General features: G+C 38.7%; 1 protein-coding gene across 1 annotated transcript; it reads left to right on the top strand.

The window, feature by feature from the left end:
• The first annotated feature begins 18002 nt into the window (after window positions 1-18002).
• On the top strand, window positions 18003-59634 carry ptgir (prostaglandin I2 receptor). Its single transcript, XM_079824632.1, has 3 exons — window positions 18003-18387; window positions 19380-20306; window positions 56792-59634. The coding sequence occupies exons 2-3, from the start codon at window positions 19482-19484 to the stop codon at window positions 57068-57070; spliced, it is 1104 nt and encodes a 367-aa protein (XP_079680758.1). The 5' UTR covers window positions 18003-18387; window positions 19380-19481; the 3' UTR covers window positions 57071-59634.
• The last annotated feature ends 206 nt before the right edge of the window (window positions 59635-59840 follow it).

Genomic DNA, 59840 nt, shown 5'->3' with positions numbered 1-59840 from the left:
AGGAAATATTAAAATAAAGTAATCTGTGTCAATGCATATTGAAACAATCGAATAAAGTTTTTTGCGATTATTGCCTTTCTGTGTGGCCACTAGCCTGACAAGCCAGACCCACATCAAGATGTTGGGTCTGGGAACACACCATTGGCAGGGCTCAATCCAAGGGGCGGGATAAACAGTTGTCTTCAAATTCCCTCTGCACGCAATAGGATAGCGCTACAACAATCAGAGTAACGAAGAAGGTGAAGCGGAGCTAGTTGATAGATTAAACTTTTGCTGTATTCGGTCGGCAAAACACTGAACACATCTTCCTTTTTTAAGAATGGCTTCAGTGCCGTTCTTTGTTCTTTTCTCAAAGAAAAGCTTAACAACAAGTCTTCCAGAGTTGCGGCCAAAGCCGATTCGAAAGACCGCTGTTCGCCAGCTACTTTGTTTTCAAGGAGCACGCGGAACCGTAGCAACTCTGCCGTCATTATGTTAAGCCCACCCACCGACTCTATACACAATGTGATTGGCCTGACTATAGTTTGTTTTTTCCAGCTCGCAAGCCAACGAAGAGTTGCTAGATACCCTGGCTGCAAATTATATTTGACTAGATTTCTAGGCTATGTGGCCACAGTTTCATTTGCGGATCTTTTATACTGGATACGATAATGTGACCAATATTGAGTACATCTTGGATAAGATTCCTGGAAGTTTTGCACATACAGCACACATTGCAGACACACATAAACGTGGATATGATACAAGTCTAAAATAGCCTATATAGAAAGTCTTATAAACTTATAATTCACTTAACAATTTAAAATATAATCTGCATGCACAATAAACTACAGAAAAATATATTTACATCTCTCGACAGAAAGGTTTTTGCAGGTTTTAATAAAATGTTATTTAATAGCAGCCTAGTCATAATAAGCATATTTCCAGTAGGCCTACATGCCTCAGGCTTGCATCGCCAACTCACTCAGAATCCTTGGTAATCCTCTACAAACTTCGACAGTTGGTTGAACCGGCTCATTCTGTTCTTTTTTGATTTGGACGTGCTGTGCTACTTCGGCTCTTGTGTCTTGTGTCATCAATCCAGAACTAACCTTCGATTCAGTTCAATTAGTGAACTGGCTTGACCGGTTACTTGCTGAGAACCGGCTCAAAAGAACGGATTGTTCAAGAACCGAACATCACTATATTACGATATTAATAAAACTTAACAAAGGGTGAAATAGCCATAAACCACTTCAATATATTTTGTGTGAAAATGTTTATATCAACTGTCCCTTGATTGTGGCATCATTTTTGACACAACCAATATAACAAGAATTGAAAAGTTAATGCCTTTCTTTCCCAGCATAAAAAATGAGATGTCAGCGAAGAGCTTGAGTTGAAATACGACATGATGTAGGCCTACACGTTCAAAAGTTTAGGGTCTGGAAGATTTTTAAGTGTTTTTAAAAGAAGTCTCTTAGGCTCAACAAGGCTGCATTTATTGGATCAAAAATACAGTAAAAACAGCAATGTTGTGAAAAATGATTGCAATTTATAATAACTGTTTTCTATTGTAATATATTTTAAAATGTAATTTATTCCTGTGATGCAAAGCTTAATTTTCAGCATCATTACTCCAGTCTTCAGTGTCACATGATCCCTCAGAAATTATTCTGATGCTGCTCAAGAAACATTACTTTTTCTGGAAACCATAATGACATTTTTAAGATTTTTTGATGAACAGAAAGTTTAAAAGAACAGTATTTATTTGAAATTGTATAAGTCACTTTCGATCAATTTAATGTGTTGTTGCCGAATAAAAGTAATAATTTCTTAAAACAAAAATCTTATTGACCACAAACGTGTAAGAAAACAAACCACAAGGTAAAATATCCTTCTATAATTCTAATACTTCTATATTTTAATCTGTAGTGTACCCTCACTTTTTCTTGTGTATCGGCACTTCTCACATTGCCGGTACTCTAACCGTTCCGGAACACGATTTCAGTGAGAAACAAGAAACAGTTTATTTGTAGGAGAGCAATCACAGGTTTATTTTCTAAAGTCAAAATAAAACTCTGGCCCCTGGTTCTCCGTTGCTGTTATGGTTTGACATCAACATCTTTTAATATGAACAGGCCCGTCCCTAGACACTTTGTAACTCTAGACATGTTTTCATGGCCTTAGACATTATTTATGTGCAAACAGCCAACAAGCTATGTCCATTTTACGGTAATATATTGGTAATATAAGATCACAATTGGTTGCATAACAAAAAATAAATAAAGTTGTTGTCTTGCATATTTCTTGGCATCTGAAAGTGCACTGCAATGCACGTCTAACTGTGAATTATCTAACTATCATGGTGGTTAATTGTTTATTGGAAAAGACATACAATTCACTCAAATTCACTGGGACATTTTTAAGGATGTGCTATAGAGGACCGTAGTGGGACCACTCAATCCCAGGTGTACCCCTTGACGACAAATACACAGACTCAAAAGAAGAGAGCAAAGTCATTGGTTCAATAACCTTTCAGGGATCAAACAGTCTACAGATTGTATGCCGTAATGCAGATGAGAATGATCTGAGCTTTCAGAACGGAACAGAACAATCTGCTTTCATTTAAAAGCTTTTTAAATTTCAAATAAAGCCAGGACATAGGGCAGGGCTTTTACTTGGGATTTCTCAATAACTGTATATGCTTGACAGGTTGTTCATACTCGGAAATAAATCATATCAAATGTTCATAAATTAAATGTTGTGGCGGGAAGCACTTCCTCTGTGAAACAATGTCATCTGCAGATGATCACGGACAGATTTCAATCTGCCAGGGACATTCAGCTGATTGTCATGCAAAATAAACTCTTTAGGGTCATGTAAGACCACACTGTGAAATCATTGCCTTTTAATGTGGCATCTTACCAAATAGGGATGGGGCTTGAAACAAATTCTCTACTAAAGGGGGACTGGCAGGAAAAGTTTGGGCACCCACAATGTGAATGTAGTTGCTCAGCTTTACAAACAGTCACTGCAGACACAAGTTCTGACACGTCTAGAACATGTTGTCCATTAAGTGCTCAGTGAGATCCGTTTGCAATTTCTCGTGCATTCTGCCGTTCCAGACCAAACATCAATCCAGATTTACCCCATAAATCAATACGGTTTCCACAAACATGCATGACAGAGAGACTAGAGACTCAGTCCATCATTCACAGATTCTCTGATTTTACTGCATGACCCCATCCTTAAACCAACTCACATCCTTATTTTTCCTAATGGCAGTTTGGCCTGTTAGTGTTATCCTCCTGTGACCCAGATGATCATTTTTGTCCTCTGAATTTCTCTTCAAAGGTACATGCAAGTTTGAGTGATTATTAAAGACATCATGTTTTAAGAGATGCCAATGTAACGGATTTCCACTGGAGGCAAGTTGAAGTGAACCCAAGTGCAGTTCATTAACAAAACAAAGACTATACCAAACAAACAATGACCTTGACTTGACTAGAACCATGAACAGAAAGACTTGGAAGAGACTTGACTTGGAAGAAAGAACTCTCCAACAGTGGTGGTTACAGGAAACAATACTCAACAAGGACACATGGAAAACATGAGGGTTTAAATACACAACGACTAATGACTAAACAAGACACACCTGAGAACAATCAGAACAATGAACCAATGACTGAAGTGAACTGAGAACACATGACTAAAACAACCAATGAGAACATAACACATGAGGACAAGGGAATCACATGACAATGGAACACATGGCAGGATCACATGACAAAACCAGGAACAGGACAAGGAGCATAGTTACAAAGACATGAACACAAACAAAACCCAAAACCATTACATACCCCCCCCCCCCCCCCCTCTATGGGCGGCTCCCAACGTCCAACAAAACCCAAACTATCCACAATAAAAGTTTAGGAGGGAGGTCTTGGGGGAGAGATGGCGGGCCAGGCCTGTGCAGGGCGACAGGACATGGACCCTGGCATGGCATTGACGGGCATGGGAGCATGGATGGACCTGGGCCGTGGAGCGTGGGCGGACCTGGGCTGTGAACCGTAGACAGACCTGGGCCGCGGAACATTTCAGGGAGCCATGGCGGATTAGGCAGTTCAGGGAGCCATGCCGGATTAGGCAGTTCAGGGAGCCTTGGCGGCTTAGGCAATTCAGGGAGCCTTGGCGGCTTAGGCAATTCAGGGAGCCATTGCGGCTTAGGCAGTTCAGGGAGCCATGGCGGCTTAGGCAATTCAGGGAGCCATTGCGGCTTAGGCAGTTCAGGGAGCCATGGCGGCTTAGGCAATTCAGGGAGCCATTGCGGCTTAGGCAGTTCAGGGAGCCATGGCGGCTTAGGCAGTTCAGGGAGCCATGGTGGTGCAGGAAGTTCAAGGGGCCATGGCAGTATAGGCAGTTCAGGGGGCCATGGCGGTATAGGCAGTTCAGGGGGCCATGGCGGTATAGGCAGTTCAGGGGGCCATGGCGGTATAAGCAGTACAGGGGGCCATGGCGGTATAGGCAGTTCAGGGGGCCATGGCGGTACTGGTGGTTCAAGGGGCCATGGCGGTACTGGTGGTTCAAGGGGCCATGGCGGTACTGGTGGTTCAAGGGGCCATGGCGGTAAAGGCAGTTCAGGTGGCCACAGTGGGATGGCCTTCATGGCCTTATCAAGGTACCCACTTGGAACAGACTTGACTTGGGAACAGACTTGACTTGGAACAAAGAACTAACCAACAGTGGTTTACAGGAAACAACACTCGACAATGAAACATGGAAAACATGAGGGTTTAAATACACAAAGACCAGAACAATGAACCAATGACAGAACTGAACTGAGAAAACATGACTAAAACAACTAATGAGCACATAACACATGAGGACAAGGGAATCACATGACAATGGAACTCATGGCAGGATCACATGACAAACAGGAACACACGACAAAACCAGGAACAGGACAAGGAGCATGATTACAAAGACATGAACACAAAAAAAACACAAAACCATTACAGCCAAATGCTTGGAAGAATATTATATTCTTATAAAATATTAGATATTAAACTTCAAGTCAATCCTCTCATTATTGCAATATATTTTGCATTATGATTGGCCCATTAGATAGCGTATTTAACATGTTTGCACTATATTTATAAAAATCAGAAATCTTTTTAAAATGTTAAAGAACATGTTATTCAAAAGTGTTCTTTAGTGTGTAACTTTGAGCATGAAAAAGGTCTGCAAAGTTCCAAAGCACAAAGTCACTCTAAGGGGACTTATTCTCTGTATCAGTATGCATTGTTTCTGAACTCCCTGAAAAGGCTCAATTGTAGTTTTGAGTTTTCTTCTGGGAACAAACACGGCACAATATTCATTCAAATAATTCCCGCCCTGGGAGTTGTGTCAGTAATGTGTTGAAACTCATGGTTATGTAAAGGGGAGTGGTATTTCCGAAACAGGCTGGAAGCGTTTGACCAATCACAACACACTGGTCCAGCCGACCAATCAGAGCACATTGCGCTTTTCGAAAGAAGGGGCTTCATAGAGACAGGAACTAAATCATAGTTCAAACAAATATTCGCAAACGGCTTCACAAACTGTGGTGTTGCAACAATGTAAAAAGAATGTTATTTGAACATTCAAGGATAGAAACGTATTCTAGTAGACCCCCTAAACAAAAGGAAAAAGGACATAATAGATCCACTTTAAACAGCAATAACTACCCAGTTTTCTAACACCATTTTTTTTTAGCTATGGACATTTTGAAAATAAAAGTTAAAAATTTTCATCTAAACATTTTTTTTTTTTTAATCTGAACACATTCAGCTTTCGAGATGGAGCCAAACAGCTTGACAAGCTATTGGGAGGGAAGAGTAATGACTTACACTTTCATGCCTGTTTTATTCTTTCCGTTAAAGTTGGACACATATAACAGAATGAGAAAATGAGCAATCTGGATTGTTGTGTCATTTGACAGTGATGATTTTTGTTGGCACTCTACATGTTTTCAAACAATGAGACTGATCTATGATTCACATACTAAATCTGTTTTCAATTACTGATTTGAAGAAAGTTAATGGCTTTGTGAATGAGATAATGCACATTTTCAAGAAAGCTCATTTCAACCGAAACAGAGCAATAAATCATTGTTCACTGAGGAATTTTAATTACAGTAACATTTTTCATTTTTTTATTCAGATGACAAGATATTCTAAGTCACTTTTTTAGAAAAAGCCTTGGAAAATGTAATAGTACCAAAAAGAAGATCATATATATTGCAGGTAAATATTTGCATGCTGAAGAAATATTCCATTAATCTGCACCTCAAGACCTAAACGAAGCACAGAAGCAGGCCTGTCTGAACAAAGCCAAGAGTTTGTATGACAGTGGGTGATTTTTGCCTTCAGTGTGTTACTAATACACTGTCATACATTTTCCCCACTGAGATAGACTTTCTCATTCATATCCGCTTTGCCAAATCAATTTTGAGCTTACTATTCTGCCCACAGAAAGGCATTTCCATAAAGGCTTTAAGGTGAAGCCAAGAAGAGACTGACACTCTAATCCCAGATTTTTAGGAGTGCTCAGATAAAAGTCCTAAGATCAAGCCATATGTTTGTGCATTACAGTTAATTGCGAGGTTCCAGATATTCTGTTCATAGATGTATTGTGCTGGTATGGTTACCAAGCAAACTAATCTGGTTTGTCGGTCCTTAAGCAGAAGGTCGGCTCAAGGATGAGGAGCCATTGAGGGAAACAAGGTTTTAAAAAGGTTAAACATTCCTCAAAAAAAAGACAAAAAAAAATCAAAAGAAAGAGACAATGGAATTTTGTATGCACAATTTACTCCAAACATTCCAATACTGTTTAAAGAGATTAAACTTCAGATACTTAGAAAGAGATTGTTTTGGATTATTGTGAACTGAGGTATAGAGTCAAGGAAATGTCATCTCAAAATATTTACTTTATTTGCAGTGACGTGCAGTCAGAATCTTATTTCATCCCTTGAGAGATTGTCATTGTGACGGCAAATACATACACCTACCAGGCATAACATCATGACCACCTTCCTACTATTGGATTGGTCCCCCTTTTGCTGACAAAACAGCCCTGACCCGTCGAGGCATGGACTCCACTAGACCCCTGAAGGTGCTGTATCTGGAACCTGGATGTTAGCAGCAGATCCTTTAAGTCCTGTAAATTGCGAAGTGGGTCCTCCATGGATCGGACTTGTTTGTTCAGCACATTCCACAGATGCTTGATTGGATTGAGAATTTGGAGGCCAAGTCAACACCTCAAACTCGCTGTTGTGCTCCTCAAACCATTCCTGAACCATTTTTGCTTTATGGCAGGGCTCATTATCTTGCTGAAAGAGGTCACAGCCACTGGGGACTATCGTTTCCGTGAAAGGGTGTACATGGTAACAATGCTTAGGTAGGTGGTACGTGTCAAAGTAACATCCACATGGATGGCAGGACCCAAGGTTTCCCAGCAGAACATTGCTCAGAGCATCACTGCCTCCGCCGGATTGCCTTCTTCCCATTGTGCATCCTGGTGCCATGTGTTCCCCAGGTAAGCGACACACACGCACCCGGCCATCCACATGATGTAAAAGAAAATGTGATTCATCAGACCAGGCCACCTTCTTCCATTGCTCCCTGGTCCAGTTCTGCAGGGGTCAGCATTGGCACTCTGACTGGTCTGCTGCTATGCAGCCCCATACGCAACAAACTGCGATTTAATAAAAAAATTAAATATGACCTCAAATGGTATTGCTGTCTAATGGAAAGTTTAATGCTGCCTACACACAAAGTTATCTGATTGCTGTTCTTTCCACACTACACAACTATCATTTTCAGTCAACTGTCACTCAGGCAAACTAGCACTGATTTGCCTCTGATTTCTGGCTTAGGTCAACAATCTACAATCTGACGTGAGACTGAGTCAGAGCTAAAATTGTGTATTACGTTTCCAAGCAAGACAGAGTAGTGGTGTTTTGTTTATGAAAGAATCTAAACACTTCGGTTGAATAAATGATTCAGTGACTCATAGCACCATTGTATTTATATATTCAACTTCTGACTTTTTCCTTGGCATCACTGTGTATTCTGACACCTTTCTATCAAAACCACCATTACCTTCTTGAGCAATTTGAGCTACAGTAGCTTGTCTGTTTGATCGGACCTTCGCTTCCCACGTGCATCAATGAGCCTTGGCTGCCTTTGACCAGTCGCCGGTTCACCACTGTTCCTTCCTTGGACCACTTTTGATAGATACTGACCACTGCAGACCAGGAACACCACACAAGAGCTGCAGTTTTGGATATGCTCTATCCCAGTCGTCTAGCCATCACAATTTGGCCCTTGTCAAATTCGCTCACATCCTTATGCTTGCCCATTTTTACTGCTTCTAACACATCAACTTTGAGGACAAAATGTCCACTTGCTGCCTAATATATCCCACCGACTAACAGGTGCCGTGATGAAGAGATAATCAGTGTTATTCACTTCACCTGTCATAATGTTATGCCTGATCAGTAACATACACATTTAATAAATAAATAAAATATGACTGGCTACCTCAAATGTTTTTACTGTCTAATGGAAAGTTTAATGCTGCCTACACACAAAGTCATCTGATTGCTGTTCTTTTCCACACTACACAATACACAACTATCATTTTCAGTCAACTGTCACTCAGGCAAACTGGCACTGATTTGCCTCTGATTTCTGGCTTTGGTCAAAAATCTACATTAACTGACGGTGAGACTGAGTCACAGCTAAAATAGTGTATTACGTTTCCAAGCAAGACAGAGCAGTGGTGTTTTGTTTTTGATCTAAACACTTAAACATTTCAGTTGAATCAATGATTCAGTGACTCATAACACCATTGTATTTATGTATTCAACTTCTGACTTTTTCTTTGGCATTTCCTTAAAGTTGAAGTATGTAAGCTATTTTATGTTAAATACATTCTCTTAACCCAGTTTATTGTTCATTGACTACTATTAGTATACCATGGGTTTATCTCCCCCAAAAGTGTAAACATTGAGTCTCTCAAGCACCATCAAAACATTGAGAGCGGACAGATCCATCAGTCTCTTTCCTGCTCAACCTATGCATCTTAGTTTTAATGCAAGAGCAGGTGCAGCTATTGCAATTTGAATGTGTCTGGCTTGTGGTGACGGTTCCAATTATTTTATACAAGACCAGTTATATTGCAAACTTTTAATTATGATATTTTAATTTCATTATCATAACATCATAAACAAACTGGTTTGTAGTGCATATAGTTTTGCTGTTTAGCACATTGTTATTCCTCTAGTTATTTATATAGTCAAAGCGAACAGGGCATTGCGATGCTACTGTCACGGTTCATTGGTTCACTGACTCGCCCTCGTGTGTTTATTGTGAGGCATGGTTGGATTGAGCACTGATCATTATCAGCATCTGCTGTTCCTCGTAAGCGCTCTATTTAACGTGTGTGTTTGCGTGTCCTGTTTGTCAGTTCGTTACAGACGCTGTCTGGGTTTGGTCTCTGTCCTCTGTTCTCCGTTTTCCAGGAGTTCTGAGTTTCCCGTGGATGTTCCCGTTTCTGCCTGACCTTCTCTGCCCATTGCAGTCCCTGCTTCACTGAGTCTGCCCGCGGTTACCACTACTTCAGCCTGTGCACAAACTGTGTTACTGAGTATCTGTTAATAAACATTCTTTTGCACTCGCTACTGGATCTTCTGTTTTTCCTGCAGTATATCGTGACAGAACGAACTGACCATCATGGATCCAGCGAGAGCAACAGATCTGCAGGATTATCTTACAAGGAGCGCTCTCAGGATGGACCAGCAGGACGAGCAAGCACTCGCCACAGCTCGGGCAGTACAGGCTTTGGTGAAGCAGGTGTCCGAGCTCACTACCCAGGTACAACATCTATCGGCACCCACTGCACCACCCACACCGCCTGTCCCTCCCCAACTTCCCCCCGCGAGTGGTCAACACGAGCCACGGATACCGACACCTGCGAGATATTCTGGTGAGCCTAATCTCTGATGCGAGCAGCGAGTGGTAGCCAGTGCAGAGAGATGAAGAGTGGTGTGACGTGGGTCCTTTTGGGCTTGTTGAAGACAAGATGTGCCGCTGCATTCTGGATCATTCGAAGTGTTTTGGATCGCACAAGAGGGGAGTCCAGCCAGAAGCGCATTTCAGTAGTCAAGTCTGGAAATAACCAGGGCCTGGACAAGAAGCTGTGTTGTGTGCTCTGTTAGGAACGGTCTGATCTTCCTGATGTTGTAGAGCGCAAACCTGCACGAGCGAGCTGTCTTAGCAATGTGTTCTCTGAAGAACAACTGGTCATCAAATGTAACTCCAAGATTTCTGACTGACTTTGAAGGGGAAATCAGGGATGTACCTAACTGGATGGTGAAGTCATGTTGCATAGTGGGACTGGCAGGGAAGATGAGGAACTCAGTCTTTGCCAGGTTGAGCTGTAGGTGATTTTTACTCATCCATGCAGAGATGTCAGAGATGTCTGGTTCGAATGAAAGGTAGAGCTGAGTGTCATCAGCATAGCAGTGACATGAGAAGCCATGTGCCTGTATTATGGGACCCAATGAAGTAGTGTAAATGGAGAAAAGGAGAGGTCCAAGCACTGATCCCTGAGGAACCCCCGTGTTCAGTTGATGTGCTTCGGATTCCTCTCCTCTCCAGGCAACCTTGAAAGACCTACCTGCGAGATAAGACTCAAACCAATGGAATCTCCGCCTAAAGGCAGGTTATACTAACTTTCTAACCCGGAGAGGGAGGTCATGGAGAAATTTATTTCTGATTCTTTGGCAGCTGGGCTTATTCGTTCTTCCTCGTCTCCTGCCGGCGCCAGATTTTTTTCCGTGGGTAAGAAGGATGGCTCCCTGCGACCACGTATTGATTACCGAGGGCTGAACAACATCTCGGTAAAGAATACTTATCCTTTGCCGCTGATGTCTTCAGCCTTTGAGCAGTTGCAGGGAGCGTCTCTGTTCACAAAATTAGATCTGCGCAACACTTATCATTTGGTTCGCATAAGGGAGGGGGGTGAGTGGAAAACGGCATTTAACACCCCCAGGGGGCACTTTGAATACTTGGTCATGCCTTTCGGCCTGTCCAACTCCCCTGCCGTTTTCCGGGCACTCTTTAATGATGTGTTGAGAGACATGGTCGATCAGTTCATATATGTCTACCTGGACGACATATTGATATTTTCCTCTTCTCTCCAGGAACATGTTCAGCACGTCAGACGAGTGCTCTAAAGGCTGCTTCAGAATGGGCTTTTTGTCAAGGCGGAGAAGTGCACGTTTCATGCACAGTCAGTTCCGTTCCTGGGGTACATCATGTCGTCTGAGGGGGTGCGCATGGATCCTGACAAGGTTAAGGCTGTGGTTGATTGGCCAATCCCAGATTCCCGTAAGGCCCTGCAGAGGTTTTTTGGATTCGCAAATTTTTATCTGCGTTTTATACGCAATTTCAGCCAACTAGCCGCTCCTCTGACCGCCTTAACCTCCACCAGAACGACGTTCAGGTGGTCTAATGCAGCTGAAACTGCATTTTCTAACTTCAAGAGCTGCTTTGTTTCAGCTCCCATCCTTGTAGCCCCTGATCCTTCACGTCAGTTTGTGGTGGAGGTTGATGCGTCAGAGGTGGGGGTAGGTGCCGTGCTCTCCCAGCGCACTGCCGCGTACAATAAGATGCACCCGTGCGCGTTCTTTTCTCATCGCCTATCGACTGCCGAACGTAACTATGATATTGGTAACAGAGAGTTGTTGGAGGAATGGCGCCATTGGTTAGAAGGGTCGGGGGTGCCTTTTATTGTCTGGACTGATTATAAGAATCTGGAATACATCAGATCTGCCAAACGTTTGAACTCCAGACAGGCTCGATGGGCTCTTTTTTTCGGTCGTTTCGATTTTTCTCTTTCTTATCATCCGGGTTCTAAGAACATCAAACCCGATGCGTTATCTCGTATTTTTTATCTTTCCGAGCGCCTGTCCACTCCCGAGTGTATTTTACCTGAGAGACTGGTTATCTCTTCACTCACATGGGAGATCGAGTCGAGGGTCCGCATGGCCTTAGATGGGGTAATGCCTCCGCCCGGAGGTTCACCGAGTCGATTATTTGTGCCCGAGGGATTACGGTCAGATGTTATTCGGTAGGGTCATGTTTCCAATGTAGCTTGTCATCCAGGAGTTTCTCTTACAAGGTTTTTGGTCAAGCAACGATTCTGGTGGCCCCGTATGGCTCGTGACGTCCGAGATTTTGTTTTGGCTTACTCGGTCTGCGCTAGTGGTAAGACTTCCAGTCGTTCCCCTGATGGTCTTCTTCAACCGCTGCCAGTCCCTTTGAGACCCTGGTCCCACATCTTGCTAGATTTCGTTACTGGTCTCCCTCCATTACAGGGCAATACGGTGATTTTAAACGTAGTGGACCGATTCTCAAAGGCGGCACATTTTATTCCCTTGACCAAATTACCGTCAGCCAAGGAGACAGCGGTTGCTGTCGTTAATCACGTCTTTCGTATTCATGGCCTCCCGACTAATGTGGCTTCTGACAGGGGATCTCAGTTTACTTCTAAATTTTGGAAGGAGTTTTGTAGATTATTGGGAGCGACTGTAAGTCTATCATCTGGGTTTCATCCCCAGAGTAACGTTCAGAGCGAGAGAGTCAACCAGGATTTAGAGAGAATGTTACGATGTAGAGTGGCTCAGAATCCTTCCTCCTGGAGCCAACAACTTTCATGGGTAGAGTTTGCACATAACTCGTTACCAGTATCATCCACGGGTCTTTCGCCTTTTGAGTGTAGTATAGGTTACCAACCACCTATATTTTCCAGTCTGGAATCTGAAGTCGCGGTCCCCTCTGCTCACGCCTTCGTCCAGAGGTGTCGTCACACATGGGGAAGAGCCTGTGAGACTCTTCTTCATGTTGGAGCACGCACCAAGGCTCAGGCTGACCGCCACCGGCTGAAGCCTCCCGTATATGTCGTTGGTCAAAAAGTGTGGCTTTCCTCTAAGAACATTCCGCTCCGATCCTTTTGTAATAAACTAGCACTTAAATTCATTGGCCCGTTTCCTGTCACTAAGATCATTAGACTGGTGGCAGTTCGCCTCAAATTCCCTCCTGCATACAGGAGAATTCATCCCATCTTCCATGTGTCCAAAATCAAACCCGTTATTCATTCTCATATTAATCCACCATTTCCTGTTCCTCCCCCGATGCCAGGCGGAGGGGACGAGGATTCCAGTACTTGGTGGATTGGGAGGGTTACGGTCTGGAGTTGAGTTCCTGCCAGGGACATTCTGGATCACTCCCTGATAGATGATTACAATCTACAGGTAGGTTCTCCTGGGAACGCCAGGAGGCGTTCTTAGGAGAGGGGGTACTGTCACGGTTCATAGGTTCACTGACTCGCCCTCGCTACGCGCTAAAATGGATGATTTAATACAACATCATTATGCACCCGTTCAGAAAAACATATGTACCTGTTTAAAATGTTTACTTTGCTGTGTCAAACAGTCTCAAACAGCTGTGGCGTGTCAGGTCAAAAAAATGTGCACGAGACGCTCGCATCTGCTCTAGACAGTGTTAGCATAATTGCTTACTCCTAATGTTACACACGGTTAGAAGATCCAAACATACGTAATCCACATATGGCAAATTGTTAAAACATGGGGCAAAAAGGGAAATCCAGGAAACCAGGCAGAAGATCAGAGTGAACACAAAGGGCACATATAGGCAAACCTGGTGGCGGCAAATCCAGCTGGTGGATGTAACCTAACACATTGGAGCTTTTATTGAGAAACATGAAACATTTGGCTAAACCAGTGGTCTCAAACTCAGCTCTTGGAGGGCAACTGCCCTGCAGAGTTTAGCTCCATGCCTAATTAAACACACTTGATCCGGCGAATTCAGGATTACTAGAAACTTCCAGACAGGTGAGCTGGAGCTGGTTGGAGTTCAACTCTGTAAAACAGTGGCCCTCCGGGAGCTGAGTTTGAGACCACTGGCTTAAACAAATACCCTGAAGAGATTAATAGCAATATAGCGTGAGATTGCGCAACAGTTTTGGCTACACTTAAGAATAAATGGGTTATTTACTGTAACATTTAATGTTTCCCAGGATCCTATCAGAGCTTCTAGAGTCATGAGAAACAAAGTGCTGACTGCTGCTCTTCTGTTTATTTAAAATGCCCACAGTGTTTTACTTTGTGAAGCATTCTCTGGTAAAGTGAGCTAAGTGGATTCTGAATGCAACTTAAAAAAAAAAAAAAGAAGACCATGATGCACACTGTCTGAATTAATCATCATTCTTTTTTCCACCTGAAAACTTTTAATGCTTTCCCAATAAAATGTGTTTGATTAATATACTGTCACTGCAAATTCCTCAGAGATCAATCATAACCATTCAAAATGTGCGTGTGCTTTGCTAAGATGAGTCTGGCAACAATAGTCATCTGAACTGCAGTGTTTTGAGTGTGACTAGGAGAAATTCCAGCCACATGGCTGTCGGGTTTAAATGGAAAAAAAAGAGATACATGCAGCAAAAGGCAATGTGAAATCAGCACCTGAAAGTGACTCAGACTAATAGATACATATACTTGATCTTAACAGATGTGCTTGAACAGATGTTGTAAACTGTGGAAAAGGTTTCATTATTTTCAAAAACATTTGAAATATAGGCTATTCTTGATAGACAACAAAAACAGATTTATTAAACTTTATATTAAGTATGTTTACTATGTACTAACATTTAAATTAATAATTTGATACAATGCACTTATTATGTATATACATGGTTTTACATTGTACTAATATTTAAGAAATACCAGCGTTATCACAGCTGTAATTGAGTTTTAACTAACATCTACAATTGCACTATTGACCCTTCCCTTACACCTTAACCCATCCTTGAACCTACCCATACAACCAAACCTGTCCCTAACCTTACCCACATCCCACCTCAATAGCAGAATTTTTTTCTTAATTAAATTAAATATAACATCAACACAAGTACACTGTACCTTTATTTACATTGTACCTTTATTTATTTTATTTTATTTCCCTGAGTACATAGTAGTCAGAAACACCTAATATAAGGCGGGACATTGACACAAAGTCATATAGGAGTCCTCTCTATGATGTAATTTCTCAGGGGTTTTTTCTGCATGTGTGGTTTGCACCACATTAATTCAGAAACTGCTCGCCAGGAAGTCATTGTATTCTTTGCATAATGTATTTCCGTTTACATTAATAATAATTTTAAAAAGAGTATTTATTTATTACAGAAATAATACACTTTAAAAGAATTTACTTAAAGTGCAAACTGAATGTAATGTTTTCACTTAATTGCATGTTATTTACAATTAAATGAAAATGTATTATAGTTTAAATTTATATTAGAACTTAAGTTCCCTTTCGAAGTGGAACTTCCATCTCAGCAGCACCTTCTGATCCGGCAGAGAGCATGTTGCTGGCGGCGTGTAACTCTGAGGAGCTTGACATGCTAGTAGGGGGCGATGAGAGCAAGACTTTTGAGCCCTCTCCTTCCGTCAGCCCCACATACAGGTAGTTATTAGAGGTGATGGACTGCACCACTGCCAGGTTGAATTTGACATGGTCATGTGAGAAACAGGCAGTCGCTTGTAGCAGACTGGACGAGCGATTCCTGGTGGGTCATGTACGTCCCTCCTCATGAGCCTTCCCTTTCTTCCGGAACTTCACACTGAGGTTGTGAAGTCCTGGAAAAATCTATATTCTGCTTGTATATTTCCCTTTCAGCATTCAAATTACATGTATGAGCAGGGATATGTGATGATGCCCCCTGGGACGCTAGCTAGCTAGCTCTCCCAGAGTTAAGTATCTTCATTGAAGGCTCCGGTGTTGCCATGCCAGACCACCTCCCGGTTTGTGGTGGCAGGTCAGGCTGGTGGTGCCTTGTATGATGGCGGTTTCGCAGGCATACTAGCCTGCTCAGGGACTTGGATCAGGAGCAAGTATTGTCTCCGTAGGGAGTCGCTGAACTGCGCCACACCACAGACTTAGATCTCCATGCAACCAAACAGACAGATGCACTTAACGGTGACAATGGTGGTCACAGAGAGGCATCTGTGGCTAAATCTGTCAGACAGGGAGAAAACTTTCCTCCTTCATGCTTCGGTCTCACCTTCTGGGCTTTTTGGTACCTCTGTTGAGACGGTGGTGGGAAGATTCAGAGAGGCAAGGGAGCAGACGATGGCCTTCAGGAAATACATCCCACATCTAAACCTTATGACCCATTGACAGAAAACTCCTGGAGACAATACTATAGGGAGTATTACCTGAAAGTACAGATACAAAAAAATACTTTACTATAGATTTGAAGCACCCTTTAATTCATTAATTAAATATTTAAGTTTAAATATTTAAGTTTTATGTCTTTTTCACATGGGATGTTGAACCTCGTATTTATTTTTCTGACACTACAGGAATACACTTTAGCACAGAAAGATTTTTTTTTTCAGATTTGTGTCTGAGATCAAATTTCTTTGCATTTGAATATGACATCAACATGGTCAGTCTTGAGGACAAGAGAATATGATACCAATATTCTCAGGAAAACTGTAAACAGAGACACATGTAAGTGTTTGGGATGGACTGATAACACAGGCCATTAACTTGAAAGGGAAAGAATTATATTTGATTCCTGCAGAAAAAGTGCTGTGTGGTTATTTCTCATGGCTTCAGGTTACTTTTGAAATATTCATAATGCCTGCTGATGGACAGCAGCAACAATCAACACCCCAGTCAAATTAAATACAGTAGGCAACACACACACACACACACACACACACACACACACACACACACACACACACACACACACACACACACACACACACACACACACACACACACACACACACACACACACACACACACACACACACACACACACACACACACACACACACACACACACACACACACACACACACACACACACACACAGACAAGCCACAACAGACGCACCAAAATATTATCTAACTTCAGACTTGGGCGTGATTTTCATTTGTATTAGTGGATGATAATACATTCTGCATGCTGCATATAAAACATGCAGGCAAATTATGTAAAGCGCATGCGAGTTTGATGTGGTTCATTTTATTTCAGACCACAATCAGACCACAGTTATTACGGAGGATCTCCTTTTGCACAACATAGCTATAGGTCCACTGAAGCAGATTAGAAGTACATCTTGGTAACGTTGAGGAAAACACTATGATTCTTCCCCATATACTATCTTAAAAATAACATTTCCATTCAGAACCATAAGGGTTTCACAGCCTGATATCACAGGCAAAAAAAATTACCACAAAGAGCTTTTTATTCTCTGTCTCTTTATAAAACCATCTATGATAGATAGACAGACAGACAGACAGACAGACAGACAGACAGACAGACAGACAGACAGACAGACAGACAGACAGACAGATAGATAGATAGATAGATAGATAGATAGATAGATAGATAGATAGATAGATAGATAGATAGATAGATAGATAGATAGATAGATAGATAGATAGATAGATAGATAGATAGATAGATTGCACTTAATAATAATACATTAATTGTTTTACATTAGCATTCAATTTAATTTGTTTAATTATTATTTAAAAATTATTTTGAAGGTATATTATAAAATTTGCTGTTTTATTTAATCTGCATATTTAGGCCTAACTATAATTAATTATAATATATTTCTGAAAAAAAAATTTAATAACTAAATTGTCAAATGTTTCAATTTATTTTTCAAAACCATATATTCGATGACGCGTCATCCATGTACTTTAAACTCAAACTATTTTTGTAGTAAACTTAAATATTGTAAACTTTTTGTAGTAATTGTTTACATTATTACAATCTATGTGTGTTGTCTGTAATTCAGTCAACAACGTATCACGCAGATCACTGAATAATGAGAAGCAGTGAAAGCTGTCAGATGCCCCTCCTTTCTTTTCTCACGCTGCTATTTTAACCGGAGGAGGGAAGTCATACAAGTAGTCTTACTCTTGTCTACCTTTACAACGAGCGTGAGGAATGAATAGGGTCAATGCTTTTCTGACAGTTTTGTTTGGTTTCAGGCGTAATGAACTCTAGTCTGAAATTATTTTGCGCGTTAAATTCGGTGGTTGGCCAGAACTGGCTAGACTAACTAAACTAACAACCGTTTGAATGAAAAGAAACTACTGAAGAAACGGAAGCTCGAAGACATAGCATAATATCGACGTCGCTTTGAAATATTATGTTTGGAGTGACTGAAATACTACTTATATGTTGGTTAGTGAGTGATGTGGTTGAGAAGAGTGACCGCGCGCAGCAGTGATGGACAGTCCGCGGACAGGTGCGTACTGACTGCTGATTTAAAATGATGCTTTATTGCCACGACTACTTGTTGTTGTGAAATTATTGGAGTGTGATGAAGTTTTCCTGCGAAGGAACATCTGTTATAAACTGTGATACATGATGATACATAACATGACACACGCTTAAATGCACTCATTTGATCAAGTTTGTATGTGAAAGTCACATGTGAAAAAGCATAGCAGGTTAGGAGTGAAGAGTTGCATTGAAAAATTGACATGATTTCAGAATTTGTTAGTATTTTGGTTTGTCCCTCTTTCTTTAACTTCTCATATTTGCATAAAACCTGATGATCATGTTCTCCAGCTTGATTTGAGAATGACCCAAACAGCATCTTATGCTTCAGTTGTAACCAAAACACCTGGTCGTCTTTACAAAGGAGTTTAATATCACAGATATACCTATTTTTATTAATAACATAGTGCAAAATTCAACCTCCAGGTTAAAAAAATAAAATAAAATCCCCTTTTTCTGCAGACATTTGCACCTCACTGTACTTTGCATACAACAAAAAACATAATGTAGATAATCACTGCATACAATAAGCATTCTAAAATTGTGCAGTTGTTACCATAAAGATCTAGTTCTACCTGAGGTGATTGTTCAAATAACTTATTTTTGTATCAGAAGGTTTATTCAGTCATATGAAAATATATTTGAATATGCAAATGTTTGTATAATAACACACTCTCTAAAATGTGAAAACCACTCTGTGTTAAACCACCTGCCACTAACAATCAATAGCGAACAGATAACTATGATTCATGGCTGTGATGTTAACTAATGGCTATTTAAAATAACAAACCATTAGATCCTGCCACAATGTCCTGTTTCAACAGGAAGTACTGTACATCAACACGGGAATAGAAAATAGCGGCCATCAGCCTATTTTTAATGGGGTTGTTAAGCAACTATGGGTGGGATCTAGGATGAGACGTATTGATTCTGAAGAAATACTTTCTATTTTTACAGACCCTCCAAGACAAAGAACTGCAAGTCTTTCACGATAGACAAAGTTGCCATTGCCCCATCCCTGTGTCTGGGCTCAGGGTTTAAGGGCAGGTCCGTCTGAACATGCTTTCAAACCAGTCATGCGAGAATATCTCCAGAATCGATGTGAATGGGAATCCGGTGATGAGCGCTGTGATGTTCATCGCCGGGGTGGTTGGCAACCTCATGGCTTTGGCCATCCTTGGTGTCCACCAGAAAGAGCGTCGAACCAAGTCCTCGGTCTTCTGCATTCTCGTGACTGGCCTGGCTCTGACAGATCTGCTGGGAACGTGTTTACTCAGTCCACCGGTTTTCATTTGCTATGCCCAGAGCACATCTCTGGTGGGTCTGACGAAAGATCAGCGGCTGTGCGGACTCTTCGCCTTCGCCATGACGTTCTTCGGCCTGGCGTCTATGTTCATACTCTGTGCCATGGCAGTGGAGCGGTGCCTTGCCATCAGTCACCCGTATTTCTACTCCAAACATGTACGGCGCAGCTTTGCTAAAATCGTCCTTTTCCTCATCTATCTCTTTACCTTCGGATTCTGCTTGCTGCCTTTCTTTGGATACGGGAGGCACAAGCAATACTGCCCAGGCACGTGGTGTTTTATCAAGATGGAGGCAGAAGGAGAGAGTGAGGATGAGGATAGGAGAACACTGACTTTCTCGCTGTCCTACGCCGTGCTCATGGCACTGCTTATCACTGTAGTGTTCTTGTGCAACGGTTCGGTCATCATCAGCCTCTGCCGCATGCACCGGAGCCAGCTGACACGTCGGGGTTCAGTGGTGTCGGCTGGACGCAAGAGGAGGCTGAGCACCTGGTTTGGACAGGGAGAGGAGGAGATGGACCATTTACTGCTGCTGGCCTGCATGACCTTCATCTTCGTCATTTGCTCCTTGCCACTCACTGTGAGTACTAGACATTTTCTATTGTTTTATGTCACTGAATTGTTCTAGCGTTTTCCAGTCTGTTTACTCAGAATCGATGTTGATGAGATTTTACAACAGTTAGTTCTCTTCCTGTAATTGATTGGTCAAGTGCTTTTCAAGATCTTTAGTAACTGTCCAGACAATCGTATGTGAGTAGTCAGCATTTTAGGAAACCCCTCTGTCCTGTGAGGCTTTACCGCTCTCATATAGCCATGCCAGGCCAGTAGTAAGGCACGTTTATGCCAAAAACTACTGAAGAACATTTTGGGCTTGCTTATAGAAGTTCCTTGTCAAACAACAATAGAATGGTGAACAAAACAGTAGTGATGGGAGGAAACAGAGCTTTTCAAAACTCTGAATCAGGGATATCAGCTTCGCTCCTGGAGGCGCACTGGAGGCTCCGTCCCTAATCAAACACACCTGAAATTTCCAACCAAAGTATTCAGGATTGATTAAAAATTACAGGCAGGTGCGTTTTATTAGGGGTGGAACTAAATTCTCCAGGACGGTGGCCCTCCAGGAAATCATGTGACTTGGCGATTTTGAAACAAACTCCAAACCACTGATTAAAAACAAAGTTTTGTAGATGTCTCAAGGCTTCGTGAAGCATTATGAGCACCCTTCAATACAAAACAGAGGTGTGTACTCATTTATGTTGACAGATTGCACTGCCATATTTCAGCCAAGTCCAACGCATACCAATATCTATAAACAACCGTAACCATGCACAAACTGAGTTCATGATGTAACCGTATCCTAATATGTATCACGGAAAATGTGATGCATTTTCTTTTGTTAACAGTTTTTTGTTAGCTTTTATTTTCAAAAAACATTTTCAGTGAGTCACTTTGCTGTTGGTGTTGCTATCCTGCCATTTAACCTGTATTTAACTTGAACAGATGGGGGATCTCATTGGTAGTCAGTGTATAAGATTGCTGTGCATTTGCATAAAATTTTACATAAATCTGAGCTTTGCTCAACTTTGTTGCAGCACCCACAGTCTATGTCATGTGTGGCACTAAAAACCAGCAACTCATTAAAAAGGATGTCTGGTGTCTTTGTTTCCCCTGATGAAAAATCCAGCATTTCTGGCCATCAGAAAAAGGGATTTGCACGCTGGTACCAGCTAAACCTCGTAAAACCAGCCTGGACCAACATGAAATTCCTGCTGGTTTATGCTGTATTTTTCTTTCCCAACCCATGTCATCCTTTTAAACAGATGTGATAGACTGAACTGCAATTGCTTTTTTGATTCTGCTTTAAAAGGTCATGGAGATTGTCTTTGCAATTTAGTGGCAAATTATTCACAGTTGTTTAGTCTAAGATCAGTTCACTACAAAATCTTTTGCCTTTAAATTGCATCCTGCTAACATATACTTACGAGTTTATTTACGTGATTGACTAAACAAGAAGTCTGCATTTTACAAATCAGCCTTGGTGGAAAAACAGCACATATTTACCTTCTTCAACCCATTCAACCCCATGAGCTGTAGGTGAGGTTTCGCTGTAGTCTTTGAGTCGCTTGTTGCAGTCACTGGGCGTGTATTTGCTGCGGGGGAGCTTGTACATGTATTACATAACAAAGGCTATTATTTTTGCATTGTAATCCCAAATGCCAGTTGATGTGTTTTGTTTTTGTTTTTTTACCACGTTGTCAGTGCTAGCTCTTAATTTAGACGCACGTTACAAACTTGACAACCCTGGAAGACTGGATTCGATTAGCCCTGTTTTTCCTCTACCAGTTTAAAAATAGATTGTTTTCTGAGTAGATCAGGTTTTTTGAAGTGTAAAAGTTGTGGAAATACAGTTATTTTGTACTGTGAGACTAAGCCTAGTTACTACTTTGAACAAATTACTATTGCTCAAACTTTTAGACATTTGACAAAAAGTTTTGTTAATAACAGTAATGAAAGTTATAACTAAGGCTATCAATCAATGTTAGATTTTGGGTTAGGGTATATGATTAAATCTGTTTTGTTTTAATAATTACACTAATGCATCAAGCTCGCTCTACATTTCCCTTTTGTCTCACTCTTGTACACTGCAGCATGCAGTATATGCAATATATTGAAAGACGACACTAATAGTATTCCCTTTGTCTCATGAGATGCTCTGCTTGTCGCCTGGAAATAAACACTAGATATTTTATCCAAAGCAAATAGTTTACATAACCAAACCATTGTGATTATTCTTTCCATACACACAGACTCAGAATCATGTGCATTTGCACCCACCCGAATGTCATATTTCCTTTGTAACATTGAACGATAAGGCACGTCTCCATTCAGAACGCGCACAGGGTACAGCTGGACCTTTTAGAGAGGCTCTATGCAGAAGGAGGTAAAGGAGGAAGGAACTATGTCTCAATATTGAAAAATACCCAGTTCAGTTCCAGTTTTTCTTAGAAGAAGACATGGGCCAATTTGTACATGATCATATTTCTAGGATTATTATATATCAGAGTGTGTAAAACTGCATATGTAGGTGTTTTTCAGCTGCAGATAGACACTTATATTTCAGGGGTTGATTTGTATTTAAACTAAAATATTACAACTTTTTTCACACCTGTATTGTCTTTTATGTGCAGATTTGATAGTTATTCTTTATCTAGAAATGCGATGTTTCAAATATAAATTATTGCAAATTTATAAAAGTATGGTCATCTTTATTTCAGCATTTACTAAGTGAAGAAAGTGTTTTCCATAAATTATGACTGCCCCTCAATTGTGGCATTATTTTTTTTAAATGTTTTTTTTTTTTTTTACTAGTTTGTAGTTAACAGGAAACAATAGTTTCAATGAAGAGCTTGACAAAGTATGAGACAAAAAGTCTAGCTGTGAAATTAGCCTTAGCAAATAGAACCGTTTTACACACACACACACACACACACACACACACACACACACACACACACACACACACACACACACACACACACACACACACACACACACACACACACACACACACACACACACACACACAAAGTTAGTTATAAAAATTATTTTTAATGTTTATACTTTCCACCACACCCATTTGTAATATAAGAGCTTTAACAATAAAGTCATGGCACTGGGAATTTGCCAAAGCCGATATCTACCTCACCACACGGAGCAGGAAATGACATGCTGCCTTTGATCACTCTGTCATCTGAATTTAATTTATTGTACGAATGCTGTCAGACATCAAGTGTTTGCTCAATAAAGATACAGTAGACGTTAACCTTGAATTGCATTTGCTGGCCATATTTCAGCACTGTTAATTCAGTGTAACTGTAATCTGCCACCTGTTTATAAGGTTTAGGGTGTTTTTCCCCCCAACTTTTATCTTTTACATCTATTGCAGTCATCAGTCTTATTGCGTTACTGTTTGTCTCATTAGTCTTATTGTGTGCAGAAATGTCACAAAGTTAAACAGACGGACTGTGTTTGTTTGAGTTCCCTGTTTGACCTTCATACAATACGTTTTTAACTTCGATTCTGGCTGAAATAAGTGTACAATGTATTATATAGAGTTATTTTAATTTCCCTTCCTTTTATGAGAAAAGAATCTATTTAGATTTGATTAAATATTGGGCCATGTGCTTAATCTGTCTTTCTTAAACTATTTAAAGAATACAGATCAGGAATGTGTGTCTGTTTTTGGGTATGACACAAGTTGGCTTGTCAATAAACTTACATGTTTGATATCTTAAAAGCAATGCCAGAAAAAAAGTAAGGCAATTCAGGGTATCGTTTTTTTTTCTCTGAAATACCATGAACCAAAAATAAGAGTAGAAACAAATATTAAAGGGATAGTTCACCCAAAAATTTAAATTGTCATAATTTACTCAACCAAGTTGTTCCAAACCTGTATGAATATCTTTCTTCTGCTGAACAGGGTGAGTAAATAATGTCAGAATTTTAATTTTTGTGTAAACTGTCCCTTTAAGAAAGTAAATAGACTCAATTTTGATGTCATGTTGACCTTAAAGGAACATTCCTGGTTCAATGCCAGTTAAGCTCAATCGACAGCACTTGAGGCACATTGCTAATGATCACCGCAAAAATAATTTTCCACTGAATCCCTCTTTTGGGTTACAGTGACGCACTTATAATGACCATATTCCCTTCCATTGTAAGTGCCTCACTTATGCCATGTTTCCATCCAAAGTTGCAAATTTAACTTATGCAGAAAATGAAATACAAAAAACACAAACATTTGCGAATAAAGCACAGTCACTGTCCCATGTCCTTAAGAGAACAAAATTGTCACTTTCTGGAAAACTGGCACAAAGTTTCAATAATAAAAACGAAGTGTCCATTTACACCAAGTGCAAATAGCGTGCCTTGTTGGCAAGTGCTATTCGCACTAGCTCTGCCTAACAATGCCTGTTTGGTAAAAACAAGATAAAAAAAATAACGGGCATATTTCAACGTTTTCAGTGGTGTAGTCAGTAAAGCATAAGGCTAAAAGATCTAGGTTCGAATACGCCTTTTGCAGAGCTCGCTCTTCTCTCTTTTCCCTCTTTTCCTATCACATATCACATCGGAAAGGCATTTACTTTCAATAAAAAATAAGAACATGTTCTAAAAATAGAAATAAAGGGCCTAACGAAATGTTTAATAATAATAAAAGCATTTATTGGGTAGGGTTAGGGATAGGTGTAGGGAGGGCATTTATTGTCCCATTAAGGCGGCATCCATTTAATAATTTTAATAAATATAATCATCTACACACTCTTATTACATCCTGTTAATGTACAACAATACTGAGGTGCAAATAGTATGTATCTGTCAAAATAAAGTATAAATAGCATCTTATTACTATTTACACATATTGCAAAGAACTAGCCTACTTTTACATGGTGTAAATAGAATATATCACGATTTTCACTTAGTATGCTATTTCACTTAGTAAATAGCATCGACAATATATAGTGTAAATATCTTCTATCGCTAAGAAAGTGTATATATAGAGTTGCTATTTACACTTATTATACAGAGTTATTTTAAATTCCCTTCCTTTTATGAGAAAAGAATCTACTTAGATTTGATTAAATATCAGGAATGTGTGTCTGCAAGCATATTTTTATGACTGTTTTTTATGACTAATAAAAATGGAATTTGCTGCAACCAAGGAAGCCACTGTGGCTCTTTTTTCCCTACATAATAAATTACCTGCATTTCAAACTGCGCAGATGAAATGCGTTGTCATGTTATCTTGCGTTCGGATGCCTTGTGTTTGGGAACGCAAATATGTTAGACACTTCTGGGAGGTCATTCTACCAAATCATTTTTAATGACCGACTTTGACTCTGGCATTTCAGAAAGACTATATTTGAGATGCTGTGCAATGAGCATAAAATGCAGCTACTGTAACCCTGTTTTAAAGAAAATAGGGGCAAGTGGGAATTATTTTGTCGTTAATCAACGTTATGCCTCAAGTGCTGTCGATTGAGCTTAACTTGTATTGAACCAGGAATGTTCCTTTAAGGTCAACATGACATCAAAAAATCATGTTGACCTTAACAAAGTACCCCTTGTGTACCAAGTGGTCCCAATACTTTTAATTGGTTTAGGTGTTGAGTTGTGCCTAAAACCCTATGGTGAGTGTAAAAATGATGAGAACATATACGGGTCAATGACATGACGTGCATATTTATGTTGTGTCCAAGTTTAGATCAAATTATTTTAAAATAATTTGATGAATTCATAACATATCATTTTATTCTATAAAGTCTATTTAGTTTGAATTTGTTTTTAGTATGTTTAAATAATACATATTATTCTATGTTTTGTTATCTTAAACCCCAAAAGTGCAACTGTCTGAACAAATGAACAACGTAAGAACTATTTAAAATGGTGTCTTAATAACAAAAATCATAATATTGAAACCTTTCATATAATAACATTTTATAAATATAATTTTAAAGCTGTTGAGATCATTGGAAAAACTCTTTGAAGCGTTTGTTTTTTGAAGCAACCTTTAATGTAAGTGCTTTTATATTTAGTAAAATTATACGCTTCACATTTCTGCTTCTACATCCTCCAAAAATTGGCCCCATTCATTTCCATTGTAACCACTGTAACCTAGAATTTGAACCTAGAAAAAAACGACGGATGAGCCAAATTTGTAATTTTAGTAATCAACATTATACCATACTTGTTATTAACAAGTTATAGTAATATTAACTCCGAAATATTCCTTTTTAATATGATTTTGCTGTTTTGCATTCCTGTGCTGTTTATTGTTGTTGAAGTATTTAAAATGATGGAATTGATCACTGGAACTCCCACTTTTGCTAATTACTGATCTTACCATCTTTGAAGTCTCTTTGTCTCTTGATTATCTGAGCTGAAGAAAGTAATGCCCAACATGAAAGCACTGATCAATACTGAGATCAATACTGAGATCAATAATGAGGTAAGCTTGTACATTACAGAGTCTCCAGAGATGCAGGCCTGGAGTCAGTGAAGAACACAATGATACCTGAGACTCGTTAGTCGTTATAGTGACCTTTCCAATCAAATGAGAAATAGAAATCAAATAACGTCAGCATGCTAAAACACACCAAATAGGGTCATATGAAACCCACATTATCATAGATATTCAGCCAGGCCTGAGATGGAACCATTGAACGCAGGCCAAACCATATTGATCGAAACATTTGTGGGAAAGGTGACCCAAAGAAAATGCTCACGTCTCCTTTGGGAAAAGGTCTAAATTTAATATAGCCAACTTTTGGATTACTTTGTATGCAGCCCCCTCCAACATGTTATTTTCGGAGTGCCCACTTTCCACAGGAAGCTTTTGATTGCAGTTTTGGTTATGTAAGTAACTGATGGAGAGTTTGATGAACAGCCGTCCTGCTCAGGCCAATGATGCTGTCACCACAGATTCATGCATCGCTGGTTTTCAATGCACCACAAGCCATAATACGCAGATAGCTATTGAGAAATGAATAATGCTGCGTGACTGAATTAGACTGGGCTTTCCTGTTTGTCTCTTCAGGCCTTCAAACCTTAAAATTTTCTTAATAATCAATAATTAAAGTGCCACAGGTATTAGTTACCATGAGCTCATCTGGCTCCTTTTGGTCTTGTTCACTAGCGATAAACTATAATTACAGTCTTCTATAATTAAGAAAGAAAAAACAAGATGATATTCAGATCATAAAATGTAAAAAAGGGAGGTGAACGTATAACTTTTTTTGTTGTTGAATTAATATAATTATTAATTTAATGATTTAAAATGTGCCATGCAAATTCTATGAAAGTTGTCCTTTACATTTATGCTACTGGTATTAGGAACTATCCCATGTTTCCTGTAAAAAATATACTGTACTTGAGTGGAAACTGTCAAATATCCCAACACTGCAACCATAATTATTCATGCCATGTTGCATGATGGGAAGAAGGGAAGTGGGACTGAAAGGCATAAAACCATTTTCAATGTAGGCTTGTTTGAGCTCAAACAAAAGCAGCTCACCTGCTGGGTTCCTGAACTCTGTGAGTTGTGGAACTGCCTAACAGTAAGTAAATAAAACAAAAATGAATTCAATCTTTATTTTTTCTGCATTTATTTGATGTCTCTTTACAGTACGACAGATGTCAGTTCTATGAAGAAAAAAAAAAAAACTCATGCCGAACGGTTTAACTGTGATTAATGGTCACATTTATCAAAATATGTTTCCTGTCTGAAAGAATCACAAAGTGAACATTATTGTATTGTATTCTGGTTAAATGGGTTTTTCAAATAGTGTCTTATGGTTTTGTGGCTCTTGTTAATGACCGAATGGTCAGAATCGAAGGATTAATTTTTTTTACTTATCCCTTATTTTTCCAAAAAGGTCCCATTGAGATTGAAAGAAATCTCTTCTTCCAGGGAGTCCTGGCCAAGATGGTCGTAATAAAATTTCACATAAACATATAACACGCATGATAAATTCTAAACAGTCAAAGCTATAATTAAAACAGCAACATGATTAATTCATTTTACACTGCAATACATTTTTGAACATATTCAAAGGAGGAATTGTAACTTAGTAACTTGAAATTCATTCCACAGACATGGAGCATAATAAGAGAATGATGATTTTCCATGCTCTGAGTGTACCCTATGTACTACTAATTTAATCCCATTTGATGATCTGGTGCTATAGTTCTGTCGACATAAGCATATGTAATTTGGAGGCATAAAACAATGTCTTTACAGTACTAACATATGTGATTTCCTCCTTTTGATATAAAGAGGACCAACCTACATAGTTGTACAGCAAACAGTGATGAGTATGTGAACAAGCATTTGTTATAAAACGCAGTGCAGCATTATAAACACCATCAAGCCTTTTCAATAAATATGTAGAAGCATGCATATAAATAACACCACCATAGTCTAAAATGGGTAAAAAAGTACTCTGTATAATTCTCTTTCTAGCTCCAAAGGGAAATATATATATATATATTTTTTTTTTTTGCTGAAAAATAAATGCTTTTCCTTTGGAGCTAGATTTTAACAAAATTATTGCCAAACCCAAAGACCACCAAACAAATGGCCAACTCCTTGGACCTCATGTACTAAGACTTGCATTGAATTCATACTAAAACATTGCGTACGGGCAAAGCTGTAAATGTGCATATATGCACAAAAAAAATCTGATTTATGAATCTCTGCATATGCAGGATCCCACGCATATTCTCTTTGTACATCCCAATTAACGTGAAATTGAGTGCACAAGCACAGCACCCCACTTAGTCTCCTTGCTTAATTAAATACATTTTAATATGGTAATGAGTCCACTTTGGCAAGCAGCAAGAAACAAAACCTTACAGAAAGTGAATTAGAGTTGCTACTATCGGAGGTAGAAACGAGAACAAATATTTTATTTGGAACGTTGTCCTCCGGAATTAATAACAAAAGAAAAAAGAAATGAGTGGGAGAGTTTGGCTGATGCCAGATGGGATCTGAAAATCGCACTGTAAATGACCTTAAAAAGAAACGGTCTGATATAAAGGTGGAAGTTAAGCAGAGAACTTCTGTGCACCGGCAAAGTGTGAACAGAACAGGCAGTGGTACAGGGATCGGTGAACTTACACCCCTTGAGCAGAGAGTTGCCTCTATTATGGGTCTTATTATGGTCTATTATGGTATTTACTCTCTGGAATGGTATCGGTTGCTGTGGGAGACTTGGATTTACTACAGGACTTCCATGAAGGTGACTACTTTCTCATTTGTTTGCTTAACTTTGGTACACATAGTTTACCAGCCTGCATTTATTTTTTAAATGCATGCAATGTAGCTGACCAAAAGTACACCAGAGATTTTACATATCCATTGTATTTATGGCAAATGTGTGTACCCATAAATAAATAACCGACTCAAATCACAGTAACAGGTACCTGTGTTTATTTAGACTTATATGGTGCAACAGTAGGAACGTCCACTCGGAGCCCATTGTGTCCGGCGTCTCTAGTGTCTCCGGCGTTTCCAGTGTTCCCCCCAGTGCTGAGGCCCGTCCGTCTGTCTTGACGCATTCTGTTCTGAGTCACAACAGCAAATCTTTATGGCCATCGAAGAAATTAAGTCATCTGAAAAATATCACTGACGCACTCACCGACATAAGCCACTCATTAAAGGAACTGGTAAAAAAATGTACTTTGTCTTTGTCGAAATCACATGTTGACGGGCCTGAATGGCTTGTTGGCTGGGCTGCACATACATTGGTCCTGGGTCGGGGTCATCTGGTGGTGCCGCCACCTCACCAAGTGGTATGCCGTGCCTGTGCACAACATTGTGCAGCACACCACAGGCCTATCTTGTCAGGGCGGTATAACAGCAGTATAACAATATAACGGTATAACAGCTTAACCCCCCCAGTCCTGTCAAGGCAGCGCCACCAACATTCAGCGTCCCAATAGCCTGCTCTATAACTGACAGAGTGCGAGAATGGGCATCATTGTATCTGTGCTCTCGGTCAGTTTGTGGGTTGGTGAGGGGAGTTAACAGCCACGTCTTTAGTGGATAACCACGGTCTCCTGATGGACAGTTGAATAATTAAAGGCAAAAAAATGTGACCGAACCATAACTTTAAATGCATCACTCACCAAGAAGCCACCCATCGCGCACCCTGCAGCTTGGAGCCTCATCCCATGCTGTTTGTAAGGATGTATAAGTCATGGGTTGACCCAGGCCACCTTGCCACAATATTTGTTAGGCGTATTTGTTCATCACATATGAAAACTTCCGATGCAAAAGCCTCTAAGCCCGTCTGATGTTTTTCTTTAAAATAAGCATTTTTGTCAGGCTTCTATGTATAGGTTTCTACCGAAGAACCGGTACTTCGGAATGCCTGAGGCTGGGATTTAGTGGGTTTGAAGTGAAAGTATTTTATGAACGTATACTATATGCGGAGAACATTCACTTTGTATCGTTATCTCATTTTTGACTGAAGTGGCTTTTAGAGGCTTTTGCTTCTGAACTCTTCCTATTATCTGCACATTTACTGAAAGGAAATGTTTCCGATTCACATATGCAAATTCTTCTTCAGATGGTGCCTTTTTATAGCAATGTGTGTGCAGTCCAATGCTCCGATTACATTAGGAAAACCCGCTATCGCTGCACTTTTAATGTTTGACTGGTCATCGTTTGGGAACCTTTATATACCTGGTAGTCATGCGGAGGATCCCGTCCAGTACAGCTGGCATTGCGTGGCTCAAAGACGACTGGCTTATTCCTGAGTGGTCTGCTAGTTCCCTTTGGAAAGAACCAGTTGCCAGGAAACCAAGTGTTGTCAGCACCTGTAAGGGAATGGGTATTGAGTGGCTCCTTGCTGTCTCTCTCAGACCCAACTCAGCACAGAGCTCCAAGAGTGTATGTATGTCCGAATTCACAGTACTCATAAAAGAGTAGGCAAAAAGTCCTCGGATTACTTAATTCTTGCTACGAATTTCTGAAGTGTGCATACGATGGACACTTTACTATCCCATGAGGCCACAGTAGAGGATTTGTGAATGGCAGTAAAGCGATGTAACTGACGCTGGTAGGTCACATGATAATGACAACATGGTGAATGTAGTATGTCCAGATTACATTCATACTACACACACTCATACTAGATAGAACATGCTTTTTTTTTGTGGTCGTGAAGTAATATTGTAACGAAGTTAAAGGATCAGGGAAGAAGGAGGCGGGAACCAAGCGGCAAAACTTTATGCTTCAAAACTGCTTTTCAGAATCCTATGGGTGATGTCACGAACACTACGTCCATATTTTTTTTACTGTAAAGCTGCTTTGAAACAATCTATATTGTGAAATGGCTATATCAGTGAATGGTGACTTGACTTGACTATGTGTGTGCCATATGCATCAGATGTGAAGTCTGAGGCTGAGACCATATTAACTTTAACAGTCTACTAATACTCTAGTTAGTTGATGTAGTTGCAAAGTTAATTATAGTTAGTAGAATGTCTAAATTGGACTGTCAAAAATAAAGTGTTACCAAAAATAAGTACTTTGATTAAAGCATAACTTTCTTTTTTCTATTCTCTTTCGCCATACTCATTTTCTTGGATCATGAACTAATTGCAGTGGTTGAATTATTTAAGAACTTGCATAATTATGTTCAAATAAACTGCAACAATGAGGAAAGATTCATTCAAAATATTACTTGTGTTTGGAAACCTTAAGGGTGTCCAAAGCTCATTTCTGTGCAGTACACAGGAAAAAGCAGGTCTGTAGGCCTTATCTTGGACCGAGATCGTGAGCTGACTCTCATTGTAATTCAAATGATTTACCAAATTAAAAAACAGAGTCTATAGCCAGCAGCCTTGTCTACTAATACACAGACTTTTTTAAAAAATGTGTGGTTTTTTTGTTGAACTGCGCCAGCTGTTGTTATAAACCACAACAACAACAACAACAAAAACGAGTAATGTGTGCTTCCTGTCTTACATGTTGTTAATGAATTTTGAGTGATCTCGCATGTTTGATATTTGTCTTGGATTCATTCTTTTAAAAAATAAATGAATGAATCCAAGCATGTTTGTTTAGTACTCTTTATGCTTAACCTTATGACATGCCCTGTAAGATCATACAATAGATCAAGAAAATGAATGTTTATGCAGTTCACAAATAGGGAGTTTCAAACATTTATTTTGCTTTTCCTGTTTTCTTGAATGATATTTTATGATTTAAAACCTAAACAATGGTGACCTTCATTTTAATGTTACATTTTAGCCCCACATTGATCTCTGACTGAAATATTACCCAAAGCTCAAAATACTCAATACTCCCTGATCTTTATCAGGATGCTCTTTTTCTTTTTTATTTTCTCAGAATGACAGACTCAGATCTTTGAAGAAACGAAAATAGCCACCAGAAATAATACTGAAAGAGGCTGTGAACTTTTCATGTAGGTGAATAACATTTGGGGAATTCCCTTTGGTAATGAGAATTTTACTATTTTATACCAATACTTTTATCAGTCCTACAAGATGGTATAGATTCCTTTAAATTATTATATGTGCACATTTGTGTGCAAATGTTCTTATTGTTAAACTTTAAAATTTAAGTAAATTGTTCTTGTTAAACTTTTAATCTTTCAACTCCCTCACACATGGTTTCACTTTGCATTGCAGCATGTCTTTTCCAAAAACAGTTGGCAGAGCTTCCATCTGTTTTGACCATTATTATAACAATGATCTTAGACATTTAACATAAATAAAAAATGCCAATGTCCACTATAACACCCTGCGGCAACACTGAGAATGCAAAGAATTCTTGCATTGCATTATAAACGCATTTCAGAACACGAGAATGCTTGGAATTGAGAGCTGTATCAGGTCAACAGCACACACACACAAACCCATAAATCATGTAACTGTGGCTGCGTACTTGCTTTGATCTGTTGTTTTTTGTGTGTGTGTGTTTTTTTTTTTGCTGTCCTAAACCATCTTCAGTGTTCACTATTTAAGACATTCATACTCCAGGAGCAATGATAACAAAATAAATAAAAAGGAAACTTCATCTAAACAAACTTTGAATGTTGGCTTGCCGGAATGTTTACAAAAGCATTTAAGGTTTGTGCACTCCAAAAATTCAAATTCCAAATTATTTGCCTCTTGCAACTTAATTTGTGTTCAATTTACATAATATTTTTAAAACTGATGTTTAATTCATTAATTTGTGTTAAAGCTACATTAATCATTTTTGCTGACCATAACTGGGCAGTGGATAGTGCCCAGCATGCTTTGCAAGAGACTGCATTGGGAGAGTAAATTTAGGGATTAAAGTGTTATTTTGTTTTTCAGTAAAGGGAAAGATGTTGTTAGTTAATGTTAGTGTTTAATGTTCAGTTATGTTGGACATTTAGAGGATGTTCTGTAATGTTTGTGAATTTTGTGGTTACCATTATGCAGAAGAGTGGTGTCTGTGGACACATCAGTCTTTTCTTATTTGTTCATTATATACATTGTTTAAAATGATGAATGAAACTGCATATAATTGATTTCTCAATTAAATCTTTTAACTTAAGTTTGACAAGCATAAAAAGTAATTTTATAAATGTATCAATTTCATTTGAGCTGTATCTGATCAAATTGAGTTGGACCTTTTAATTGCATTAATTTTTTATGAGTTGGGGCTACACATATTTATAGGATGAAATCTGGCCCTCACTTAAATTGAGTTTGTCCAATGAGTAATTTTTGTGTGTGTGTGATGCTGATAAATGGATGGATAGACGAATGTGGCTAGTATATCTTCGATTATTTGGTCTTAGAAGCACATGTTTAATGAGAAATGTTTATATTGAATTTTGGGTTATCACATTAAAAAAAGCTGAACGGAAACACTAAGATGCACATTTATTCTGAAAATGTACATAAAAAAACATATGCACTCAATTGAGGTAAATAAATGGATATGTGCAATGATGGAAACACATTTACTGAATAAATCTCTTCATACGCAACAAAACTCACGTGACTTTGCCTCACCAGAGGATGTGATTGGATAATTAGACTAACCAGCGAACCAATTGCATTGCAAAACATCTTGAATGCTGCTTTGTTCATTTTGGAATTCCTGAGCCAATGTCTGTCATCAAACTGGTTAGGTACGATTCCCTCTCAGAACTCTCTTGCACGATTGCGTTCGCATACATCAGGCATTCGAAAGCAAGATAATATGACAGCGTTTATTGTTTTCAAATGCACACTCTGAGACGCACGTCATTTAGGATGTACGAAAAAAGAGCAGCAACTTCCAGTTTTATTAGATATTGCATAAATAGTTGAGAGATGTTTGTTCTTTTACTTTCTTATGGGAACCTTTTCTTTTTTGAGATGTTGAGGGTACATAAATCAAAAAACATTATTTTCATATTATTTTATTTTGACATGTGGTCAATATATAAAACGACTTGACTGATAAAAAAAAAAAAATTCAGTTGAATTGCTTCAAACGTATAAAGAGCACAGTGTGCCTCATTGCATCCCTAGACATTTGGGGCCTGTGGTATTCTTTCTGTGGAAGTTTGAAAATCTTGAATTTACTGTACATCTGAGAGGACAAGTTCATCCTCAAAGCATAATACGAGATAATACTGCCTTTGTTTTCTTGGAAGCGACAAAAGATTCTTCGGAACTTTTCCAAAGTACTCTATTTCACCTATAACCTTTGGGATTTTTTTTCAGTTGTAGGGGGTTTCAAATATCTTTTTGAAGAGACAACAGAATACCATGTGAAGTGCTCCAGAAAGGTCAGTCGGCTGCTTGCATATTCCCATGTTTTCAGAGTTTGTAGGGACTTCAACTTCATTGATGTACTGATTTTTTTTGCAGACTGAAAGCATGCATATTTGGATATTGTGAACATGTTTTGTTTTCTGAATCATGTCAGGTGTATAACAGATAGAAAACGAGATAATAAATCAATGGGTTTTACAAGCACTGGTCTTATTCAGTGAATTTTTGAATTTCCCATTCATTTCCTATGGTCGGTCATTTTTGACCGAAGAGCACAAGTGGGTAGTTGTTTTTTTTACGACCACTTAGCATGCTCGAATCATTCTTAATGCCATAAAAGTCACCAAGTTTCATATCATTCCGATGAAACTGTGCAGTCGTTTTCAGTTGCCTCAAAATAGCAACGCGCCAACTATGCGACTGAACACACTTCATTTTCAGACAGACCAGCACTCCCATGGACGAACAGATGGGCGCGAGTGCTTTTGCTAATTAAACAACATGGCGCCGGACGTGAAAATGATAACTACGTCGGGCTGAAACTAGCAAAAAACACTTGCTTCATACCTGCCATTGCATTGCGCCGGGTGTATGATAGGGCCCTTAGAGTTCTCAGTCATGTCTCATTTAAGCAACTTTGTTTAAAGGTGCAGTATGTAATGTGTCCTGCAGTCAAAATTCTAAATATTGGAGAGAGTTGATTCCCAGCCCCTTCCTCCTCATGTGGGTTGCCAGATTGAGGACATACAACAGGAACGAGCACAACTGACAATGGAAAGTGACAAGCCTTGATCAGTTGATATATCTTCTGGTCACAGTGATTTTTTGATTAATGCTGAGGTTTTTTAGGTTGAGTTTGCTGGCTTCCATGGCAGCAATACGCTTTGTTTCCCACGCTTTGTTTCAACTGGCAACCCGGGGTGTTGAAATACTATTAGCAGTGGCGGGATCACACAGACCTTGACAACAACAGACATTCCGACACGGAACGTACATTTCAAAGTAGAATATCTGGCCGTGGCAGTGTTTATTAGAGAAACAAGTATTTGATCTTAGCATGTTTCCTAAATATCTGCAAGCATATTATGGTATTTTAATGCTTTAGTAAAGTCAAAAAGATGACATTTAACACTTTTCTTCTAAATAAGAAATGTTTGAGTACATATTGAGATTTTGACACTTTTGGATTCCAGACTTCTTGGCATATGTGAGCACAGTCTGAGACATTGAGATCTCTTCTGAAAGTCTAGAAGAGACACATGCGCATCAAGTCAGTTCAGTGTTGATTTCAGTTTATTAAATTGAAATACCTGAGGCCCTTTTTTTTCTTTTCTTTCCTCGGTCCTTCGAAAACTTTTTCTTGACTTGTAGATGTTCCTGTTGAAGCTTCTATTTAGAACATGTTCGGCACAATGATTGTGTTGTTTTTCTCATGTTTGTTACTTTTGCATTTGGCGAATCATCCCGTCTTGATATGTTCATATATTTTGATGGTATCACAAAGGGTCAGGTTTCTCCTGCAGATGCTTGAGCCTGTGCGGTTAGAAATGCTGACTTCTCTCATGTGAGTGTTGGCTGAGATGGTTTATCTGCTGCACTGCGGCTGGAATCTCAATAGAATTCAGGTCACATTGAACCTCAGCGCTCGCCTTCTTTCCTTTACTGAAATGGCTTGTGGGTAAAACTGCTTTGGTAATTTCCTGCCTGAACTTTTCTAGCCTGTCACAGAATCAACTTCTCTTGGCCACATTTGTCAGATATTCCAGTGATAATGGCAGTCATATAGCATACTGTACATTGTTTTGGATCAAGAGAAGAAGCTGTAATATTTCTACGTCACTTGTCAGAAAGTCACAAACTACGGAAGCCAGTTTCCACTTCAGAGGGGAAAAAAGGTAATTTCGACTTTAAATCACACAATTACATCTTAATTTGTAACTTTCATATCTTATAATGTGACTTTATATCTCACAATGTGATTTTTATTTCTCGCAGTGTGAATTTATATAAAGCAATATGACTTTATTTCTTGTCATTTGTGATTTTATTTCTCATAATCACGACCAGTGGTGGGTGTTAAAATAGAGGATGCACACAAAATTTTGCGGTCCGGTCCCCTCCCAAGGATTTTTAAACTGCTTTAAATAGGCTTTTTTGGTCACTTTTAGAAAGAAAATTTACAGAAAACAAAGAAAATTAAGTCTTCCTTTAATATTTAATTTGTAGCTGTTGTTTGAATGGTAGTTTGATTAAATTTGTTTGCGATCAACTATTCAATATCTCTACTCTCCATATGTAGTTAGTAGTTTGAACTGCTACCGCTGATGTACTATCACGTAATTTATGTCTCTTCGATGACTGGTTGATATACCAGTGGAGGCTAGCCTCCTCTGCCATGTTACTTTTCTCAACACTCCTAATTGCTGAAAGTGTAATACTCAATGGTGATTGGCTTTCTTTTTTTTTTTTCAACATAGGCACAAGTATCCGGCTATGGATTTGCCTCCCCCTCCCCTTCTCTATCCCCTCAGATTCGCGTTTCGCAGATTCGGCACATTTGGGGAAGAGCATGGTGGTAATTACAAACAATAAATGAAGAGTTCAGATGCAAAAGTCTCTAAAAGCCACTTCAGTCAAAAATGAGATAACGATACTGAGTGAATGCTCTCCGCATATAGTATATGTTCATAAAATACTTTCAGTTCAAACCCACTAAATCCCAGCCTCAGGCATTCAGAAGTACCGGTTCTTCGGTAGAAACCTATACATAGAAGCCTGACAAAAATGCTTATTTTAAAGAAAAACGTCAGACGGACTTGGAGGCTTTTGCGTCTGAAGTCTTCAAATACACATTCTGAAACATGAAAAGAATAACTGGGAATTTTTTAACATTAAATAATCCTCCCATTTTAACCTCAAAAATGTGGGTAGGCTGTGCCTCCCTTGCCTCCACTGATCACAACTTTATTTATCACAAAATTACTTTTATCTTAAAATCTTACTTAGTGACTTTCATATCTTACAATTACGCCCGGCAAGTGATTAAAATTTGTAATCTAATAAAATGGTTAATTCACCCAAAAATGACAGACAAGGCTTAAGCCTAGTCCCAGACTAAAATGCATGTTTGAGCTGTTTTAATTGAAAGCAACTTGCACCAACATATCTTAAAATATGTCAAATCCATTTTTTTGTCTCAAGAGGCACACCAGTAATGTTTTTTTTTTACTTATTAAGAAGAAGAATTTAGAAGAAGATATTTAGAAGAATGTTTGTAACCAAGCAGATAGAGCAACCATTGACTACCATTGTAGGGAAAAAAAACTATGGTAGTCAATGATTGCTCTCTCTGCTTTGTTGCAAACATTCTTCAAAATATCATCTTTTCAGCAGAACAAAGAAACTCATACAGGTTTGGAACAACTTGAGGGTGAGTATATGAAGACAGAATTTACATTTTTGGGTGAACTATCCCTTTAAAGGTGCTGTATGTAAGAATGACAGTTAGTGTATGAAATGGGTACTACAGTCCAAATTCTTAATATTGTTTGCCCCGCCCCCTCCTCCTCAGACTCGACGCTCACGAGGGTTTCCAGTTTGAGGGCACACAACAGGAATGAGCACTTTTGACAATTGAAGGCGAGGAGACTTACACACTCTTAAGTTGATGAGCTGATTTATCCGCATTTTTAAAAAAGATGCCAAGGCTTTTTAGGTCGGCTAGAGTCTCCGATCTCTGACACCAGTTTGTTTACTGGCTTCCACGGCAGCAATACTGGGTTTTTCCTCCAACTGCCAACCTGTGGTGTTGAAATACTATTGGGTAAACTGGAAACGTGCGTTATCATAAAGACCAAAACAAAAACAGACATTCTGACACGGAACGCAAATTTCAAAGTAAAATAACTGGCTGTAGCTTTGTTTTTTCTTCTTATCTTTGCACTAACGTTTTTTTTTTTTAAGAGGTGTGAACTGTTGCAGCAGTCTACTCAGTTACATTGCAAGCATTTAAAGTCCTCTCAAGACTCAATAACAAAGACACCACATGGAAATTTGTGTTCAGGTACATGCTAATGAGTAATGGCATTCCAAAACCACCTTCATGATTGCGGTTTGTTTATTGCCTCCAGGTAATGTCAGTTACAAAACATGGGCTGCGTCCCAATTCGCCTACTTATACTACGTCCTAAAAGTATGTACTCTTTTTGTCAAGAAAAAGTACATACTTTTGAGTGTGTAGCAGAAGAGTATGCAAGCTTTGGGACATACTACTTCGTCATCTTTAACGGACTCTGTTACGCGGGTCCCGTCACCGTTTAAACTGCCCTGTCAATCATCGTCACAGTTCAAATCCCCCACTTTCAATTTAATTTCCTACCGTATCGGAGAGAAATGTAGTCGCTCGTTGATCTGCCTTTCGTGGGTCTTTAATGCAGAGACTCCTCTCATGTGTTTGCAAAGTTAATGGCCAAACGTATCATTACAAAAGTTCTCAATGCTGCTGAAGGAGAAATATAATGTGGATAATATTGAATAAATATCTTTTCGTCAGGTTAAATACTGATAATTGCTCACTCAAACCACTTTATCTAATCCTCTCCACGTAACCGTCAGACTCGCGTAACCGTCATGTTTGTAGTTTTTTAACACTTTTTATCCGCGTTTGTAGTTCTAATCGAATCCTCGTCCATCTCGCAATGGGTTGTGGGCAATATCAGCCGTTAGAGTGCGCATCGATCTGCACTTCGGATTCTGACCGGAAATAGTAAACCATCCGGGAATCTTTGGAATACTTTTTTCAACATACTAAGATTTGGGACATACTAATTCTTTTTTCGAATACTATTTAGTACGGATAGTATGCGAATTGGGACGCAGCCATGGTGTTTTCTGAGATCATCCATTGTGAGGTTTTCTGGTGACAGATGCATGTTTTAAAATTTCACATAGTTCACATGAAGACTTATGAAGATGAAAACCTTAACAAATGAGCAGCACCTAGTTTGATCTGCTTATAGCAGTAATTCAGAAGTGCTGGTTTATTGAACACTGCCATCCTTTGTTTTTTGAGAATATTTGTTGAGTGTCAATTGTCACTTTGTCTACTTGTGTAAAGGTTCAGAGCTGACCTTTGAATTCAATCTTCAAATGGGTTATGTTGCAGTTTCAGTTACACTCCAGGGAAGCATAAAAGGTTCCCAGAGGAGTGTTTTTGTTTTCTCTAAGAAGTTTGAAGTAAAATTAGTAAAAAGAAAAAAACAGTTCATCAGTCATCGCTTACAGTTTGAAAAGTATGACTGTTTTCTTTCAAAGTCACCTCAAGATCACCTCTTTTTCTTTGTATTTTTTTCACGTCTTGCCAAACCCAATGACCTCACTCAGAAAAGATAAATATTGCTATGACACATTGAAAGTACCAGCTACAATACAATAATCCTGTTTAGCTGTTGAGAGCTTTTTGTGACTTGTGAAAGTTTAGCATGTCAATCTTAATGTAGGTTACACAATTTAAAGGGGTGGTAAAACACATTCTTTTGAAGGCTTGATTGTGTTTGTGGGGTGCACTGTAACATGTGTTCATGCTTCGTTTTTAAAAAAATTGCCTTATTTTTCATATATTTGACCTTTATTCTACACTGCTCTGTCCCTCCTTGTAAAACGGTCTGATGCTTTCCGGGTTGTAAGAAGCCAGTCCCTCAAAAATACGCAGTGGGCTCAGATTGGTTAGCTGGCCCAGTGTGTTGTGATTCGCTAACCGCAGTGCACGTTTATCGGAAACGTCACGCCCCTTACCTGGAGGCTGTGCTTTGGTCAGTATTAGAAACAATGGCGTCAATAAAAACATACCAATCTGAGCCCGAATCAGACCCAGAACATTTGAGTGAAGATGATCGAGCAGAACCTGTTCAGTCCTCAAGAGTAAAGCCTGTGGATCTATAGCAGGGCTCCAGAGTGCGACTAAATGGTCGCATTTTGCGACTAAAATTTGAGAGTGTGCGACTGAATTTTACATCCAGTCGCACATGTGCGACCAGTAAATTTGCCTGCTGTCGGTTCTGGAGAAATTAAGAAAATACACTTACTATTTATAATTGATAGACGTTATGTCTGGCAAATTCTATCTTTGCCAGCCGTTTCTATATGAGATAATATTAAACCATTTATCCATGATGCATTTTTGCCATTCGCAATCCAGAAGAGAAAGCGAGCGCTCTCTCACGTGGAGCTACAGCGAACACAACACCACAGTCAGCTTAATGAGTGACGATGGCCAAGAGAACTACACAAAAGTTTAGTCTGCTTAAACTTTAGGTATGTGCTGTGATAATAAAATACATTTATTTTCGATTTCGGCTTCCAAGAATTATAAAAAGATGATATGAGGTAAAACTATTCCTATAGCCGTGTTCGTCGAGCTCATCCTTCCCTTCGCAGCCTTGCTCTGTCATTTCTCCTTAAACCTAAACTAAACATATGTCAGATTCAGTGATTGTTGTAAACGGCAGTCTCTACTGTTGCTAAACTGCGGGATGTGTTTGATAATAAAGAGCTATTAAATGCACAATAATCCGCGCAAGAGACGCTGTTTCCAACTTCAAGGCGGCTTATGTGTGTGTGCTGTGAAATGGACCGATTTGCACATTATATTTTAGGCTTCGTGTGCGCGTCTAAACCATCAAATAAACAACAAATAGCCGGTGTCAAAATGACCAGATTGGAGAGTAGTTATTTTAACAGTTTATATCTTAAATGGGCGTAAATAGTTTGGAGAAATAGGAGAATATGATATTATTAGTTCTACATTCGATCGGTCTTAAAGAGGCAGCGTCTAATAAACCTGCTGACGATTGAGCCATTAATTCGAATCGAACAAAAGGCAAATAGAAAATATTCACATCTCTTGAATTAATAACTTTAGCTTTTATAAGCATTAATCTATCAATTTATACAGTGAAAACTATGCAGTTATTTTACATTTCATTACTTTATTAGATTTCTTTGTAGGTTTGTTCTTTACTGTAATATTAATGTTAGCAGACCTTCCGAATGCCTGCACACTGGTCCATTTACAAATAGATGTTTTATATTTTTGTTCAAACATTGCTGTTTCTTTTGCTATAGATATTTTACTTTTCAGATTATAAAGCCATGTCAATTATGTTCTTAATTATGTTTTTTTTTTTTTTATAAAAAAAAATATATAAAGTATAATAAAAAGAACCGGTAAGAATACTGTTAAAGTACCGGATCGATAAGCATCGGTAAGAGTAGTAATACCATTAAAACCTTAACGATACCGATCCCTATTTGTAATACAGTGGAAATTAGTAGATTTGGTTAGCATGTTGATTTACGGTGTGCGCCCCTAAAATTTCTGGTTGTGCCCCTAAAATTTTCAGTTGAGGGCCACTGTACTCCTAGTGAAAAAAGTTAGTCTGGAGCCCTGTATAGTGATCGCTACTGAATGGCACTGTTACTTTTGTATTTTTAGAACGATTATAGCCAAATATCTGTCGCAAGAACTATTAACCCAAAACACTAAACACTGGCTTTACTATAGTAGCCAAATCACACACAGAACCATGTTTAGCATGCCTGTAGATAAATAATACATAAAAGCTCTAATCAAAGAATCATTTACACTAATGCCAAGTTCGCTGTTGAGATTTTAACGTTAGTGTTTGTAACGTTAGGTGTTCGTCGGATAACATTAAGTATGAATGAACATTTAACAGACTGGTTTGCAGAACAGCGTTGTCATCTGTGCACTTCCTTGCTACAACCTATTACAGGAAAACACATCGATGAAAAATAAATCAGACTTACAGGTTGTGGCCCGTAAACAGCTTCTGTTTGTAAATCCAGCTTTCAGGACAAGCCGTTGTGCATATCCTGCATTGAACTCGCGAACATTGTGGAAGTTTTCCTCCGTGAAATGTGCTGCGGGAGGGAGCCCCGTGCGCGTCGTGCATTCACACACTGGCAGTGTTTGTCTCACGCAGCTGACGTTATGCAAATCCGGCATTGAACTCGCGAAGATTGTGGAAGTTTTCCTCCGTGAGATGTGCTGCGGGAGCCCCGCACGCGCCTGTTCCCTTCTGTCTCATACACACGTGCATATAACATGGTGTATGTTAGGGCTGGGAAAAAAATCGATTTGATTTAAAAAGAACGATTTTGATTTTTAGATTTTTTTTCTCCCCCTCTGCAGTGTAGCACAATACATACATTTTGCATTCGCCAAATCTTCCTTCAGGGTTTCCGTAGCCCACTCAACGGGCGGCGCAGCCCTCTGCCCCTCCCCTCTCCCGAGGGCAGCGCATGCATACACAAACAATATGGCAGAAACAGCCGGCGAAAGAGAGCAGCTCCTTCCAAAAAAATGTTCTTCGACTTTAGTCGTGTGGAATTGGTTTGGATTTACGGCATCTGATGAGGAACAGACAACACCTCGATGCAAACTATGTCTTAAGGCTGTTGTTGTTGCTGGCAGCAGTACGACAAATCTGTTTCAGCATTTAAAGCGAAGACATGCGCCTTTGTGGGAGAAGTGTTGCCTTCTTCGAAAAGAAAACCACTCTAGTGGCGTTAGCGCTAGCACCCCGTTTGCAAAGCAAACAACTCTTCAACAACCGAGATTGCCTCAAGCCTGCTGTTGTTGATAGGCTAATTTTCCTTGCAAAGAATGTTTAAAATGCAATTACATTTTTTATGGCGAATGGTGTTACTGTTTATATGTTCAATTAACTAAGAGTTACCTCAGGATTTTTTGTTGTTTATTAGCTCAACCCAAATACAGTATAAATAATTTGGATGTTTAACAATCTTTGTTGCACACTGCACACTGACTTTTCAGTAAGATAAAGGGTTTGCCGTTGCAATTTTATATTGATGCACTTTAATTAAATATAATAAATAAAATATATGTACAGTTTGCAATTATTTTGTTTTAAAAGGGGGGCGGGGGGACAAAAATCGAATCGAATCGTAAATCGAGTTTTTTATAAAAAAATCGCAGATTTTTTTAGGGGGAAAAATCGCCCAGCCCTAGTGTATGTTAAACGCTCTTCAACGCACCCCCGTCCCACAAGGAAGGCTGAACAATGCAAGTACACCAGACCTGCAATCCGGATGAAAATAACAGCGTTTCCTCTGCATCGCGGCAACAACACTCCAGCCTAACTATACCACAACAGCGCCGCGATACAAAATGGCCTCACCCCCCCTTATTTAATATTCTCGGAGGAGGGGTTTATGTAAATATTGAGCCTGGTGATGTCACCAACCCTGGAGGAATGTCTGTAGTCGCCTACTGGCCGTTTGCTGTAGTTCTTAGAAATTGATTTCTTTAAAAGCAAATATCTCCCTTTGCTTTAAACTTTGAACGTTGCAACTTTGCAGATGTTGTTTATACTCAAGCAGCAACATTACACGCTAGCTAAAGTTAGAATAGTGAAATCGTGGTTTACCACCCCTTTAAAAAAACATTTAGATTATTTACATTTTCTGAATATGAATTTGCCTTGGTTTATAGCACCTTGCTATGTGGTTGATAGAATGTTCTGGGTGTTTGCCGGGGTGTTGCTAGATCAGCATGGCTTGTGCTAACTCTTCATGGCTGTCATGGGTCCCTTATTCAATACAACATTTTTATTGGGTTACAGGTTTGCTGTGAGTATGAACACCTCAAATTGCTTGCAGTTAAACACTCACCCTGACAGAAATATATTTCACTTTTGTAATGGTGTTGGTATAGAAAAAAGAGAAGGAACAAGAGAGAATGCAAAATTGCGCAAGGAATCACAGCCAGGGAGGGTTGTTAAAATGAATGGTCGTCTCTTTCTTCTATTTTTTTTTTTTTTTTTTTTTCGTTTTAAGTGGTCGAACAGGCCTGGGAGGATACGAGTTTCCTGTTTTGCCGACGGCAGTTGTTGAGTCTGGTTTGAACGTGACCATTCATCCACCTTCATTTGTGGCAGTATTTACCTCAACTCTGCAGTAAATGTCTTTTTGACTCATTTAATTCCTTTTTATAGTGAAACACAATCTAATTATCAATGACAGAAAAGCCTAATGTGTTACTGACCTGCTGCTATTTAGGGAACTGTGAGATGCACACGGTGGGTTAGACGTTATCTTATAGTATATTGAACCTGAGAAAAGTTTATAAGAAGTGGTGAGTGTAATTGGTGCAGCGTGGTGCACTTCCAGGCAGTGTGGAACGTTAACACTTAGACAGAAACTTGTGGTTTAAGTGATATTGACTTTTACCAGACATTGCTGCATGCTGTTTCAGTATGCCGGAGGCTTTCCCAGAATAGAATAGTTATACTGAAACAAAACATGTGCAGTCACTGGATTTTCAAGGGAGGCTGTAATGGATCACCTATACAGGCCCGGTTCCAGAATCAAATCACTGAGGGTGCATCTGAAATTACTGAGGGTGCTCTAGTAAAGTGCAAATGTAGGCTGAGCAACGGCTCCACCATAGCAGTGTACAGTGAGACATTTAAGATTATTTACAAGTAATCCTTTTTACCAATTATTGGAATAGAATTTCAAAAAATATTTTGCTACGGATATTTTTCTATTAGTCTGCCTTTACATTGCTTTAATGAGTTACTATTATAACGTGTCATATTTCTAGCATTTATATGCAGATGTCACTTCCGAAACTTTGCAACATACAATTGACCCGCCCCCTTTAGTTACTGTTGCTATGTCCGACAAGCCTTGGCGTTCTCACACTACACACGTTCTCACATAGAGAAAATACATTGCGGAGCAAAGAGGATACAGACAACACGCCGACAGACAGGAGAGAGCAAGTTACTTTTGAAATGAAACAAAGTCTCAACTTTAAAATGTTGTCTTTTTTTAAGAAATGTAAACCACAAATAGCGCTTTGTGGCTCTTTAATGTGTCGTGATTGCTGTAGCGCCTCAGTTAAAGCTGCTCGTGAACCGATCATCTCTTCCTTCTAGTTCATTGATAAGCATCAAATTAACATGAATGAACACTAAAAGAAATGTTGTTTCAACCGCAGAAAGACGTCAGCACACACCATTTTTCAATCTACTTACTCTCCTGACTGCTTTGTCTGACAAACCGGCAGATTCAGCGATGTGATTGGTCAGATCGCCTGTCAATCAAACTCATGGCAAAGGGTGAATTGGCCATCGGTCCTCTTAGCAGCGTGAAAAACAATAGTTTTGTTAAATGGATTATATAGGCTGTAGTCTTGAAAGCGAGCCATTCCCTTTACAATCACTAAAACGTTGTCGCTTTGTCAGTTCATAACGATCTTACAAAGTTCCGTTATAATCAATAAAGCTGCCAACAATGCACAATAAATCTCTTACTTGCATCATGTCTACTTAGTTTGTTAATGAGAGGTTTCGCGAGCCTGCTTAACTCAGCACTGAATAAAAACTGGGGTTTTGAGCAGTGAGTGGATTAAAAAAAGTGAACTAAAACAGCTCTGATTGGCCATTGCATCCAAGAGATCAACTATTGTATGAGTCAAAATTATCGTTTTTTTCTTTTATGTCAAAAATCATTAGGATCATGTTCCATGAAGATATTTTGTAAATTTCATACCGTAATTATATAAACTTTATTATTAGTAGTAATATGCGTTGCTAAGGACTTCACTTTTAAAGGTTATTTTCTCAATATTTAGATTTTTTTGCACCCTCAGATTCCAGATTTCAATCGTTGTTTCTCAGCCAAATATTGTCCTATCCTAACAAACCATACATCAATGGAAATTCAGATGTATTCATCTTTCTGATGATGTATATATCTCAATAAAAAAAAATGTACCCTTATGATTGGTTTTGTGGTCCAGGGTCACATTTGACATTCTCCAGAGCGCAAACACAAATATGCACTGGAGCGTTTGCCAAATCTGTTTTGCCAATATATTATTAAAGTATCAACTGAGGGTGCTCTTGTTTTGCTTGCGTTTGAGGGTGCTTAGCACAAATGTTCCCTCTAATTTCTTTTCTCGCTGAGCAAAACTTTTCTCTTTTGGGCGGACATTTTGGTCACCTGAGCAAAAACATTCTTTACCTGTACAGCGTATGAAAACGCACACAAAAAAAGTTGTTTCATCATCCAGTTATAACTTTTAACTTTAATGTGCCATTTCTATTTTATTTATCCCTTGATGTAAATTAGTGATATATTAAATAAAACAATAAAAACAAAACGGTTAATTCAGTTAATAAGTCACTAAATTAAGCACATTTTATAGTGCTGTTAACTTCTTCTTTACCAAGAAAATACTATTAAAATCTCCCCCAGGACAGTTCAATTCTTTATAATAATATAATATAATATAATATTTAAAAAAATTGAGCAGTTACACTGAGATGGTTCTTAATGTGTTTTTGTACAGTCATTTATTGGCGACAGGCAGCATTAAACCATCAAAATTAAACATTTGTTTATTGCTTATGAATTTCCAAGATTTTCTATATCAGGGGTTTTCAAACGTTTTAATGGCAATGATCCCTAAACAATCCCCTTGTGAGATCAATTCTTTATTAGTATTACAATATAATATAATTATAATAGCCTATAATATAATATTATATAATATAAAAACTAATGGAAGTATTTAAACTGATATATTATATCAGTTTAAATGCTTCAATTTGTAAAAAAAAAAAAAAACATACTGAAGTAATTAAATAGATCTCTAATAGCTAAATATGTTCAAGGGAACATGTGAACTCTTTTATAGTCATCTAAACATCCCTGAAACCCAAACCAGGCACAAATCTATTTAAACTGACGTGTGTTACTGAGGTATTTCGAGTTTGCACGCTACACTTGTGGTGGGTGTAACTGTAAATGTCTGTTTTGTTACCGTGCTGTGTCCATTATCTGTTATTTCCTGCACTTAATCAAGCCACTCTTCTTTAAAACATGATGAGGTTTTATTTCACATGTCTTTGCGTTTCACGTTGCCTCTCATATTGTGCTATTTGGACCGCAAACACGACTCACTGCTGCTCACACGTGACATCATTGTCTTTCAATGAAGCCTGTAAACCGCATTCACCGGTTCTAACCAAACGGCAACCTCCCGCAGTTTCTCTTGAAGCCAATACGGAAGTGACTTAAACTGCAATTCATCGACTGGCTCCAGAAGGAAGCAGAATCTCATTGAGCTCCATGTTAAAATGCCCAACTTTACAGCAGAAACAAACATGTTTACAGCCTGGTACAAATTGTGGTTTTGGTCTATACGGCTAATTTTGCCCTTCGTGACAACTGTGAGGCGGGTGAATTTTTTTTTTTATAACTCATTAGTTTACATTATATAAAGCTTTAAAGTCCTGCATAATTAAGGGCGTGGCCACTTTGAGTGACAGGTGGATAGCCATTTATCTGCTGTCTGTTAGTCATCGCGTCACCTCAGCTCCACCCACATCCCGCCTCTTTGCCCATGTTCTATTATCCGGGAGTGACCCGCTGACAATATGGCAATGGCCAGCTCGTCCCTACTTTGCGCTTCAAAACGTCTCTTCAGAATCCTATGGGTGATGTCATGGACACTACGTCCATATTTTTTTACAGTCTATGGTTCTAGCACGATAGCGATATTAACTCTATAGTGGTTGAACAAAGCACTGCAATTATTTCTCATTTAAACTACAATCAAATGGATTTCTCCCCACATTTCGGGTCTGTGTCTGCCATCTGCGTGGCATTTTATTCTTTCTGCGCGGCCGCTCACACGCACAGCTTAGAAGGAACATTGCTTAGCACCCTCCAACACTCCTGTAGATCCGAGCCGTCACATATATTGTTGGTTTTAACAATAATAATACAATTAACAAATTAAAACTAGATTTTAAATGCCCAGCACCCCAAAATGTGATAATCCCCTTGCCGTAAAGGGTTAATTCACCCAAAAATGAAAATTAGCCCATGATTTACTCACCCTGAAGTCATCCTAGGTGTGTATGACATTCTTCCTTAAGACAAATAAGATCAGAGTTATATTAAAAATGTCCTGGCTCTTCAAAGCTTTATAATGGCAGTGAATTGTCATTTTTGAAGTCCATAAAAGTGCGTCCATCCATCATATGACTGCTCCACACGGCTCCAGGGGTTTAATAAAGGGCTTCTGAAGCGAAGTGGCGCGTTTGTGTAAGAAAAATATCCATATTTAAAACTTTATAGACTAAAATAACTAGCTTCCGGCGGTCAGCGGTACGCAAGTCGACTTGCGCTAAAAGAGTAACCTCCCGACGCGCCACTTCGCCGGAGCCGAGTTATATGATGGATAGATGCACTTTTATGGACTTCAAAAACGACACAACCATTCACTGCCATTATAAAGATTTGAAGAGCCAGGACATTTTTAATATAACTTTTACAAATTTTATTCGTCTGAAAGAAGAATGTCATATACACCTAGGATGACTTGAGGGTGAGTAAATTATGGGCTAATTTTCATTTTTGGGTGAACTAATCCTTTAACAAGCACTACTGTAAGTGCCTCACAGAATTACACCATGTCCTTCACACTATATTTTTCATTGTGTGGTAAGGTCAGTTACTGGCACATTTGTAAGTCTAAGAGTACAAGGGAAAGTACACCGATGCCAGCAGGCAGTTGCAGAAGAGCATGAAGGAAAAGGATATCTGATGTGAGTGATGGAAAAACAGATGTGGGTGTGTTCATGGAGGACTGTGGAAGTGTTTATTGGAGAGTGTTTTGTTGATATGTGCAGAGGAATTCATGAATTGTGAGGTTATCTCCAATAAGCATGCTAATATAGTCAAAAATGAGTCAAATTCATACTGCTGAAACCTCAAAAGGAGAGGTAATAGGTGAAATACAAACCATTTAGATGTTTAAAGTAGGTCATAATCCCTTGTGGGAGTTTTTCTTAGGTTGTTTCAGTGAAACAAGATGATTAATTTCTGCCTTGAGAACAGTTTAGACGAGGTCAGTCCTGTGTTAAATTAAACGTGGTACTCACAAAAACAGTTTTACTAGTTCCAATTATTTTCAAAACACCGATTCTCTTAACAGTCTGTGCACTTCACAATTGTTTTACGCACTGATAAACAGATCTGATGTCCCCACGTTCTGCCCTTTCTAAATTTGCACACCAAATACCTGAAACTCAAGTACAGGATAAATAAATAAATATGGTAACAAAACGCTGTGGAGGAGTAAAATGTTGCAGCTGTTAACCTCATGGGTCTTAGAGAGGGCTTTATTTCTACTTATTTGATTCTCTCATGTAAGTGATCTTTGTGCTCAGGGTTTTGTATAAATAGTTCAACTAAATATGACAATTCTGCCATCATTTACTCACTCTTATGTTTCTTTCTTCCATGGAGCACAAGTTATATAGCAGATTATAATACAATACAAAACATTTGTATTTCAAATAAAGGCTGTTCTGTCATGACAACTCTCTGAGTGTTTGGCGTAGTATTGGATATGAGTGTGTTATGTTTGGTCTTGGCGGAGTAGATGCTACACTGCTGCTGCCATTATTGCTGCTGTTGCAGAGGAAGTACGGGACTTGCTACTGCCAAAATATACATGACACGATGCTGTGAGCAAGTAAGATATGCTACTTCTCTACAATATAGCATACATGAATAACTAGTAGTAGATCTATACAGGTGGTGCTGGGGAAGGTGGAGGGTTTCTGAAAGCGCGCTGCAAACTGCTACAGCAAATGCTGACCAAGTATTTAAAAATTGAGCAACAAGCTCATTGGCTTGTTCCTGATCAGCTTTTTAACTATTTCAAGTGTAACTGTAACCAAATACTGATATTAGACCATTTCAATTATAAATGATGTGCTAACTAGTTTTGATTCGGTATGCTACCTATTGCAAAACAATAGTCACATTATAGCAACACTCTCCCACATATTTTGCTACTGTAACTGTGCTTATTTCAGCAGTTTGTTTTGTTAATTTTTCTTCTTGTGAACAAATAAACTGCTACTGATTACATATAATTAGCATTTTTACATGCTCCCGGCCGCACTTGTCTACAATTAAACTGTCTTTGGAGAGCGGCTCATACGCACAAACACAAATGCTGATGGTAAATCCAAAGGACACTTTAATGTCACAGCCCAACTGGAGTCCATCAGTCATTGTGTGATTTGTGGCCCATTGGGTTGAATATCACAGTTATGGAGGACCATATGAGGTCTTCGGGACATGTAGGGGAATGTTTTAGGGTGTGTTGCAGATGTGTTTTGACAACGAGTGATCGCTGACGAGTGATGACATCCAGAGCTGGTGGTACTGGGTGGCAATTTATGTGCTCGAAGATGTGAAAACCTACCGTGCATTGTTTGACACATCAGTGACAGGGTCATTAGCATCACTCATGGCTTACTAATGTTTTATACCATAATCGGTGGATGAAAGACCACAGACTCGCAGCCAATTTGCAGCTGATTTTTGGCTCCCTCAGCATCCAGGACACTTTGTACTTAAGCATATCAGGTGTCAGTGTTGAGTCTCAATGGGTCTGTGATGATGGAATATATACGATGACATCATCACAGCGCTGGGGCTGTGGAACGTGATGAAGATTTCCTGTAAAGCAGTTCTTGCTACTAATAGAAACTATGCAGGTCTTGTTCCCTGATCTACTGGTTTCATGCACTTTATCTAGGTTCAGCTATGACGTTTGTTAAGAGTTTAAGGCTTTTCACACTCAAAATTGTATAGTGTCATTTTAAAAGTAGAGATGCACTGATATCAAAATTTTGTCCGATATGGATACAAGGTGATTATTTTCATGTTATGGGCAAAAGTAAAAATACATTTACAGTGGGGAGAACAAGTATTTGATACACTGCCGATTTTGCAGGTTTACCCACTTACAAAGCATGTAGAAGTCTGTAATTTTTATCATAGGTACACTTCAAATGAGTGACGGAATCTAAAGAAAAGCATCCCCAAAGAATGATGATGTCTCATCAGACCACATGACCTTCTCCCATTCCTCCTCTGGATCATCCAGATGGTCATTGGCAAACTTCAGACGGGCCTGGACATGTGCTGGCTTGAGCAGGGGGACCTTGCGTGCGCTGCAGGATTTTAATCCATGACGGCGTAGTGTGTTACTAATAGTTTTCTTTGAGACTGTGGTCGCAGCTCTCTTCAGGTCATTGACCAGGTCATGCCGTGTAGTTCTGGGCTGATCCCTCACCTTCCTCATGATCATTGATGCCCCACGAGGTGAGATCTTGCATAATGTCCCAGACCGAGGGAGATTGACCGTCATTTTGAACTTCTTCCATTTTCGAATAATTGCGCCAACAGTTGTTGCCTTCTCACCAAGCTGCTTGCCTATTGTCCTGTAGCCCATCCCAGCCTTGTGCAGGTCTACAATTTTATCCCTGATGTCCTTACACAGCTCTCTGGTCTTGGCCGTTGTGGAGAGGTTGGAGTCTGTTTACTTGAGTGTGTGGACAGGTGTCTTTTATACAGGTAACAAGTTCAAACAGGTGCAGTTAATATAGGTAATGAGTGGAGAACAGGAGGGCTTATTAAAGAAAAACTAACAGGTCTGTGAGAGCCGGTATTCTTACTGGTTGGTAGGTGATCAAATGCTTATGTCATGCAATAAAATGCAAATTAATTATTTAAAAATCATACAATGTGATTTTCTAGATTTTTGTTCCGTCTCTCACAGTTGAAGTGTACCTATGATACAAATTACAGACCTCTACATGCTTTTGATGATTTTGCAGGTTTTCCTACTTAAAGTGTATCAAATACTTGTTCTCCCCACTGTATATCTTTATCACATATAACTGAGTAACTAACACTCTGTATAGAGTGAATGTGAGCGTCTCGCTTATAATAAACCCCTCCAACGTATCTGCATTGTTTTTTTTGGTTTTGTTTGTTTTGTACATGACGCACCACCCAGCGTACCTGGTTAAAGAAGTCACCGCTTGCCACTGAGTGTATATGCATTCTTAGTTAAAAGTCACCACCTTTTAAATGTATATGTGTAAAGCTCATAGCCCTGGGTTAAAAGGGGCCTTAACTTGGGGTTAAAAAAAGGTCTTAACCCAGGGTTAAGCATGGTATGAGTAGCCACAGGTGTTGTCTGAAGGGCTTATCCAATAAGTGTAAATTTGTGACAAAATGCATCCAGTGTTTCAGTCATTCACACAGACAAATGCTGGCACCTTTAGGAGATTCGGCCTTATCTGGCTGAATATACTGAAGCCCTGAAGCAAGATGTTGTCTCACAAAGGAAGGATACAGCATCCGGACCATAAATATTAGCTGATACTTTAGTGTCTCTGATCTTGATTTTTCATCTCATCAGCACCAAAGCCACATATGGGGAAATGAAATTAATTGCCAAGATTTTATCAACTTAAATCTTTGGCAAGAAAAGAAAAAGCCCCACTTTTTCACAAGCGTTCAGAAGGCCACTACCATTTAGTTTTTTAATCAACATGATTTTCCTGACATTGATAGTTATCAGTCGATTATGTCAATCGTAAGGGGGCAGAAAGAGGTGTCAGAAATTCAATTGATAAACTCCTACGGCAGAGTTGCTGTTTGCAGCATGAAACTTTTTTATTTAAATTCGGAATAAGTTATATACAGAAATTGAATAATGTGCCAATACTATACTAAGCACTTTTATTTAGCTGATCTTAAATTTCATATTTAAGTAATTGAATTATAGAGATGTATTAGTATAATAAATATTTAATATTTAAAATAAAAACAATTGAATTCCTAATAATAATCACAATATTTGGTAACACTTTACAATAAGGTCTCATTTGTTAACATTAGTTAATGCATTAACTAACATGAACAAACAATGAGCAAAATATTTGTTAAAGTATTTAGTCATCTTACAGTCATAGATCATGCAGTAATTCATAGTTTGTTCATGTTAATTCACAGTGCACTAACTAATGTTAAAAAATACTTTTGATTTTAATTACTGTATTAATAAATGCTGAAACGAACATAAACTAAGATTAATAAATTCTGAAGAAGTATTGTTCATTCTTAGTTCATGTATTGTTAACTAATGAAACCTTATTATAAAGTGTTACCCAATATTTTAAAATATAATAATACATTTCCGTTAACAGTGTAATTAATACTGTTTAAAAAAAGAAGAAGGATAGAAAGAAAACAACCAAACTTTTAGTATTGGCATCAGCAGATGTTTGGCTAACTGTATTAAAATCTAGATGTTTTCATAATGAAGATTCATACATGGTGAGGGGTTTCCATTTATTTTGGCATCATCTGAAGTAGCAGGAACTCTCTTTTCCATTCCCAGTGTCATAAATGTTATGCTTGAAACGAAGATGTATTTATTAGAAGAGTTGGATGTGAAATCAAATGTAAATTTGATTAAGGAACGAGATGTCAAGAATCCAAAACATGCCTTGATTTCCTTTTTTTATGAAGAGCACGTCAAATTTGGGGAAATGGTTCACTTTCGCAAGCATTGGATGTAAAACAACAAGTTCTGTGCCAATAGTTTAATGGCTGCCATTTAGCATCTGACAGACATTTTTTCTTTTTTGCATCCTACGCAGTAATTCAATTCCTATCTGGTGAAATTGTGGGAATTAGAGCACTTGAGAATAGTGGAATGGGATGCGCCACATCATCTGTTTCCTCCTATCAACAGCCATAGTGTTAGATTGTGAGATTTACAACAAATGCTTGCAACACAGAAACAAATAAGCAGTCGTGTATATCCAGAACACAGCCTTTAAGGGATAGTTCACCCAAAAAAAGAAAATTGTCATCCTTTACTCACCCTCAAGTTGTTCCAAACCTGTATGAGTTTCTTTGTTCTGCTGAACACAAAAGAAGATATTTTGAAGAATGTTAGTTTGTAACCAAGCAGATAGAGCAACCATTGACTACCATAGTAGGGAAAAAAAATACTATGGTAGTCAATGGTTGCTCTCTCTGCTTTGTTACAAACATTCTTCAAAATATCTTCTTTTGTGTTCAGCAGAACAAAGAAACTCATACAGGTTTGGAACAACTTGAGGGTGAGTAAAGGATGACAGAATTTTGATTTTTGGGTGAACTTTCCCTTTAATAAAAAAACTCGACATAAAATCTGTCAAATATCTATTGCAGGAAACCTTGTGGTTTCAGTGAAAACTTGTTTTGTCTCGAAATCATGTCCGTTTGACCGTTCAAGACTGCAACAAACATCTTTGCTTTCTCGTTTTCAGCATCTACTCCCTGAAATCATATGGTTATTATTATACACAGAGTGTAGTTATTGTGTGATTTTTACACACAAATATTTCTAGACTACAATAGTGAGACTTTTGCCAACTACAGCCAGGGAAAATAAGGGAGACCCATTTCTTTATATCACATATAACATTTGAAATGGAAAGAAATCATTAATGGCAGGTGACGATTGAACACATTGTAACAAAAATAACATGGCACACACAGTCACAATGTGTGCCATGCAGGCTGTGAAGATGAAATGCAAAAAAGCATTTGAGATGCTGTGTGTGGTTTGTGGTAAGGGAGTAAGTTAGGACATGTAGAAGTCACTTACGCTTCCTTTTACCAATAATAACAAACCATAGAACATAATGTGGGGCGGAAAACAATTAGCATTCAACTTTTCGGTTAATGTCCTTTTAAAATCGACACATGGAAATTACAGCGTTGAAGACGTACAGCGTGACTAGAATGTTACAGCAAGTAGTTTAGCAGCAGGCAACCAATCATAAACTAAAAAGAGCGTCTCGTTAAATATGAATGCACTTTGTACAGTCACATTGTTTGATTCACTTGGTCTTTTTTTCTGTTGAATTTAAATGTCATACTTAAAGGGTTAGTTCCCCCAAAAATGAAAATTCTGTCATTAATTACTCACCCTCATGTCGTTCCAAACCCACAAGACAGTTCATCTTCGGAACACAAAAACTGCGTAGGAGACTGACAGGCTAGAACAAAATTGTTGTATAAAGTTTTTATTTTTGTTTGTTTTTGTGCACAAAAAGTATTCTCGTCACTTCATAACATTAAGGTTGAACCACTGTAGTCACATGGACTATTTTAACAATGTTTTTCCTACTTTTTTGGCCCTTGAAAGTGTTAATTAAATTACTGTCTATGGAGGGGTCAGAGAGCTCTCGGATTTCTTTAAAAATATCATAATTTGTGTTCTGAAGATAAACGAAGGTCTTATGGGTTTGGAACAACATGAGGGTGAGTAATTAATGACAATGTTCATTTTTTTGAACTATCCCTTTAAGTGTCAAACACCATTATGCACACATCAATTTGGCTTTCACCTAGGCAAATTATAATACTAGAGAATTGTGACTGTACATCAAGTATGTGCAGTATATCGTAGAATTGTCCTGTGTAAAAGATATTAACAAAACTTGATACTTCACTTCAGAGACTTGAGAACATCTGATTTCACAAGTCCAACAATTACAATTTGTTTTACATTCTGATCGGTCATTTTAATCTTTGACATTGTGAAATTGTGAAAAGGTTCCAATTGCAATAAATGCTAAAGTGTTCTCAGCTGTTTGGGTGTAAGGCACGATTGGATATAATACAGAACGCAATTATGTTTCTGTATAATATGTGACTGTTGGCAACCCAAGAAAGGAGGTCTTGTGAGCGTTTTGTTTATCTCCCACTGTTCTAATTTCTCTCTCTTTCTCTTCCTCTTCTCAGATCTGTGGCTTTGTGAACGCTATTAGTCCGGTTGGGAATGATCAGCAGAATCTAATGGCTTTCCGCTTCTCTGCGTTTAACCCCATCTTGGACCCCTGGATCTTCATCATCTTCCGTAAGGCGGTCTTAAACCACATCCGGAAATTCTTGCACTGCTGCTTCCCCAGAGATGCAGTAAAGACCACAGCTCAAAACTCCATGTCCTTCCCCATGGAGGCTAGAGACGTCAAGCACAGGTCCAGCATCCAGAGCAAGATCTACTGCAGCCTCCCTCAGTGAGGCCTTGATGAGGACAATGCATATATGACTGTGCACTGAAGCCCGGAAAGTCTGCCTGAATGTGTCAAGCGGTACTAGAACCAAATATGAAAGCATTGACAGCAGAGGACTGGTCAAAATTCAAAATTGATGACGTTTCATGGCCATGGAGAGGAAATATTTTATAAATATGTTGAACTAATGCCTTCTGTGCATGTAGACCACAGAATTTGCCTGAACAACAATGTGACAAAGATGTTGACAAACGAACAGAATGTGAAGACACAACCAATGGGGAACTGGCACTTGCCACAAACCACACGCATGCAGATGACAGACTGTCACTCATGCTTCCGTTTACCAATAATCACCAACCATAGAACATCATTAAAGGTCATATAGGGGCGGAAAACAATTAGCACACCACTTTAAAGCTTTAAAGGTTAATGTCCTCTTAAAATCGACACACGGAAATTGCAGCGTTGAAGACGGATAGTGTGACTAGAATGTTACAGCGAGTTGTTTAGCAGCAGGCAACCAATCAAACTAAAAAGTGTTTGTCTCATTAAACATGAATGCACTTTGTACAGTCACATTAAGTTTGAGTCACTTGGTCTGTTTTCAGAGTCATAAATATTTCCACAGAAGTTATTTAACACTTTATTAATTTATTTTTATTCGAGGAGCTCGTTAGCCCATGGTTTAGAAATGTACAGTTTAATCCCTAACCAGGATTACTTAACCGAGGGTAACATAACCAAAGATACCAGGTTAACAATTTCCGGTGTAAGACCATTTGGTACGAACATCATACTAGTTAAATGGCTTTTTAGGGATTGTGTTGTATAAGTGTGAAATTGAATTAAGTCACTTTCGTGGTGGTACGTAAGAATGGATTGTTTAATTTAACTGTAATAACTTAATGTAAATAATAAAAATAAAAGACACTTGAGCCGCGTCCTATCCAGGTGAGATATGACAGTTTCCGGGCAAACAATCAGAAGATATCTGGGGCCCATTTCAGAAAGGAGGTTAAGTGAAAACTCTGAGTAGGTTAACCCTGAAATAAGGGAAACTCTGGGTTTTCTGTTTCAGAATGGGAGGTATGTCAAACCCGAGGAAGCAGGGTAAGCCAAGCCCGTTTCTGAAAGAGAGGTAACTTATACTCAGAGTCAGTTACCAGGGTAACTTACTCTGTGAACCTAACCTGGTCAGGAGCAGGTTTTCTTTGGTAAACCCAGAGTTTATTTCGTTCTCCTCCCCCTTTTTAAAGCACCAGCAGTGTTTAAATACTTTATTCATTATTTCAAACGCCACAAATGCTTTTCTTACTGAGTATTTTGGTTGTATTTCAAGTATAAATATAAAAAAATTATAAATTTAATCTAAATCTAAAGTAAGCAAAGTTTACTTAAAACAAATTAAATTATCTGCCACTTGACAAAAATACAAAGTAAGAAAAGCATTCTTTGTGGGAATATTCATTGCTCATATTTTCATCATGAGGACACTGTCAAAGTGACAAAAATGGCATGTCCTACAGGATCCTGACGTTCACTTGATAAACCTCTAGAAGTAACCTAATAATTAGAATTTCCTTTAGGATTTCCAGTGGTTGGGCGCATTTATGACACTCATATACCCATCATCACACTTTCTGAAAACGGATTATTGTATGGAATGGAAGGATGCTGCCAGATGGTAGTACAAGATATATGGCATAACCACCACCACAGCTGTTATATAAATTTATTTACATTTTTTATAGTCATCTTTATTTCCTACAAATACTTTATTCTTTTTCCTGTTGGGTGTTAATATTCTTCCTCCATCTCTTCTTCATCTGTCAGTGGTGCTGGTGTTTGGCTGGTCTGAGTAGAAGTCAAATGTTTAATGTCATTACCCTGATTAATAAATGTAACAGGTGGGATCAGAGAACATTTCATTATGAGAAAAGAGCATAGACCCTTTTCACAATTCTGGGTTTCTGAAGCTGAAGTCGTCATAGTTGGGTTAACTCTTATAACGGTGAATGAGAGAATACATCAAATATATATTTTTGTGTCTCCATTTGCTCAAATAGCAAAATAAAAACTCCACAATAGTGATTTCACAACTTTCAAAAAGGGAAAAATTAAAGTTAGATTGATAACTGCAGTGAAAAGAGAGAAAGATGTTAATTTTAACTATCACTCCCATAGACGCTGTATTAGAAACACTCTCACAGCAGCGGTAACTTGATTTTTGTAATTTGATGCAAAAGTAATATAATACAAAGTATTAGTGTTATAAATGTACATACATAAAAAAAAATACAAAAAACGTTGCAGGATTTACGATATTAATGACCATTAAAACGTCATCACAGTCTGTGAAAAGGGTCTATGTGGGAAAAGCTGCTGTACATTGGACATTGAATGATATTTATTTAATGTGTCAAATGTTTGTAAAGTCATTAAACCTACACCCATGAACATTTTATGCTTAAAGCTTTTCCTGATTGAATTATGTTTTTTGTTTTTTTTTAGCTGCTGCTGCCACATTCTTTGTTTGCCTTTTGGATACCATGAAAATTAAACTTCATTAAAATAATTAAGAATTAAACTTGTGTATTGACCTGGAAGTATGCAAACGTCTTTTTGTTGGGTGCTGTTGCCATGGTGAATCGTAATTTCGGAGCTCCATTGATCGTGGCTTTTCATAGTTGGAGTGCATGAGCTTAACTCAGAGTCAGTCTACTCAGAGTTGATTGAACTACCTCAATTCAGCTGTTCTGAAACCCAAAACTCAG

This window comes from Gobio gobio (genome assembly GCF_949357685.1).
Source record: "Gobio gobio genome assembly, chromosome: 8".
In the NCBI taxonomy this organism is placed as follows: domain Eukaryota; kingdom Metazoa; phylum Chordata; class Actinopteri; order Cypriniformes; family Gobionidae; genus Gobio; species Gobio gobio.
This window is presented reverse-complemented; position numbering and strand designations above follow the sequence as displayed.

Bases quoted from the DNA above. Each gene is read 5' to 3' on its own strand.
- ptgir (XM_079824632.1), top strand. From the start codon at position 19,482: ATGCTTTCAAACCAGTCATGCGAGAATATCTCCAGAATCGATGTGAAT. The intron at 20,307-56,791 runs GTGAGTACTAGA...TCCTCTTCTCAG, and splicing joins TTTGCTCCTTGCCACTCACT to ATCTGTGGCTTTGTGAACGC.